Below are 72,089 nucleotides of genomic sequence, written 5' to 3'. Positions count from 1 at the left end.
GAAAATCCAATTTTTCGTATTAAAGGCAAGTTGGTGAGAATTTTCCTCCACTGGGATTATCACCTGGATCCTGGTAATTTCTCATCATCCATGGCTTCTGACTGTAGATACTCTTATGGCCACTTATAGCTAATCCCTTCAAGTATACCACAGATATTATATCCTTTATTAACTGGGGTTCCCTGGGTCCTTATGGGGGGCATTATGTTCTTTTATCTGAGTATCTGCCCCAAATCTACTTGATTTGTATGAGCTTGTGGCATTTGGATACTCCAAGTGAACAGAGAGTTGGGAATATCTGAAAACCTCATCATCAGCATCACCGAAATGAATTGACTCAGGTTAGAGCTTTCAGGACATCTAGTTAATTTGAATTCTATGCATCAAAAGATGATTTTTTTTTAGTGCAAATATGTCCTATGCGATATTTGGTTAATAACAAATGTTCTTTGTGTACAAATATTTGCTAAGAAATAAATAAACAGCGTAAGTATGAAGCATGCAATAACTGATAAACTGGGACTAGTTTTAAGATAAGCATTAACAGCACGAAAACATAGCCTTTTGCTGTTTTAAGTGCTATCACTGTATCCTTTGTTTGTCACGTGTTTTCCTTGGTAAATTGTCTACAAATAGGTTTGGTTTTTCAAAGTAGGCACTGAAGCTGAGTAGGCTGAAAAATACATTGAGTTTTTTAAAAGTTACAGAACTGCGGAGAATGCACTAAACCTAACATCAATCCAAACTTATATCACTGTGTCCACATACCTTTGCTTCTTGTCTGCTTAGGAGGGAGGTGTCTCAAATGTACACACTAAGATGTTCAGAGCAAGTTATAGATACTCTTCTTCATGCAAGAAGAATGGGAGGAATAGAACAATCCAGATATTTTAGAGGGAGGTAGTAAGTGACAGTCAAAAAGGAGGTTGACTCAATACACACTAGTATGATTTCTAGGAAAACATTGAAGGCGTCAGGGTGGTAGGCTTGGTAGTGAGTTCTGAATCCCTTTGCTCAGTGCAGTACATCTCCTATCCTACAGAAAATCCTATGATAGCAGGTCCAGTGATAAGTAAATTCCAGGTAAAATTTCCCAGACATAGGCTTATCATTCTTATATAGTGGTGAGTAGACAGCTGGAAGGGAGAATGGGACTTAGTGGAGAAACAGCAGGCAAATTTACCTAGGAAGAAAGGGTGGAGGTGGCCAACAAACTCCAGTATTGTCTTGCCCCTCCGCCCCCAATTTTCTGAATCAGGCTGCCAAAATTGACATCAAGAATTAGCAGACTCCTTGATGGCTGCTACTCCAGGTGTCACAGAACCAAGAATCATCCTTAACAGAAAACTGCCGCAAAGTGACTCTGGACTGAAGCACTTACAGTCTGTAAGTGTGAAGCTTCTTGGCAGCTCCGGCAAGATCCAACCTGATAGTTGTGTAGGCTAAACCTTGGCATTCCATTACAGCCTACCAGTAATATCCTGTACTTTATGTCACTGAACTTTTTGAACTCAAGCTACTGTTCCAATTCAAAAAGCATGTTTGCAGAGTTCTAGTGTCATCAAGGGGACATTGAATGTGGGGAAAAGAAAAACAAAAAAGAATTGCCAGGAGTCGATACTAACTCATATCAACCCTATAGGATAGACCAGAACTGCCCGTTAGGGTTTCCAAGGCTGTAATCTTTATGGAAGCAGACTGCCACATCTGACTTCAAAGGAGCAACTGCTGACTTTTCAGTTAGCACCCCAACACTTAACCCCTGTGTTGCCTAACAGGGTTCCTCATTCAATGTGAGGGGCAATGAAAAGGGAATCCAAGTGGTTTAGATTATAGCAGCTTCATTAGCTCCATTCAGGACATTTCCCCTTTATTTACTGAGTTTCTTATGTAACTCTAAGTGATGACGGGGTGGGACTTACAGGTGATATGCTTGAAAATTACAGTGCTGTTCTCTTTCTTTTCTCCATTGTACAGTTTCCAGGGGGGAAAAATGCAATATATGATACAATAAATGCACACATATTTTAAATGCCATACAGACTCCATCATTGCCTCAACGTTATATTAAAGGAAATAAAGCGCATAAAATGAAATTCTCAAAATCTTCAAATACTGACAGAAACCTGGATTTTAGTGGCAACAGATCCAGATCCTGTGTCTTGAACCTTGTGAAAAGTATGCTTTTTTTTTTTTTTTTAAAGGAGAACTGATGACACACAACTGTCAAGAGCTCAGCTGCTATCAAAAAGGTTGGTGGTTCAAACCTATCCAGTAGCCCTGAGGGAAAAAGACCTGGCAATCTGCTTCCATAATGATTACAGCCAAGGAAACCCTACAAGGCAGTTTTACTTTGTCACATGGGGTCACTATGACTCTAAAATTGACTCAGTGGTAGCTACCAACAACAATTTAAAAATAAATTAAAATTACAAAGGCAAATTGACCCTAAATGTGAACATTTAGTTAGAAAAAGTAATAAAACATTTTAAAATTATAAACATACAGCTAAAGTCACAAACAGCAACAAAAGAATAAATGTGTTTCTACCCCAGGTTTTACAAGATATATCACTATGTGACTGCATTGCTAAGTCTCCACCCACAACCCTTAAAGAGGCTCAGACTTAAGCTTTATTAACTTCAAATTATCTCTGCCTCTCTCTACAAGAATAAGAAAATCTCACAAGATTTCTCATACCAAAACGGAAGTACACTAAAGAAAACTGTGACGTCGTCGTGTAGACGAAATTAAGACTATTAGCTCAATATTAACAACTTCATGGTTTTATTATGAATGTATGTGCTGCAAACATTGCTGAATTGATTTAAAGTGTAATCTATGTTATATCAGACTATAATGTTTCAGAAGTATCCTCCAATCATGGGAAGTGGGATCTTCTACAGTTTATTTTAGGTAAAATCAGATTTAGCAACTACTTTTCCATCCTCTAGTAGGAAGAAAACGTATCCACTCTGTCTACAAGTTTAATTTCTTTAGGCAATACTACATGAACGCTGAAACCAATGCCTCTGTTTCTTCCCAGAAGAGAGAACTGGATGGAATGGGCCATCAGAATCTGACAGTACTGACGGAATTCATTCTAGTGGGAGTCACAAGGCGCCCTGAGCTGCAGCTCCCCCTATTTGCAGCTTTCCTTGTCATCTACATGACCACAGTGGTTGGAAACATGGGCCTGATCGTCTTGACCAAGGCAGACTCCCACCTACAGACACCTATGTATTTTTTTATCAGACACCTGGCCTTCATTGATCTTGGTAATTCTACTGTGATTTATCCCAAGACGCTAGTAAATTTTGTTGTGGATCAAAATACCATATCCTATCATGCATGTGCCGCACAAATGGCTTTTTACATTCTGTTCATTATCAGTGAATTCTTCATCCTGTCGGCCATGGCCTATGACCGCTATGTGGCCATCTGTAACCCCCTGCTCTACAATGTTATCATGTCCCAGAAACTTTGCTATGCACTCGTGGGCATTCCATATCTCTACAGCACCTTTCTGTCCCTGATGGTCACCAGTAAGATTTTTATATCGACCTTCTGTGGCTCTAACATCATCAGTCATTTTTACTGTGATAATACTGCCTTGATACCTTTGCTCTGCTCAAATGCACGAGAAATAGAATTGTTGATCATAATATTTTCAGCACTTAATTTAATTTCCTCTCTTCTGGTAGTCCTGGTCTCCTATGTGCTGATTCTGACCGCTATATTTCGAATGAATTCTGCTGAGGGCAGGAAAAAAGCGTTTTCCACATGTGGTTCTCATCTGACAGTGGTGGTTGTGTTCTATGGAACTCTGTTATTTATGTATCTTCAGCCTAAATCTGCTCGTTCCTCTGATACTGACAAAATGGCGTCCATGTTTTACACTTTAGTTATCCCCATGCTGAACCCCTTCATTTACAGTTTAAGGAACAAAGAAGTAAAACATGCCTTTAACAGGGTGTTCAGGAGGCCATGCAAACTTCTATTTGATACTCAATAGATAATATTGTTTTAATGAATTTTTGAAAATGGCAAATGCCACATAAAAATATTTCTAGTATACACAATTACATTCTCTTTGGTTCCAGAGTAAAGACATAGTGTAGAGCACATACAAGTGGATTGCTTTCCTTATATCCATCCAAATATATTTTAATTATCGTATTTTGGATCTCAAATTAAATGTTATACCATTCCTGTGTTTCCTTGTTTCTCTTTCAATGTTTCCTTATGTGATTTTGTTGAAAAGCAGACTTTACGCAATGGAATACCTATTACACTCTACAGCAGTAAATTATGTGTGTATATTTGTAAGCGTTTTTGTAAAGATGGTGGGGGTCTTCTGAATCTTATTTTCATCACATTTTCTGATCCTAAAACAACAGTATAAGCAAAATTGGAGACGAAGAGTTATTTATGTGTCCCTGTTGATACAATGAATAATTTATGGTATTGTTTCCTTTCTAATGTGATTATCATTTCTTATTTACACTGTACTCAAATATGTGTAAAGTGGGCTAGAATATTTTGCTTGGTTATCATTTAATTTGATATCCTTTCTCCTGAGCTAACTAGTGCCTTGTATGATGATTCTGATTTTGGCTATATTGCAGATGCAGAAACTAGTTAGTCAAGAGAAATATAAAAAAAAGGTAATAAAAAGCGAATACACTTGGGAATAGGAGGAAGGGTGAACAAAGATATTATGCATGCCTGATGGGAAGAACTAAAGTATTTATTAAAGGTGATGATTGATGCAAAATCTGATGATTAGAAAGCATTGTAAGAACCAAGAGAATATGTTGATACATTTCTGATTCATATTCTCAATACGTTGAAGAACATTTACGTGTACAAAACGAAGGAAAACGCATCAATAGAGCATGTTACCTTAAAGTGAAACAGCTTTATTGCTTGACACCGACATATGTTATTAATGGCAAAATGTGGATTTACGATCATTCCTTTATAGAAGATGTATAAAATAATGTTGAGCTCATGTCTACTGAATAAATAGATATTCTACTGAAGTAGAAAATGCTTCTTATGTTTATTCACTAAAAAAAATTTTGGGACAAATACATAATTTCAAATTCTTCCTTCCAAACACACAAAAAAATTGTTCCATTTTCCACACTTTGTTCATTTTAGCCAAATATGAGATTAATTACAAAATGATTATCAATCAAGTACCATAATTTACTAAAAACAAAGGCAGAATAATGTTTACTCTATTTTCTGTCTTGGCATCAGAGAATTCTAAGAGATACTTGTAATCTGCTAAATAAAACAGCTGGTAAAATGAATGTAAACAAATTTTACCATCCTGCTGACAGTCATCACTTGCTGTGGGTTTTGACCTAATCTCCACTAGCACTTGTGCTGTAATCCAGAGAAATACAAACTTCAGTACATCTAAAGTGCATTTTTCCTTCATTTGCTTGAATATTTAATAATGTCTGACAGAGCTAGAAAACATACACAATACCCAGTACTGAATTGAAACCGAAACTTCATTTGAAATGCAAACTAATTACATATTCTGGAAATAATAGAAACTGTTTAAGAATTTCTGAAAAACAAGTTATGTCAGGAAAAAAACAAAACAAAAATCTTTGCCTTCAAGTCGATTCCAACTCATAACGACCCTATAGGAGAGTAGGACCGCCCCAAAGGAGCAGCTGGTTGATTCAAAATTCAAACTGCCATCCTTCGATTAGCAGCAAAGCTCTTAATCACTGTGCCACCAGGGCTCCCTGTCAGAAAAGCTACTGTAGTTAAACAGGTAATCAGAAAATTAAGTATGAAATCATAACATCACAGTTATTAGTAAGATTACAGATTTAGGAATAGATTTAATTTGGAGTATTATTTAATACAATAATTTTCTCTACATGTAGCTTATATTTGCTGTATGATTACATATGTATATATAATCATATATATATGATTTAAGGCTACATTGCGCTGACAAAAAAGAGATACTATGACCTCAAAATAAACACATTTCGTATAAAAGAAATACAGGTAGTCCGCAACTTATGATGTATTTTAGTTAAGACAGACTGCATCTATGACCATCCATTTTTTAACGTACATTTTATTAATAGTAATATATACTACATAAATACTGCAGGGTATAATTTATAGATGATATAATTCTCAGATATTCATTCACAGATATTCAATTTTATGATTTACTGTTCAAAACACTACCATATAGATCTAATTTTCTAAATTAAATCTGGGGCTTCAGTTTGAAAACTAAACGCTGATACCTTTGCTAAAGTTGATAGGCAGATTCTGGAAGCAGTGAGATGTTACAGCAAAATGTATGAAGAAAAAAAGAAATGCACCATACAAACAACTCTAATTTTCTGACCAGACATGCCATCCACAGTCCCAGGGACAATCCAGGTGAACCAGAACTTCCACATGTAGAGTTACTACTGCAAATGACAAAATGTGAACATTGACAGGTTTTCTCCATTGCAGAGTAAACTATTATGATTTGTGTATTTTTTATATATGTATGTATGTATTGGAGCCCTGGTGGCATAGTGGTTAAGAGCTTGGTTGCTAACCAAAAGGTCAGCATTTTGAATTCACCAGCCGCTCCTTGGAAGCCCTATGAGCCAGTTCTACTCTGTCATATAGGGTTGCTATGAGTCGGAATGAACTTGGTGACCAAGGGTTTGGTTGTTTTTTTGCTTTTTTTAAAAATACATTAGGAGACCTGGTGGTGCAATGGTTATAGCACTCAACTGCTAAACAAAAATTGCCCGTTTGAACCCATCAGCCTCTCCATGGAAGAAATATGCAGCAGCCTGCTTTCATAAAGATATACAGCCTTAGAAACACTTTGGAGCAGTTCTACCTTGTCCTATATTGTCACTATGAGTTGAAATCGACTTGACAGCAATAGTTTTGGTTGGGTGTTTTGGTTCACTCAATATAAAACTCAAAAAACCAAACCCACTGCCATCAAATCAATTCTAACTCATATGGACCTTATAGGACAGAGTAGAACTGGCCTCTAGGGTTTTCAAGGAACTGATGGTCATTTGAACTGCCAACATTTTGATTAGCAGATGAGCCCTTAACCACTAAGCCACTAGAGCTCCATTCATTATAGGCGTTTATTTATTAAGCCAAACTTCAAGAATCAATACCCCATTAAATTTATATTTTACTTTATTATTTAGGAAATAAACTCTGGTGGCACAATGGTTAAGAGCTTGGCTGCTGACTAAAAGTTCAGCAGTTTGAATCCACCAGCCACTCCTCGGGAACCCTATGGGCAGTTCTATTCTGTGCTATAGGGTCACTATGAGTTGGAATTGACTCAATGGCAACACGTTTGGTTTGGTTTTGGTTATTTCAGAAATAACACAATTCTTAAAATCCTATCACTCAGAAGAAAGGAATAAATTGAAGAATGTGATAAAGCATTAATAGGCAAAATACATACTAAAGGAAATCCTAGTGGCATAGTGGTTAAGAGCTAAGGCTGCTAACCAAAAGGAAGGCAGTTTGAACCCACCAGGCACTCCTTGGAAACCCTATGGGGCAGTTCTACTCTGTCTTATAGGGTTGCTATGAGTCGGAATCGACTTGAAGGCAACGTGTTTGGTTTTGGTATTTTTATACATATTAAATAGTCGATACATGCATTTATCAACTATTTAATATGTATATTTGGTGGATGGAGTAAAGCTTTCAGGACCTTCATTTGCTGATGTGGCACAACTCAAAATGAGAAGAAACAACTGCAAACTTCTATTAATAATCAGAACCTGGAATGTATGAAGTATGAATCTAGGAAAATTGGAAATCATCAAAAATGAAATGGAACACATAAACATCAATATCCTAGGCATAAGTGAGCTGAAATGGACTGGTATTGGCCATTTTGAATTAGGCAATCGTATAGCCTACTATGCTGGGAAAGACAACTTGAAGAGGAATGGTGTTGCATTCATCATCAAAAGAACATTTCAAGATCTATCCTGAAGTACAACGCTGTCAGTGATAGGATAATATCCGTACGGCTACAATGAAAACCAATTAATACGACTATTATTCAAATTTATGCATCATCATTAGGGCCAAATATGAAGAAATAGAAGATTTTTATCAGCTGTTGCAGTCTGAAATTGATTGAACATGCAATCAAGATGCATTGATAATCACTGGCAATTGGAATGCAAAAGTTGGAAACAAAGACGAAGGATCGGTAGTTGGAAACTATGACCTTGGTGATAGAAACAATGCCAGAGATTGAATGATAGAATTTTGCAAGACCAACGACTTCTTTATTACAAATACCTTTTTTCACCAACACGAACGGTGACTATATGCATGGACCTCATCAGATGGAACACACAGAAATCAAATTGCCTACATCTGTGGAAAGAGGCAATGGAAAAGCTCAATATCATCAGTCAGAACAAGGCCAGGGGCCGACTGTGGAACAGACCATCAATTGCTCATACGGGCGTTCAAGCTGAAACTGAAGAAAATCAGAACAAGTCCATGAGAGCCAAAATAAGACCTTGAGTATATTCCACCTGAGTTTAGAGACCATCTGAAGAATAGATTCGATCCATTGAGCACTAGTGACCGAACACCAGATGAGTTGTGGAATGACATCAAGGAGATCATACATGAAGAAAGCAAGAGGTCATTGAAAAGAAAGGAAAGGAAAAAAAAGACCAAGATGGATGTCAGAGGAGACTCTCAAACTTGCTCTCAAACGTCGAGCAGCTAAAGCAAAAGGATGAAATGATGAAGTAAAAGAACTGATAGAAGATTACAGAGGGTGGCTCGAGAAGACAAAGTAAAGTATTATAATGACATGTGCAAAGAGCTGGAGATGGAAAACCAAAAGGGAAGAACACCATCGGCATTTCTCAAGCTGAAAGAACTGAAGAAAAATTCAAACCTCGAGTTGCAATAGTGAAGGATTCCATGGGGAAAATATTAAACAACGCAGAAAGAATCAAAAGAAGATGGAAGGAATACACAGAGTCATTACACTAAAAAGGATTAGTCGATGCTCAAACATTTCAAAAGATAGCATATGATCAGGAATCAATGGCACTGAAGGAAGAAGTGCAAGCTGTACTGAAGGTGTTGGAAAAAACAAGGCTCCAGGAATTGATGGGATACCAACTGAGATGTTTCAACAAACAGATGCAGCGCTGGAGGTGTTCACTCGTCTGTGCCAAGAAATATGGAAGACAGCTTCCTGGCCAATATTTATGTCTATTCCCAAGAAAGGTGATCCAACCAAAGGTGGAAATTATAGGACAGTATCATTAATATCACACTCAGGCAAAATTTTGCTGAAGATTATTCAGAAACGGCTGCAGCAGTATATCGACAGGGAACCACCAGAAATTCAGGCTGGTTTCAGAAGAGGACGTGGAACCAGGGATATCATTGCTGATGTCAGATGGATCCTGGCTGAAAGCAGAGAATACCAGAAGGATGTTTACCTGTGTTTTATTGACTCTGCAAAGGCATTTGACTGCATGGACCATAACAAATTATGGATAACATTGTGAAGAATGGGAATTCCAGAACACTTAATTGTGCTTATTAGGAACCTCTACATAGAATAAGAGGCAAATGTTCAGACAGAACAAGGGGAAACTGATTGGTTTAAAGTCAGGAAAGGTGTGAGTCAGGGTTACATTCTTTCACCATACCTATTCAATCTGTATGCTGAGAAAATAATACCAGAAGCTGGACTATATGAAGAACAATGGGGCATCAAGATTGGAGCAAGGCTCATTAACAACCTGCATTATGCAGAAGGCACAACCTTACTTGCTGAAATTGAAAAGGACTTGAAGCACTTTCTAATGAAGATCAAAGACCACAGCCTTCAGTATGGATTGTACCTCAGCATAAAGAAAACAAAAATCCTCACAACTGGACCAATGAGCAGCATCATGATAAACAGAGAAAAGATTGAAGTTATCAGGGATTTCATTTTATTTGGATCCACAATCAGCACCCATGGAAGCAGCGGTCAAGAAATCAAAAGACGCATTGCATTGGGCAAATCTGCTGCAAAGGACCTCTTAAAGTGTTGAAGAGCAAAGATGTCACCTTGAAGACTAAGGTGCACCTGACCCAAGCCATGGTATTTTCAGTTGCATCATATGCATGTGAAAGCTGGACAATGAATAAAGAAGACCGAAGAAAAATTGACGCCTTTGAATTGTGGTGCTGGCGAAGAATACCGAACATACCATGGACTGCCAAAAGAAGGAATAAATCTGTCTTAGAAGATGTACAACCAGAATGCTCCTTAGAAGCAAGGATGGCAAAACTGGGTCTTACAAAGTTTGGACATGTTCTCAGAAGGGATCAGTCCCTGGAGAAGGACATCATGCTTATCAAAGTATAGGGTCGGGGAAAAGAAGAAGACCTTCAATGAGTCGGATTGACACAGTGGCTGCAACAATGAGTTCAAGCATAACAATGATTGTAAGGATGGCACAGGACCGGGCAGTATTTCGTTCTGTTGTGCCTAGGGTTGCTATGAGTTGGAACCGGCTCGATGGCACCTAACAACAACAACAGCAACAACATATGCACTTATAATATTTTTTATTGAGGCAAAACTGAAAAAATATAAAATTAATCATTTAAAAGTACCTATTCAGTGGCTTTCAGTCTATTCACAATGCTGTGCAGCCATCACTTTATCTAGCTCCAAAATATTTCCACCACCCCTAGACACGACTCTATATGGATTAAGAAATGTCTCCTCAACCTCTCTAACCCCACTCAGCCCCTGACAACCACTAATCTGCTTCCTATGGGTTTTCCTATTCCGGTTAGTTAATATAAGTGAAAACATTGAATATGTGACCTATCGTTGCTAGCTTCTCTCACATGGCATGAGTCTCCCAGGTTGATACACAGCATAGCAAGTATCAGTGCTTCATTTTTTTATGACTGAATAATATTTCATTGCAGACCTTTGGTTAGTAGTCGTGTTCTTAATCACTGTACCACCAGGATTCCATTTTGTTGCATGGATATGCCTTTTTTTTTTTTTAATCTGTTTACCTGTTGATGGTCATTTGGGTTGTTTTTACTTGTTTCGCTGTTGTGACTACTGCTGCTATGAACATTTGTGGACAAGAATTTGTTTGAATACCTGTTCTCAATTCTTTTAGGCATATACCTAAAAGGGGATTTGCTGCATCGAAAGGTAATTCTGTATTTATCTTATTGTGGAACCATCAAATGATTTTCCATGGTGGCTGCAAACTTTACAATCTCACCAACAGTGTGTGAGTCTTCCAATTTCTCCCAACTCTCTTAAACACTTTATTTTCAATTTTTTTTAATTATTGCTTTCATTCTCATTGGTGTGAAATGGCATCTCATTGTGATTTTTATTTGACTTTCTATAATGTCTAAAGGAAACCCTGGTGGCATAGTGGTTAAGTGCTACAGCTGCTATCCAAAGGGCTGGAAGTTCAAATCCACCAGATGCTCCTTGGAAAATCTATGGAGCAGTTCTACTCTGTCCTATAAGGTCTCTGTGAGTCAGAATTGACTCAATGGCTCTGGGTTTGTTTTTTTGTTTGTTTTTTTATAATGTCCATGAGCATCTTTTCATGTTCTTATTGACCATAATGTATATTTTCTTTGGAAAAATATTTATTCAATGTGTTTACTAGTTTTTTAATTGGGTTGGATGTCTTTTTGTGGTTGAGTGGTAGGTGTTTTTTATATAATCTGGATTAAAAAAAAATTGCCATTGAGTTGATTCTGACTCATAGTGACTCTATAGGACAGAGCAGAATTGTCCCACAGTTTCCAAGGACAGCCTGGTGGATTTGAACTGCTGACGTTTTGGTTGGCAACCAAGCACTTAACCACTATACCACCAGCATTTTCAGTGACCCTACTGTGAACCTTAATTAGATATATGATTTGCAAATATATTTTCCAATGTCTTTTCACTTTTTTTTGTGTTAGAAAAACTTTATGTTTTATTTTTTTATCGTGTTTTGGTTTCTATAGTTTTGTAGTATGCTTTGAAATTGCAAATTCTCCAAATTTGCTCTTCTTTTTCTAGATTATTAGAGTTATCTGAGCCTCTTTCCATCGTGTATGGATTTTAGGATCATCTTTCTTCTCTTCTGAAAAAAAAAAATCTATTGACATTTTGCTAGGGACTGCGTTAAATATACAGAAATTTTACATTTGGAGAGTATCATCAACGTTTTGTAGTTTTCAGTGTATAAGTCTTGCAAATTTCTTGTTAAAGTTATCAACATTTATTTTATCTTCATTGATAATATTTTTAATATATTGCGTTTTTGATTGTGTTTTCATATTGTACAGCACTAGTATGTAGAAATGCAACTGATTTATATCTGTTCATATTACATACTACAACTTTGCTGAATATTTTCTGTAAGCTCAAGACTTTTTTTCTAGATTCTTTACAATTTTTCTATTTGTTAGACCACACCATCTACAAAAAGAGATCATTTTATTTTCCCTCTCCAATTTGAATCCTTTAATCTTTTTCTTGGCTAATTTCTCTGGGCAGAAAGGCTAGTGCAATATATAATAGAAACGGCAGAAGTGGTATCGTTGTCTTGTTCCTGAACTTGGGAGAAAACTTACTATCAGCTTTATAACCTTCACATCCCTTTCTGTGGTTTCTAACATTTAACAAAAATAATTTTAGTTTCTCATTACATGATATGTAGTTACTAAATCCCTTAACAAAATTGGTTGTAGTTCCAGGCACCATCAACTGTCAGTTTGTCATACTGCAGTGGCTTGCATGTTCCTGCGATACTAGAAGCTACGCCACTGGTATTTCGAATACCAGCAAGGTCACCCATGGTGGACAGGTTTCATCAGAGCTTCCAGACTAAGACTGGAAAAAGAACCTAGCTACCTACTTCTGAAAAAATGGGCTAGTGAAAGCCTTATGGATAGCACATACTTTGGACATGTTTCCGGGTGGGACCAGTCCCCAGAGAACTTCATGCTTGGTAAAGCAGAAGGTCAGCAAAAACAAGAAAGATCCTCAATGAAATGGATTGACACGGTGGCTGGAACAATGGGCTTAAACGTAGCCTAATTGTGAGGTTGGTGCAAGACTGGGAACTGTTTCATTCTGTTGTACATAGGGTCGCTATGAGTAGGACCCAACTTGACAGTACCTAACAACAACAATTCCAGGCAAAATAGTTGAAGATAAGTCATAGTCATGAATATAAACAAACAGAACAATAAACTAACCTACAAAGTTTGACATACTTAATTATTTCCTCTGAAAGGACAAGTTTAGAAAGATGGGGTAGCTAAATATACATTTAATAGTAGTCTCTAATGAGCTCTATAACTTATTAAATGTTGTTATTGTTGGATTAGGGAAGACTCATTAACAACCTGCTATATGCAGATGATACGACCATGCTTGCTGAAAGTGAAGAGGACATAAAGCACTTACTGAGGAAGATCAAAGACTATAGCCTTCAGTATGGGTTATACCTCAACATAAAAAAGACAGAAATCCTCACAACTGGACCAATGAGCAACATCATGAAAAATGGAGAAAATATTGATGTTGTTAAGAATTTCATTTTATTTGGCTGCACAATCTACAACCATGGAAACAGCAGTCAAGAAATCAAACCACTTATTGCATTCAACATATCTGCTGCAAAATACCACGTCAAATTGTTAAAAAGTGAAGGTGTCACTTTGAGGACTAAGGTGCGCCTTACCCAAGGCATGGTATATTTAATCATCTCATATGCATGAGTAACTTAGACAACGAATATAGAAGAACAGAGAATAATTGATACTTTTGAATTACGGTATTGGAAAGAACATTGAATATAACAGGGACTGCCAGTATAAAGAACAAAACCTTCTTGGAAGAACTACAGCCAGAAGGCTCGTTAGATATGAGAATGGTGAGATTTCATCTCATAGTCTTTGAATATGTTATCAGAAGGGGCTTATCCCTGGAGAAGGACATCATGCTTGGTAAGGTAGAGGGTTGGCAAAAGAGAGAGAGACCTTCAATGACTTGGACTGACACAGTGGCTGCCACAATGGGCTCAAGCACTGCGACTATTGTGAGGATAGCCCAGAATGGGAAGTGTTTCATTTTGTTGTACCTAGGGTCTTTATGAGTTGTTACCAATTTGAATGCATCTAACAACAACAATGATGTTATTACTATATTACAATTATATGGTTTTATTATAAATATATGTGCTCCAAACGCTGCTGAATCTATGTCATACCAGTGTATAATAACTTTCATGTGTATCCTCCAATTTTGGGAAGTAGGATCTTCTCTAATCTACTTTAGTTTAAAATCACATGGGGGGATTATTTTTTCTATTTTTTTTTTTTCTAGTATGAAGAAAGAGACTCCATTCTGTCTACAAGCAATATAATTTGTCTAGATAATGCCTTATGAAAACTAATATCAATACCTCTGTTTCTTCCTGGAAGAGATTTCTAGACTAAATGGGGCAGCGAAATCTAACAACGCTGACTAAATTCATTATACTAAGAGTCACAGAGCAAATTGAAATACAGTTCCCTCTTTTTGGCAGCTTCCTTGTCTTCTACATGATCACACTATTGGGCAACCTAGGCATGAGCATCTTGACCTAGGTGGTCTCCCACCTACACACATCTATGTATTTTTTTTTTAATCAGAAACTTGTCCTTGATTGATCTTGATAACTCTACTGTTGTTTAGCCTAAGATAAAATCCTAATTTAATTTTGAATCAAAATACCATTTTCTATTATGCATGTGCCAGACAGACGGCTTTCTTCCTCTTGTACATTATTTGTATATTTTATATCCTGGCAACCACGGCCTATGACCATTATGTGACCATCTGTAACCCAATGCTCTACAATACTGTCTTGTCCCAGAGACTTTGTCACATGCTTGTTGGTATTCCACACCTCTTCAGTACCTTTTAGTCTCTGATTCTCAACAGTAAGGTATTTACATTGACCTTCTGTGATACTTACGTCGTTGTTCGTTTCTATTGTGATGATGTTCCCTTAATACCTTTTCTCTGCTTGAATGCATGAGAAATTGAATTATTGATCATAACGTTTTCAGCATTTAATGTGATTTCAATCCTCATGGAATCGACTCTACAGCAGTGGGTTAGTGGATTGCTGGGAGTGTTTGCTGACTTATGCTGATTCTGATAGCCATATTTCAAATGCATTCTGCTGAGGGCAGGAAAAAAGCTTTCTCCACATGTGGTTCTCATCTGAAAGTGATGGTTTTGTTCTATGGGCCTATACTATTATGTACCTGCAGCCTGAATCTGCTCATTCTTATCATAACAAAAAAATAGCTTCTGTGTTTTATACTTTATCTATTCTTATGTTTAACCCCTTCATATACAGCTTAAAGAACAAAGAGGTAAAAATGCTTTCCAATCATCTTTAAGAATCAATACAAAATTTGTATTTCACACTCAATATGCAATATTTTCTAAAAACCTATGAAAAAATGCAAATGTCATGATAATTTTTTAGCAGATATAACTGCATTCTCACTTTGGAGATTTTAAATTAAATGTTTTTTCCTTCCCAAGATTTTTTATAGATGATAACTTATAGAGAACATTTGGTGAAAAACTATTGTCAGAACCAGAAGAACTTTTACACATTTTCTAAATCATACTTCCAGTGAATTTAGATAATTCTATATCAGTAAATATGAAAAGCATCATATAAACAGGACAAATAAGTCTAGGACTTTTTTTTTTTTTTTACTGAACACTATATGCCATACAAAAAGCATTATGTTAAAAATGGTAACATTCTGAATTTATACACATTCTTATGAAGTAATATACACTTCTGCCATTATTTCATCTTGTCGTTTCTGTTAGATGCTATTGAGATGCCTCCAGCTCATGACGATCTTCTACACAACCAAACAATACGTCCCCCAATCTTGCATGCCTTCGTGATTGTTGATACGTTTGAGTCCATTGTTGCATCGTAGTCACTATAAATTTTTAGGCTTAGTTACTATAAATCTTTGGGGACAAATATTTGTTTTATTTGAAGTTCTTGTTCCTTTCAAACAAATATCTTCCTATAGTTGTGTTGTTGTTGTTGTTGTTAGGTGCCATCGAGTTGGTTCTGACTCATAGCGACCCCGTGTACCACAGAAGGAAACACTGCTGGTCCTGCACCATCCTTACAATGGTTATTATGCTTGACCCCATTGTTGCAGCCACTGTGTCAATCTCTCTTGTTGAGGGTCTTCTCTTTTCCACTGACCGTATACTTTATCAAGCATGATGTCCTTCTCCGGGGACTGATCCCTCCTGACAACATGTCCAAAGTATGTAAGACGCAGTCTCACCATCCTTGCTACTAAGGAGCATTCTGGTGGTACTTCGTCCAAGGCAGATTTGTTCATTCTTTTGCCAGTCCATGATATATTCAATATACTTCACCAACACCACAATTCAAAGGCATCGATTCTTCTTCAGTCTTCATTATTTATTGTTCAGCTTTCACATGCTTATGATGAGATTGAAAATACCATGCCTTGGGTCAGGCGCATCTTAGTCTTTGAGGTGACATTTTTGCTTTTCGACACTTTAAAGAGGTCCTTTGTGCAAATTTGCCCAATAGGGTCGTTACAAGTCAGGATCGACTGGACAGCAATGAATTTGTTTGGTTTCCTATAGTTAGTGCTTGTTTAATCTTAGACACATAAATTAAGAATGTAATTACAAGAGAAAATTCTCAAACAAGTTCTGTTGTTTACACACACACACACACACAAAATAAAAGTTTTTTACTTCCTATTTAGCCTTGGCATGGAATGAATTCTGAGAAAAACTTGTGAACTAATAAATATGATGACTAGTAAAACAAGCACGTAGAGAAATTTAACCATAATACTGGCAGTCTTTCTTACCCTATTTGTTGATTTTGGCCTAGTCTCCACAGGAACTTGTGCCACTAATCTAGAGAAGTACAAAGTTCGATACATCCAAAGTGCATTTTCCTTCATTTTCTTGGGAATCAAACAATATTTAACACAGCTAGAAAATACACACAATACCCCATAATGAACTAAAACAGAGACCTCATCATAAATATGGAAAGATAATACATCTTTAATATAGATAGATGTATGGATAATACATCATAAATATAGAAAGATAGTAGAAGTACAAATTAAAACAGTTTGAGCAATCAGAATGACAAGCTTGGGAAACTACTGTAGGAATACAGAGGTAAATAGAAATCTATTTACCTGTAATCTTATCACCTTATTAATAAAATTACAGATTTAGGGATAGTTTTAATTTGCATTAATGAGTACAGGAATACTACTCTACATGTGGCATAGATATAATACATAGAGTTAGCACATAAATAATTAGAGGAATCCAAAATAAAAAATAGACAAATATGGTCTATGGCATTTGAGACTATTAACAAACTAAAAAAATTAATCAAAAAGAAAAATATGAGCTCAAGGGAATTTGACTTTAGTTAGTAAAATACTGTGACAAATTTCAGCTACTACAGTCTCCTCAAAGTCCAGTGTGTGTGCCCTGGGTTTAAAGAGCTCATTCTTCTTTGCTTGGAGTGCCCTGAAGTCCAGAAGTGCCTGAATTCCAGTAAGTGGCTCAGTCCAGGTTACCAGGAATGTCTTGGGGCTTACCTCCGTTGTTCTCTGTCTCTTAGGAATCAAGTTCCTGTTCTACTTGTAAAATGTCTGAATACTTTTGTCTGCTACATTTTTTTTTTTTTTTGCAATTTTCTAGTCATTTGTGGAAATAAGTCTGATCCTAAAAAACCAAAGCCAACCCCAGTTACCACTGAGTAAATTCTGACTCTTAGCAACCCCATGTCTGTCAGATGTCTGCTACATTTTTTTTTTTTTGCAATTTTCTAGTCATTTGTGGAAATACGTCTGATCCTAAAAAACCAAAGCCAACCCCAGTTACCACTGAGTAAATTCTGACTCATAGCAACCCCATGTAGAACTGTGCTCCTTACAATTTCCAGTGGCTGATTTTTCAGAAAAAGATCACAACACCATTCTACTGAGACGTCTCTGCCAACCTATTTGTTAGTAACCCAGCACTTAACCATCTAAGTCACCCAGAGATTCCTAGTGACATAATGGAAGGGAATACAAACCTGAAAAATTTTTATTAGAAATATGTATACCTTTTTCTAATTCCAGACAGAAATGTTAAACTTTTAAAAAGACAGCAGGCATTCAGTGCATGATATAAGTCCTTCAATACCATGGTTGATGACTAGTAAGGCTTAGGCTAAAAAACTGAAAGTACTCTGTGTGGGGAAAAGAAAGGAATTTAATTAATTCTCAGAGTGGAAGAAAGAAGCCAGAGCTGTAGAGAGGCAATGCAATGACTCTCTCTCTAGTCTCATAAATATCCAATAAATTTACACAATTCAAGAAATTATTTGATTAGCCATTCATTTTTATTGAAATAAAGAATGACCTGTGTCAAGTAGGTTGGCCAATTAAATATGTTAATTTGAAGAATGAAAATGCTCAATAAAGCCTTAGAACAGAAGTCAGAGTGTTTTTTAAACTCACTTTATTAATTCCCTTTATCTATAGTCTAATTTTTTTGTTCTTAGAATTACTATGAATAAAGGGACGCCAGTGAAAATGGTGAAGTCCAAAGCTATAAAGGCATGTTCCTCCACAGAAACACTAAAAAAAATAAGAAAAAAAAAAAAAAAACAGCCCCAATAAAACTTGTCAGAACTCTAAAAAGTAATCCAAAGTTTATCAAAGCCAGATGAAGCTGAATCAAGAAAAAGACAGCTAAAACAGAGTAGGAGAGCTTTGTGGTGTTTTTACTTTGCTTATTACTTCTTCCTCTTTGGTGCAGTGGTAGGTGGTCTCGAAGACATCAGCCTACCTTACAAGTGTGAGCACCTGCTTCCAGATGGAACAGGAAGGACCCTGTTCACAGGAACTGTGTTTATCTGTTTGGACTTTTCTGTGGGTTTCTTAAGAAATGACACAAGTCTTTCGACGTTTTTTTTCCCCCTAACTGGAGACTCTCTCAGGCAAGAAATAGCTAAACTGGGACATTCCACACAATAAATAAATAAATAAATAAATAAATAAATAAATAAATAAATAAATAAATAAATAAATAAATAAATAAATAAATAAATAAATAAATAAATAAATAAATAAATAAATAAATAAATAAATAAATAAATAAATAAATAAATAAATAAATAAATAAATAAATAAATAAATAAATAAATAAATAAATAAATAAATAAATAAATAAATAAATAAATAAATAAATAAATAAATAAATAAATAAATAAATAAATAAATAAATAAATAAATAAATAAATAAATAAATAAATAAATAAATAAATAAATAAATAAATAAATAAATAAATAAATAAATAAATAAATAAATAAATAAATAAATAAATAAATAAATAAATAAATAAATAAATAAATAAATAAATAAATAAATAAATAAATAAATAAATAAATAAATAAATAAATAAATAAATAAATAAATAAATAAATAAATAAATAAATAAATAAATAAATAAATAAATAAATAAATAAATAAATAAATAAATAAATAAATAAATAAATAAATAAATAAATAAATAAATAAATAAATAAATAAATAAATAAATAAATAAATAAATAAATAAATAAATAAATAAATAAATAAATAAATAAATAAATAAATAAATAAATAAATAAATAAATAAATAAATAAATAAATAAATAAATAAATAAATAAATAAATAAATAAATAAATAAATAAATAAATAAATAAATAAATAAATAAATAAATAAATAAATAAATAAATAAATAAATAAATAAATAAATAAATAAATAAATAAATAAATAAATAAGAAAGACAAATGAACAGACATTTGCTGCCTGGGATAAAGTACTACAGTCAAAGAAAAAAAAAAGCACAGAAGGAAAAGGTGAGGAAACAATTATTTTCTTTCTTTACTTTCTCTTATCTTTTTTTTTTTTTTCCTTAAACTAATTTTACTGAAAGGTGATATGCTCTTGGCATTATTTTAGACATTAGAGAAAAAGAATTGTCAAAAGTGTTGGGGCATCCATTTTTTAAAAGATTGAAGAAAATATAAGCCTCCCTACCAAAAAAAAAAAAGCATGTTTATAAGAATCTCTACAGATGCTGCTCTAAAAATAAGAAACATTTCAAAACTGATTGTTTAAATCACAGGAAAACAAATATATATTCACCATGGGGGAAAAAGGAGAAGAATGCTAAAATTAAACCGATAAGGGAAAATCAGTTGTATGATTTCCTGAGGGTATTTGGCAATCTCTGTAACAGAATCTTGAGTTTTAACCAGGGCTTTTATGATTCCACTGTTGAAAGCAAATGGAAGTTTGGAGAAAATATATGCAATAATAGTAACAGATTTTTGACAGCTGTCAGCCACAGAACCATGATCTGTGAGAGAAGGGAGGCATTTGCTGTTCCCACACATCAGGGTTGGTGAGGGAGGTGGGCACAAGGAGAGTTTTAATTTTGTTGAGATAAGGACACAAATCCAGAGTCTGGAAAGGTGAAGATGTTTGGAATATATGAAGCTGGGTAATGGACTAAGAAATGAAGGCAATAAAGGTACAAAAAATACATCTTTGGCCAATTACAGACTTTGTATGAACCCTAAACAACACACGCTAGGCTGAGAATTCCTAAGGTCAGGGGATAAGCAACTACCAGGAAAGTGAAAGAGCCAGGAGCATGTACAATGGAAGCCTAGTAGAGCTCACAACAACTTAGGATATGTTAAAAACCTGCCATGCCACAGTGAGTAAAATCGTTGAAAGCAAGGCTCTCCGTGGAGACAGTGGAAGTAAAAGAACTAAACTGGCACTTAAGAAAAGGCTCTACTAAACTCCACTCTAACAAAGCTCAAAATTAAACCTCAAAAGGATTAAGCTGATGTGCAAGTATTTAAACTGGTGGCCAAAACACAATGCTGGCTAAAGAAAGGCCAAAATGTCCATAGACTTATAGTGAAATGTTCACAGTGTACAGCATCCAAAGAAGTATTTCTTGGTAAGTTAAAAAACAGGGAGATATTAACCATAACTCTGAGAAAAATCAGTCATCACTAGTGTATCCCGGAATTACCAACTTGATGAAACTAGCAGACAAGAACTTCAAATAATTATAAACATTTGCAAAGATTTAAAGGTAAGCTTAAGCATAAAAAATATATAAATTATAATAAAGATGAAAATTGAAATTGTGTAACAGAATATAACATCTGAAATGAAATTTTTACTGGATAGACTTTAAAGCAGATTAGACATTTTTCCCAGTCTGTGTTCTTGATGTCTTAAAGGGGCAGCATGGTTTCTGCTTGCCGCTTGTAGTTAAAATTCAGGAAGAAAGAGATAGACTTAAAAGGAACTGTGCAAATGAAACCAGAACTTAAAGATTTGGAAAATTCTGTTGAACAGACTAAGGAAACTTGTCCTGGAAATCTTTCATCTAGGAAGCAGTTACACAATCTTTTGCTAAAGAGATTAGGCCTGTGACAGATGGTTCTAGTCAACAATCCTAGCATAAACCCCTTCAGCTTTGACTGAAAGGGACAGAGCCAAGACAGAAGGAATGAAAGTTGCCTGCCTCCTGGAATTCTACAGAAAGGAAGCAGACCAATGGAGCAACTTGGTTGCAAACATCTGTTGTCCTTCAAGAAAAAGAAGGCACATTTCTGTGAAGTTTGCCGATCAGCAGAACTCTCGAAGGGGGCTACATGTACTTGCAAGGGTAGAAACACCCCCTCCTAGGTTTCAAAAGAGAGAAAAACTGCCTCCAGGGCTACAAAGAGTCAGGTCTCTACCACGTCATTTCTGAAGTGTGGGGCTGCCATTCAGGTAGGCCAAGAGATGGGACTGCTGCCCAAAGCTGACAGTGCAGACTACCATGTCCAAGGACAGGAGGATGGGGCTAATATAACACTATTTATCACTCACTCAGTGATGTAGACCTGGAGAGATCTGACTTGAATTCCAAATCCTCTAGTATTAATTGTGTGACTTCAAATTACATAGTTTAACTGATCTTAGTGTACTCTGAATATGGGTACAGTAATTTCCATCTCATAGTCTTGGGTTGTGCTCATTGTTTGTGCTTGGCAACTAACCTAAAGTTGGTGGTTCGAACCCAGCCAGCTGCACTGCATAAGAAAAACCTTGCAACCTACTCCCGTGAAGACTATAGCCAAGAAAATCCTATGGAGCAGTTCTATTCTGTGACACATGGGGTCACCATGAGTCAGAATTGACTCCACGAGAATAGGTTTTGTTTTGTTTAATATCTACCTTACATAAATGGGTTAAATAATGTATTTATCACAGTATTTACTAGACGTTTTCTTTGAACAATAAAGTTAAAATAAATCTTATTTAGTGACAATAATGTCATTGCTTCCATCATGACTTTGCGAATGTTTCAGTTTTATTGAGACTGAACTTACATCTAGTTGTTTTTTACCGTTGCAATTTTACTCATTGACTATGTTTGTACATCACATAAGTCTCTGTGGGACTATTCAGATCACTTATGTCACTTAGCTACTTGCCTTGAATTGCATCTTAACTTTTCTCACGGGGGAATATGTGAAGTGTCCTAGATAATTAGCAGGCGTGCCAAAGCCTTTTTTTTTTTTTTTTTTTTAAGTCTTCCAGATGTATGGTAAATTATCAATGAATTACATACTTCTTCCTCAGGGAATATCACAAAGAGAGAGAAAAATCAAATTCTTCCTACCAAAGAGGAGAAATAAATTAGGAGAAGATATTTGCTGGCTCAATAAAGGTGAGCAGGTAACAATTGCCTTTCATTTTGATTATCACCTGGATCCTGGTAATTGGCCATGACTCTTGGCTTCCGACTGTAGACAGTCTTATGATTACTCACAGCTAAGCCCTTTCAAGTTTACCACAAACAGTAATTATTTATTTTGTTAACCAGGGTTTCCTGGGCCCTTGTGTTGTTTTCAGGGCATTCAATCCTATGCATCAAACATGTACCTCGATTATGTATTATTTGTATGTGCTCTTATTGCCAAGTGGGTGCTGCAAAAGAAGAGAGGTTTTTTATATTTGAAAACTTCATTTATCATCTAAGAGAATCTATTAGTTAGAACTTCCAGAGAAAATACAGGACACCAAGTTATATCTAAATCTCAGATTAAAAAAAAAAAAAATGATTATTTAGTATAAATGCATTCTGTGCAACATCTGATTAATGGCAATGGTTCTTTTCATAGAAATGTTTGCTTAGATTTGAGTATATTTAGTATGAGCAGGAAACATGAACTATTTGATAAACTGGGAATCATTTCAAGAGTAGCATTTCCAAACCAAATACAAGGGGTTTTGTTGTTGCTTTCATTGTGGTGGTGGTGGTTGAAGTTTTTTGGTTGTTTTCCATAGCGGATTGCTTACAAATGGACTTGATTTTTCAAAAAGAGCATAGCAAACTGATTGAGTACACTGACAAACACATTGTGTGTTTTGTCAAAGTTACAGAACAATGGATAAGTCCTTGAACCCAAAATAAGTCCTACCTGATACCACCAGGTCCACATGCTTTTGTATGCTGTCTGCTCAAATGCTTACCAGCAAATGGAGGTATTTTGAATATATTCATTGAGATGTTAAAAACAGATGATTGGATATTCTTCTCCACACAAGAAGATTCAGAAATCTTCAGAAAGAATGGTAACTGACAGTAAATAGGAGATAAACTCAATAAATCTAGAATAATTCTTAAGAGTATATTGAAGACTTCAAAGTGGTAGGATAGGTACTGAGTTCTGAATCACTTTACTCAAATCAATGTATCTCATACTACGACAAAATCTTGCTACATGTCCTGTAAGTAGCAAATTTCAGGTAACAATTTCAAAAGATATTAGGCTTATCATGATTAAATAATAGTTGATTAGGGACTTGGAAGTAAGATTTGGACTTAGTTGACAAACAGCAATTTAATTTAGTAAGAAGGGAGGTGGAGGTGGCTCCTCAATCTTCAGTATTGTCCTGCACCCTATCTCCTGCATCAGGTTTGCAAAATCAACATCAAGACTGAGCAATCCATAGATTGATACCACTCTCCTGACCATTTTACCCAGCCACAGGACCAAAAATCATCCTTAATAGACTCCTGCTGCAAAGTGCATTTGGACTGCAGCTGATTCAAATGGTAAATATGAACCTTCTGGGTGCCCTTGGAAGGTCTTATCTGATAATTGTGCAGGCTAAACCTGTGGTGAAAAAAACCTGTAGAGTCCATTAATTCTAATATTTCCATTCTGTATTTTATGTCACTAATGTTTTGAACTCCAACTGCTATTGCATTTTAAATATTATGGTTGCAGTATAGTACTGTATTTTTTCACAATTAATGTGCCCACACACATATAATGCATGGTAGTAAGTAAAACAATTCTAGTACAGCATGCTCGTGCATATACCATGCATGTCTCATGACATTTCCACAAGTGAATTGTGGACTCATTCATCCATCCTCCCATATTACAGGTAAATTATATAGTTTTCATTTTCTTTAATCACCTGCTTGTGTGTATAAAAATACTCCAAAAATGTTACTTTTGATCATAATTGTATAATAGAGTTGTAAAGCACAGACAAGGACTAATGAGTTGAGTTTGATAGTCCCACAGTAATCAGAAAATAAACAATGAAGCAGTGCATCCCTATTAAGTTGATAATTATAGTGCATTAGTTCAGTTGAAGACTTCAGTTGTAATATTGAAGGATTCTATGGACAAAATATTGAATGGTGCAGGAAACACTAAGAGAAGATGGAAGGAATACATAGAGTCACTGTATCAAAAAGAATTGGTCGATGTTCAACCATTTCCAGAGGTAGCACATGACCAAGAACAGATGGTATTGAAAGAAGAGGTTGAAGTTACACCGAAGGCATTGGCAAAAAACAAGGATCCCGGAATTGATGGAAAACCATCTGTGATATTTCAACAAATATATGCAGCTGGAGATGCTCACTCATCTACGCCAAGAAATTTGGAAGACAGCAACCTGGCCAACCGACTGGAAAAGATCCATATTTGTGCCCGTTCCAAAGAAAGGTGATCTAACAGAATACAGAAATTATGAAACAACATCATTAATATCACATGTAAGTAAAATTTTGCTGAAGATAATTCAAAAGTGGTTTCTGCAGTACATTGACTGGACACTGCCAGAAATTCAAGCCAGGTTCAGAAGAGGTTGGGAATGAGGGACATCATTGCTGATGTCAAATGGATGTTGGCTGAAAACAGAGTGTCATAGATTGAATTGTGTGCCCCCAAAATATCTGTCCACTTGACTAGGTAACGATTCCCTCATATGATTGTCTACCATTTTATCTTCTGATGTGATTTCCTTATGTGTTGTAAACCCTATCACTATGATGTACAAGATGGATTAGTGGCAGTTATACTGATGAGGTCTATAAGATCAGATACTGTCTTAAGCCAATCTCTTTTGAGATATAAAAGAGAGAGAAGCAAGCAGAGAGACAAGGAGACATCAAACCACCAAGACAGCATTGCTGGGAGCAGAGCCCGTCATTTGGACCTGAGGTTCCCGTACTGAGGTGCTCCCAGACCAAGGGAAGACTGATGACGAGACTCCTCCAGAGACTAACTCCTCCAGAGTTGACAGAGAGAAGAAAGCCTTTCCCTGGAGCTGACACCCTGAATTAGGACTTGTAACCTACTGGACTGTGAGAGAAAAAACTTCTCTTTGTAAAGCCATCCACTTGTGGTATTTCTGGTATAGCAGTACTAGATGACTAAGACAGAGAATACCAGAAAGATGTTTACCTGGCTGTTATTGACTATGCAAGGCATTCGAGTGTGTACATCATAAGAAATTATGGATAACATTGAGAAGAATGGGAATTACAGAGTACTAAATTGTGCTCATACTGAACCTGTACATACATGAAGAGGCAGTCATTCCAACACAAAAAGGGGGTACTGTGTGGTTTAAATTCAGGAAAGAGGTATGCATCACGGTTGTACCCTTTCACCATATTTATTCAAATGGTACGCTGAGCAAATAATCTGACAAGCTGGACTATATGAAGAAGAATGTGGCAGCAGGATAGGAAGAAAGCTCATCAACAACTTGCGATGTGCAGATGACACAACTTTTCTTGCAGAAAGTGAAGAGAACTTTAAACACTTACTGATGAAGATCAAAGACTATACTCTTGATTGGATTACACCTTGTCATGGATTGAATTGTGTCCCACCAAAAATGTGTGTATCAGTTGGGCTGGGCCATGATTCCCCATATCGTGTGATTTTCCTATATGTTGCAAATCCGGCCTCTATGATGTTAATAAGGAACAATGGGCAGGAGTTGTGTTAGTGAGGCAGGACTCAACCTATAGGATTGGATTGTGTCTTGAGGCAATCTCTTGAGATATAAAAGACAGAAGCAAGCAGAGAGACAGGGGAACTCATACCACCAAAAAAGCAGTGCCAGGAGCAGGACACGTCCTTTGGACCTGGGATTCCTGCACAAAAAAGTTCCTAGTCTGGAAGAAGATTGATGAGAAAGCCTACAGAGAGAGAAAGCCTTCCCCTGAAGCTGACACCCTGAATTTGGACTTCTAGCCTACTTTACTGTGAGAAAATAAACAGCTTTGTTAAAACCATCCACTTGTGGTATTTCTGTTATAGTGGCATGGGATAACTAAGACACAACTCAACATAAAGAAGACAAAAACTTCATGACTTGACCAACACCATGATAGACGAAGAAAAGTTTGAAGTTGTCAAGGATTTCATTTTACTTGGATACACAATGAACATTCATGGTAGCTGCAGTCAAGAAATCAAATGACATATTGCAATGGGCAAATCAGCTGCAAAAGACCTCTTTAAAGTGTTAAAAACAAAGATGTCACTTTGAGGACTAAAGTGCCCTTGACCCACATCGTCGTATTTTTAATTTTCTCATAAATGTGAAAGCTGGACAATGAATATAGAAGGTCAGACAAGAATTGATGCCTTTGAATTATGGTGTTGGCGAACAATGTTGAATATACCAAGGACTGCAAGAAGAACTAACTAATTTGTCTTGGAAGAAATATAGCCAGAATGCTCCTTAGAAATGTTGGTGGTGAGACTATGCCTCTGGAACTTTGGACATGTTATCATGAGTGAGCAGTCCCTGGAGAAGGACATTATGCTTGGTAAAGTAGAAGGTCAGAGAAAGAGAGGAAGACCCTCAAGGAGGTAGACTGACCCAGTGGCTGCAATGATGGGCTCAAGCATAGCAATGATTTTGTGGATGGTGTCGGAGTGGGTAGTATTTCATTCTGTTGTACATGGTGTCTCTATGAGTTGCAGTATTTTCATAAGTGCCACTATGCCATTTTTTTTTTTCCTGTTGTAAAAAAAAGGAAAAGTCAGCCTTGCGGGGGGAAGGTATGGCTGGCAAACAAATGTAGAAAGCTCCAGTTATTTGTATTAATATACAGGAACCTTAATTTACTGATTTTCCTTGTTAAACTGTGTGAAATGTAGGGAGCTTGGCTTATCACTGAAGTATTTGAAAATCACAGTAGTATACTTTTTAATTTCTCCATTATACAGTTCCAGAAATAAATTGACAATTCCAAAGTATGGTTCAATAAATGCATACATATTTTTAAATGCAATATATTCTATATTGTCATTGCAATGTTATATTAAAGGAAATAAAGCACACAGACTTAAATACTCAAAATCTTTGAATATTGATATAAATCATAGAATTTAGTGGGAATGGGTCCAAATATTGTGTTTTGAAATAAAATTATGAGTTTTTCTTTAAAAAAGGAAATGAAATAAAATTATGAATACACACAGAATCATACACATGAATAATTAGAAAAGAAAAAGAAAAGATGTTTCAGTTATGATAAACTGATAAAAATCACAAATAATACAAACTGCATAAATAAAAATATTTATTAATAATATCCACACATGCAAAGATATGGAGTGGTAAAAGTGTTCTTGGAAGCCACTCCAACACCAGGACAAATAGCATTATTTAATGATACATGCTTTTGACTTTACCATACAAATGCACCCACTAAATATCAAATAAATTCTTGTAATTTCAATTTTCCCTTATTCAAAGTCCAGAAATGCCTGCAAACACTCGAATGCAGCCTTATATTATGTGAGGTGCAGTAGAACTGAAGACAGAATGAAAAGATATGGAGTGGACTTAATTGACCATGGTTAAAATATCTTAATTTCTTTACAAAGATATATCACTGTGTCACTGGATTGCTAAGGCCCCCCTCAGGACCTTTGACAAGACCAGTGCAAATGAGAAACCTTGAAACTTATTCTTCACTGGCTTCACATTAGCTCTGCCTGTCTCTTTAAAAAACATTAATTTTCTGCAAGATTTTTTAAATAAAATTGGAAATGTACTAAGGAAACCAGTGATGCCATTGTAAAGATTAAATGAAGTCTGGTGCCTCTATATTAACAACTATATAGTTTTATTATAAATATATATGCTCCAAACATTGCTGAACTTACATTATACCATTGTATAGTGGATTTCATATGGATCTTCCAATATTGGAAGTAATACCTTCTATAGTTTATTTTAGCTTAAAATCAAATATGGGACTTACTTACCATCTTCTAGTATGAATAATAAGTCTTCACTGTTTCTACAAATATTATCATTTGTTTAGATAACACTACATGAAAGCTAACACCAACCCCTTTGTTTCTTTTCAGGAGAGAGAACCGAACTAACTGGGCCAACAGAACCTAACAGTGCAGACTGAATTCATTCTCACGGGAGTAACAAAGAGGCTTGAACTACACCTCCCCCTTTTTGGTGTCTTCCTCATCATCTACATGATCACAGTTGTGGGCAACCTAGGCATGATCATCCTGACCAAGGTGGACTCCCGCCTACACACACCCATGTATTTTTTTATCAGACACCTGGCTTTCATCGATCTTGGTAATTCTACTGTTATTTACCCCAAAATGCTAGTAAATTTTGTTTTGAATCAAAATACCATTTCCTGTTATGAATGTGCCATACCGATGGCTTTCTACATTTTATTCATTATCACTGAACTCTACATCCTGGCGGCCATGGGCTATGACCGCTATGTAGCCATCTGTAACCCTCTGCTCTACAATGTTATCATGTTCCAGAAACTTTGCCATGTGCTCACAGCCATTCCATACCTCTTCTGTACATTTCAGACTCTGTTGCTCACCAGTAAGACTTTTACATCAACTTTCTGTGGTTCTAATGTCATCAGTGATTTCTTCTGTGATAATGTTCCCTTAATACCTTTGCTCTGCTCAAATGCACGGCAAATAGAATTGATGATCATAGTGTTTGCATCATTTAATTTGATGTCTTCCCTCCTGGTAGTCCTGGTGTCCTATATGTTGGTTCTGATAACCATATTTCGAATGCATTCTGCTGAGGGCAGGAAAAAAGCTTTCTCCACGTGTGGTTCTCATCTGACAGTGGTGGTTGTGTTCTATGGGTCTCTACTATTCATGTATGTGCAGCCTGAATCTTCTCATCCTTTTAGCACTGACAAAATTACTTCTGTGTTTTACACTTTAGTCATTCCCATGCTTAACCCCTTCATATACAGCATAAGGAACAAAGAGGTAAAAAATGCCTTCTACAGGAACTTTAAAAATCCATGTAAACTTTGTAATTAATATTAAATATTATATGAACTATGAAATAGGCAGATATCATTTGATCATATTTCTAGTGCGTATAATTACATTTTCTTGGTTTTAGAGCACAGACTAATTACAAAGTACAGACAGATGGCTCGTTTCCCTTATATTCATTCAAATTTATATTAACCTTTATATTTTCTATCTTAAAAGTCATGTGATTCCCAAGATTACTTGTTTCTGTTTCAATGTGTCCTTATGTGATTGCATAGGAGCTCATACTTCTCTATATGGAACACTTACTGCACTGTACATCAATAAATTACTTGTTTGTTCCTGTCACTGTTTATTAAGGATGGCGAACTTCTGAATCTTATTTTCTTTGAGGTTTTTGAACTTAAATCAACAGGGTAAGCAAAGTTGGAGACAAAGAGTTTGCTGTGATCCTGTAGGCATCATGAATGATTCATTTGTCTTCTTATCAGGCAATTTGACAGAGACAAGTATTTCTGATTATCTATTCTGTAATCTTAATCAAACATGTACGTATACTAGATGATTTTCATCTCTTAGCATTTCATTTGATTTCCTTGTTCTTTTGATAATTAATTCCCTATTTAGATACCTAGGGTCTTATATACCGATTCTATTGATCATATTTAAATGCATACATAGTAGCTAGGAAAGTAAGAATGGATAAAAACAAATTGAATAAAGAAAGAGATGGTGGAGAATAGCATGAAGGAAAAAAAGAAAAGATATTTATGATGCATAATTGGAAAGACTAAAAGATTTATTATAGGTAATAACTAACGGTGAAAAACTATTTTAAGAACCAGAAGAAAATATTGATACATTTTCTAATTCACATTTTCAATGAATTTGGAGAATGTTGTATTGGTAAAGAAGGAAGAACATGTCAACAGCAAATAAATTCGTGATTGTATTAGGGGAAAAAGACCCCAGACACAAATCCAATCAAAATGATTCTTTGTTAAGCCAAGATAAAGAATGTAATTCCAAAGAGGGAATCATCAGCTTGCACTGGGCACAAAAAACTAATGCGTCCTTTAATTCACAGCCCTGGAGTGTTTAATATGCAATTACAGAATGAAGTAAAGTTAGGAAAAATTCTGATATGTGTTTCCTCACTACGTCATTGTTAAAGGCCTGATAACAGATGCAAGATCTTTACAGTGACAGGTTTAAAGAATTTTTGTTGACTAAGCACTAGGTTTGGTTTTTTTGGTTGCTTAGTTACCAATTGGTGATATGTGCTTTGCTGACTAATTGCTGATTAGTGGCTGTAGGGGGCTTATAAAAGGAGGAGGGCGTTAAAGAAGATATTCCAAACATTCTTTTCTGGAAATGTAGAGGTTACATAAAGCCTCCCTGGGCGGGGGGTTGGGGAACTGATGACATTCATTCTTGACTTGGTTACAAAGAAAACACTTCCTTACATACCAGATAACAGACAAAATTGCACTAGCTCTCTGTAATTATTAATCAGTTCAGTTTTCTGATTCCACAAACTTTCTACACAAAATGTATTCCAGGTCTGGACTCCATTTTAGCCTCCTTACTCCAGTGAAGCATATAGCTTTGGGTATCTATATCATTCCCTCCTTTTGATCATTTGAACAAACTTTGATTACCTTAACAACATTCTGTATAGACTTAAGTCATCTTCAGCATGGATTCCATTTTCTAAATGGTGACCAATTTGTTTTTTGGGCGTTTAATCTCACAGCTTTGACATGTAATCAGGATGCAATGAAAAAATGCAGCACTGGGCAAATCTGCTGCAATAAAACTCTTTAAAGTGTTAAAAAGCAAAGATGTCACCTTGAAGACTAAGGTGCACCTGACCCAAGCCATGGTATTTTCAATCTCCTTATATACATCCAAAAGCTGGATGATGAATAAGGAAGACCAAAAAAAGAATTGATGCCTTTGAATTGTGGTGTTGCAGAAAAGCACTGAATGTACCATGGATTTCCAAAAGAATGAACAAATCTGCCTTGAAAGAAGTACAACCAGAATGTTCCTTAGAAGCAAAGATAGTGAGACTTCATCTCCCATACTTTGGACATGTCAGGAGGGATCACTCCTTAGAGAAGGACACCATGCTTGGTAAAGTACAAGGTCAGGGAAAAAGAGGGAGCCTCTCAATGAGATGGATTGACACAGTGGCTGCAGCAATGGGCTTAAGCATAGCAAGGGTTGTAAGGATGGCTCAGGACTTGGCAGTATTTGCTCTGTTGTGCATAAGGTCGCTATGAGTTGGAACTGACTCGAAAGCACATAACAACGGCGCCTAGGATTTCAAAGTTTATGTTTTCCACTTCATTTTTGTCAACCTCCAATTCTCCTAGATTCAGACTTTGTATATTCCAGGTTCTGATTATTAATGGATGTTTGCAGCTCTTTCTTCTCATTTTGAGTGGTGTCACATCAGCAAATGAAGGTCCTAAAAGCTTGACTCCATCCATGTCATTAAGGCTGACTCTACTTTGAGGAGGCAGCTGTTCCCCAGCAGTATTTTGAGTGCCTTCCAACCTGAGGGGCTCATCTTCTGGTACTATATCAAACAGTGTTCTGCTGCTATTCCTAAGGTTTCACTCGCTGAGTCTTTTCAGAAGTAGACTGCCAGGTCCTTCTTCCTAGTCTGTCTTAGTCTGGAAGCTCAGGTGAAACCTGTCCTCCGTTGGTGAGCCTGCTGGTATTTGAGTACCAGTGGCATAGCTTCCACCATCACAGCAACACAGAAGCCCCCACAGTATGACAACCTGACAGACAAACGTAGAAGAGCTGCTTTATGGGCTAGATTATTCATATCCTTTCCTATATACAGTGTTTTCCATTATAGAGTTTATTTGTTAACTGCTTTCAGGTAAATATAATAGTAGCTTTACTGTTTATTTGACTTTTCTATTTGGACGTTGTTCTTTCTTCCTGGTAATTTTACTGGGGTGTTTAGACTACATATTTTCACTAGGTCCTAGCTCATCCTTATATTTAAGCTTCTTTTTTGAAATGACTTGGGTAGGTTTTGTAGCTGCTGTGCCTGTAAGGTCATTAATTTACTTGTCTTAGCAGTTTGTTTGGTTTCTATGGTCTGAGCTAGTTCATTGAGCCAAACCTGTTATCTTGAAAACACGAGTGGTTTTTCCAGCCAAGCTGATGACTTTTTCTTAAGCGAAAGTTCAGATAATGCCAGCATAAAACACTTCCATTTTTAGTTTGCATGCAAGAATGGATTTTTGTCTAATTCACTACAGGAGAAAAGACTTTATTAAGAGCTTCATGTAAGTCTTTTTCTTTCCTTTTTTCTGGGACGGCTTTAAGCATTTCCTTGGTCATTCTGTTGGGGTCTACAGCAAGACTAGCCTGAGTATTTTCCAGTCAGCATGCTCTAATCACATTTGAATGTCTCCAGGGCTTTCTAGCATGTGTACTAGTTAAATTCAGGCTGCTATGAATCAATTAAGACCTTAAATTCCCTAGCAAACGTATCAGGATCTTTTTGAATATCTGAAAAAATTTTTTAATGATACTGTGTAAATCATTATGAGTCTAAGGAACAAAGGTTTTATATATATGTGTGTGTGTGTGTATATGTATGTGTGTGTATATATATGTATATATATATATGTGAGTATATATATATATATATATATATAAAATCTCCCCCACCCACTCTTAAGATTTTCTCAAGTGCCTACTCCAGGCAGAGGGGAATGATTTTTGAAAGTCATTTTGGGAATTGCATAGGGAGGATCTGAAAAATCCCTGGAGAAATAGGGAAGTTCTGAAGGTCTGACAAGGGATAACTAGCTTTTCAAGAGGCATAGAGGCTAAAGAAAGAAAGAGAGAACCAGCCTCTGAAGAATCAGAGGCAGGAGATGGAGAAACAGTATTAGACTAGGTTTGAGACTGTAATTCTCTTATCTGCTTAGGCTGTTTAGCTACAGTGTCCTGCAGGGAAGCAAATTTGTCACTCTATAGGTTTTGAGAAGTCTCTGTTGTTGTTGTTCTTAGGTGCCGTCAAGTCGGTTCCAACTCACAGAGACCCTATGCACAACAGAATGAAACACGGCCCGGTCCTACGCCATCCATACAATCATTGTTATGCTTGGGCCCATTGTTGCAGCCACTTTGTCAATCTACCTCACTGAGGGTCTTCCCCTTTTCCACTGACCCTGTACTTTACCAAGCATGATGTCCTTCCCCAAGGACTGATCCCTCCTGACAACATGCCCAAAGTATGTAAGACGCAGTCTCTCTATCCTTGCTTCTAAGGAGCATTCTGGTTGTACTTCTTCCAAGACAGATTTGTTTGTTCTTTTGGCAGTCCGTGGTATATTCAATATTCTTTGTCACTGGTATTTGTCTAGGAAGAAGGGTTGGAAGTGGCTCATCAATCATCAGTAATGTCCTTCACTCAATCTCCTAGTCGAGGCTTGTAAAATCATGCCAAAATGAGAAGATTCCTAGATTACTGCCACTCTCCTGAACATTATAGTCAGCCACAGGACCAAAAAGTATTACTCATCTATGTATTTTTTTGTCAGAAAACTGGCCTTGATTGATTTTGGTAATTCTACTGTTATTTACCCCCAGAGTCTAGTAAATATGACTGTGAATCAAACTAATATTTCCAATTATGCATGTGCCACACAGATGGTTTTCTACTATTTTGTTCATGATCACGGAACTCTTCATCATGGCAGCCATGGCCGATGACTGCTGTGTGGCCGTCCATAACCTTCTTCTCTATAAAGTTACATCCCAGACACTTGGTCATGTGTTCATGGATATTTCATACCTCTTCTGTACTGTGCAGTCTCTAATAAACATCAGTACAATTTTTACATCGACCTTCTGTGGCTCTAATGCAATATATGGTTTCTTCTGTGATGATACTCTCTTTATACTGTTACTCTGCTTAAATGCTCCAGAAGTAGAATCGTTGCTCTTAATATCTTCAGCATTTAATTTGATGTCCTCCCTTCTGGTAACCCTGGTGTCCTACATGCTGATTCTGATGGCCATATTTTGAATGTATTCTGCTGAGCAGGGTAAAAAATCTTCCTCAACATGTGGTTCTCGTATGGCAGTAGTGGTTATGTTCTGTGGGGCCCTATTATTGACATAGGTACAGCCTGCATCTGCTCATTCTTTTAACAGTGACAAAATTGTCTCTGTGTTTCACACTTTAATTAGTCCCATGTTTAAAAACCCATTGCTGTAGAGTCAATTTCAACCCATATCAACCCCACAGGAAAGAGTAGAAGTGCCCCATTGGGTTTCAAACTGCTGACCTTTTGGTTAGCAGGCTTAGCTCACAGTAGCTCTTACCCACTGCACCACCAGGGCTCTTCCCCATGTTTACCCCTTCACATACATATAGCTTAAGGAACAAAGAGGTAAAAAAGGCTTTCCAAGGGGTCTTTAAGAATCCATGTAAAATTTGTATTTAGTACAAAATGTACACTATTTTCTAATAAACTATGAAATAGGCTAATGTTATTTGATCATATTTCTAGTACATATAATTACATTCTCTTTTTTGTTGTCGTTGTTATGTGCCGTCATGTCGATGCTATAGGACACAGCAGAACTGCCCCTAGGGTTTTCAAGGAGTGGCTAGTGGATTCGAACTTCCAGCCTTTCTGGTTAGCAGGCGAGCTCTTAACCATTGCACCACAGGACTCCACATTCTCTTTGGTTCTGTAGAAAAAAGTAATTATAAAGCACAGACAAATAGATTATTTTCCTTATAATCATTCAAATTTATATTAATCTTTACATTTTTATCTCAAATTAATTGTCGTATTAGCCCCAATATCCCTTTTTTCTGTTTAACTGCTTTCTTAAGTGATTCAATAGGGCTCATACTCTGGAACCCTTATTAAACTCTCCCTTGGTCTATATATATATATATATATAAAAAAAAAAAAACCCAGTGCCGTCAAGTCGATTCTGACTCATAGCGACCCTATAGGACAGAGTAGAACTGCACCATAGAGTTTCCAAGGAGCGCCTGGCGGATTCGAACTGCCAACCCTTAGGTTAGCAGCTGCAGCACTTAACCACTACGCCACACGTAATATATCTCTTGGTATCTTACGTGTTTTTTTTTTTTTATAAAAGGGATCTTCTGAATCACATTTTCATTGTACTTCCTGAGGCTGAAAAGAGTTATCTGTGCCCCGGTTAACACCATGAATAATTTGTCCTGTTATCTACCAATTTGACTGTGATAAATGTTTCTTGCTATTTATTCTGTAATCAAACACATATGTAGAAGAGATGATTTTGATCTGCTAGCATTTAACTTGATTTCCTTCCTCCTTTGATATCTTTTTTTTTTTTTTTTTTGATATCTAGTGAAGGATATGCTGATTCTCATGACCATACTCTAAATGTATAGATAGTAGCTGGGAAAGTACAATGGATAATAAAGAGGTAAATAAAGAAACAAAAGTATCTTGGGACATAAGCTTGCAGAATTCTCTGGCCTACTGTCTGACCTGTGGGTCTTGGGACTTAAGCTGGAAGAAGTCTTTGGCTTGCTGCCTGACCTAGGGATTTTGGACCTGCGAGACCCACAAATACATAAGCCAATCCCTTGAAGTAAATCTGTGTGTGTGTGTGTGTATCAGGTTCTAGTCTGATTTAAACATAAATTTTATTTATTTATGTTTAAAATTTATTTAAACATAAATTTTAGCTCTACATTCACCGTCCTTTTGAGAGATATATACACATATACACATCTCACTGGTTTTGTCTGTCTAGAGAACCCAAACTACAATATCTAGGATTTTTTTTTTTTTTTTTTGGTAATTGAAAACCAAGATTTCACTGTAGAACCCACAAATATGAGTGAGTTCCTCTCTTCTAGAGTTCTCAAAATATCATAAGTTTCCTGGACCTTCCTTCATAGTTTACAAGGAGATGTAAAATAGCTCAAAGACAATGATCAGAATTTGATAGCGCACAAGGGTGTTTTATAATTTTTTTTAAACATAAAATTTCTCTACAGCCATCCCCCTTTTAATCAAAAACAATTCCAAAGCAAAGTTACTGTTGATCTTAAATAAGACTAGTCATCATTATTTATTGGTGCAGCAAGAATGATAATTTATTATATTGTCATTTTGTTCCATTTCGAGTCTGTTCCCACTCCTAGTAACCCTATGTACAACAGAACGAAACACTGCCCCATCCTGTGGCATCCTCACAATTCTTGTCGTGCTTCAGCCCATTTTGTAGCCACTGTGTCAGTCCATCTCCATGATGATGGTCTTCCCTTTTTTTGCTGACCCTCTCTACCAAGTACGATGTCCTTCTCCAGGAACTGGTTCCTCCTGATAACATGTCCAAAGTATACAAGACGAAGTCTCGCCATCTTTGTTTCTAAGGAGCATTCCAGCTATATTTCTTCCAAGACAGATTAGCTCACTCATTTGGCAGTCCTTATATACCTGTGTAACTTATTATATAGGCTTTTTAAATGTGCTTTTTAAGTTTTTATAGGGTATCTCAGATTGAATTTGCAAATGCTTCTCTTGAATAGAAAGCCAAATCAAGAATTTGCCACTAGGTTTCACCTGTAGTACACGGACATATGGGTGAGTTCTCTCTTCTAGAGTTCTCAAAATATTGTAAGGTTCCTGGGAGGAATTTGTAAGCATTGTCTCTATAAGTTCAAGCTTAATTCCTTAAATGTGCCTGATCATACCTAATGTGAAATTAGTATACAAAATATAAAACTGTATTTTATATGCTAATTTTACATACTGGGATCTTATTAAATTCACTTTTTAGAACTAATAGTTTTTATATTTTCTTTAGACATTTTTGTTTAGACTATCATGTTGTTGGAACCCTACTGGCACAGTGGTTAAGATTTCGGCTGGCAAACAAAAGGTCAACAATTCAATTCCACCAGCTGCCCCTTGGAGATCCTATGGGGCATTTCCACTTTGTCTTATAGGGTCACTATGAATCAGAATTGACTTGACAGCACCAGTATGGTATCATATTCTTAATGAATAAAAATAGTTTTCTTACCATTTTCGGTGCTTATGCACTTTACCTAGATAATTGAATAATTAATATCCAACAACTGGAAAGTAAATTTTTTAAATTCTATTTCCAATGATATGAAAACTATAAAATACATAAGAATGAGTTGAACAAAAGACATGTAATACCTGTATACTAAAAAAAATACAAAACATAGCTGAGCTAAATTAAGGAAAACTAAAACAAATGGAGAGGGATATGTTATATTCAGACTGGAAGACTCAATGTTTTTCAATCGTGACTTTTCCGTGTATTTATCTAAAGATATAGTAATGTCAAAACCTTTCAAGTGAGTCCCACCAGACAATTATTTCAAACCTGTCCAGAGGGCTAAGATGAATCACCTCTTACACCAAATGTGTGGTGTGTGATAAATTCTACTCCACATGCCAATTGCATCTTGTGGAAATGCAAGCTTTCCTTCCATGGTTAATTTATCCTCATTGATCCAGGGCTAAGTCAGCAGGTACCGGCCCCTTCTCTGTTTCTTAGGTCCAATAATCTCTGGAAATGTCTCACAAACTCCAGGGAATGGGCTACATTTGATCTAGCAGAATAAAGGATGCTAAAACACAGAGCGAAGCCTGGGAGGGGTCTCAGCACAGAGCTTTCATGTCTTCAGGAAACATGCTTACCCTTCAGAGAGTGTATATTATCTCCCACCACCTAGGAAGCTCCACTGAGCCTCTGATTCCAAGGCCTTTACTGGCCTCACTACATGGCCATGATAAATTATGTCGTGCATCCTGAGGCTCAGTCAGTATCAAGCCTCTAGGTAGTCCCTCTTGATCTAGTCAGCCCCCACTTATTGATCTTAGCTGCAGTCCAGCTTAGAAACCAGGAACAAAATCAAGTTGATTCATGTAGGGGTGAAGGTGGGGGGGTATCGTAGTCACAATATGATTCTAACATGTATTTGGAAATCAATGAATACTTCTAGGCAAGACAACTACACTATCCAAAACAATGTGGCAAAAGAAGAAAAAACTGGAAATAGCCGTACTATATAATTTCAAACTCCAATAACTAAGGCAGTATAGTATTGGCATAAAACACTGGAATCAACTGAGGGAGCAGAATAGAGATATCAGAAATAGATTAGAATTTCTATGAGGTTGTACTAAACATTATCCAACAGTGGTGGTAGCTCAGGAAATCCTACAATTGAGGCAATCACTGTGGTAATGCTTTGCCTTACAACAATTATTGCCAGTTTGTCATATGGAAAGAAAGGTATATATGTGTGTGTATATCACTCATTCACAGATATAGACCAGGAGTGTTGAAGTTTTAGTTTCAAATCCTCTAGTTATTAATTGTACAGCTTCAGGAAAATTACATATTTTAACTAAGTTTGGCGTTCTCTGAATATGGGAATAAAAAAAAACAAATATAAAAAAATGGGAATAGTATGGGTTAAATGTATGGGTTAAATAATGAGTTTAACACATGCATGAGTTAAATGATATATTTATAACTCAATACCTACTTTCTATTTTTTTTTTTTTTTTGGATAATGAAGTCAAAGAAAAAAACCCTATGTAATGTTGACAAAAGCATTTACTATTTCATCATGACTTTGCCCAAGTTCTGCTGGGATTGAGCTGACAAGTACTTTATTTTTTCCATTGTATCTAAAATTCTTTATTTTTTTTTATTGTAATTTAGGAGGAAGTTTACAACTCAAGTTAATTTCTCATACAAAAATGTATACACGTAATGTTTTGTGACATTGGCTGCAATCCTCACAATCTGACAACTTATTCCCCATTTGCACCCTGGGTTCCTAGTGCCCATTTTTCCAGTTGCTGTCCTTTCCTGCTTTCTCATCTTGCTTTTGGAACAGGAATTGCCCATTTGGTCTTGTATATTTGATTAAACTAAGAACCACATTCTTCAGGTGTGTTTTGTTTGTTTGTTTTATAAGCCTCTGTAATTGTTTTCCAAAAAGTGGACTTTGGGAATGATTTCACTTCTGGAATAGCAGAGTGTCTGGGGGCCACAGTTGCAGGATTTCCTCCAGTTTCTGTCAGACCAGTAAACCTGGTCTTTTTTGGTGAATTTGAATTCTCTTCTACATTTTTCTCCTTCTCTGTCTGGGACTGTCTGTCGTGATCCTTTTCAGAGTGATAGTTGGTGGTAGCTAGGCACCATCTAGTTCCTCTAGTCTCAGACTCATGGAGCCTCTGGTTCATGCTGTCCTTTAGTCCTTTGGATTAATATTTGTCTTGTGTCTTTCATTTTCTTCATACTCCTTTGATCCAGATGGAATGGTATCAAAAGATGTGTCTTAGATTGCAGATAACAAGTTTTTAAGACTTCAGATACTGCTCACCAAAGTGGGATGTAGTACATTTTCTTTATGAACTATGTTATGCCAGCTGACTTAAATGTCCCCCAAGACTATGATCCTCAGCCCACAGTACCAGATACTCAGTCCCTCAAAGTGTTTGAATGTGTCTAGGAAACAGCTATGCTTTTGCTTTTGCCCAGTTGTGCTGATTTCCCCTATACTACGTGTTGTCCCCCACTCCACATGTCTGTCAATTTGTTGTACTGTGGGGGCTTGTGTGTTGTTCTGATGCTGGAAGCTATGCCACCAGTATTCAGATACCAGCAGGGTCACCCATGGAGGACAGGTTTCAGCTGAGCTTCCAGAATAAGACAAACTAAGAAGAAGGACCTGGCAGTCTACTTCTGAAAAAAATTAGCCAGTGAAAACCTTATAAAAAGCAGTAGGACATTGTCTAATCTAGTACCAGAAGATAAGCCTCCCCAGGTTGGAAGGCACTCAAAAGATGACTGAGGAAGAGCTGCCTACTCAAAATGGACTTGACCATAATGACGTGGGTGGAGTAAAGCTTTCAGAACCGTCCTTTGCTGATGTGGCATGACTCAAAATGAGAAGAAACAGCTGCAAACATCCATTAATAATTGGAACCTGGAATGTACAAAGTATGAATCTAGGAGAATTGGAAATCAACAAAAATGAAATGGAATGCATAAATATTGATATCCTAGACATTAGTGAGCAGAAATGGACTGGTATTGGCCATTTTGAATCAGACAATCATATAACCTACTTTGCCGGGAATGACAACTTGAAGAGGGATGGTGTTGCATTCATCATCCAAAAGAACATTTCAAGGTCTATCCTGAAGTACAATGCTGTCGGTATAGGATAATATCCACACACCTACAAGGAAGACCAGTTAACACAATTATTATTCAAATTTACGCACCAACCACTAAGACCAAAGATGAAGAAACTGAAGATTTTTATCAGCTGCTGCAGTCTGAAATTGATCAAACATGCAAGCAGGATGCACTGATAATTACTGGTGATTGGAATGTGAAAGTTGGAAATGAAGAAGGATCGGTAGTTGGAAAATATGGCCTTGGTGATAGAAACAATGCTGGAGATCGAATGATAGAATTTTGCAAGACCAAAGGCTTCATTGCAAATACCTTTTTTCGCCAGCGTAAATGGCGACTATACACACGTACCTCACTAGGTGGAACACACAGGAATCAAATTGACTACAGATGTGGAAAAACAAGGTGGAAAAGCTCAATATCATCAGTCAGAAAAAGGCCAGGGGCCGACTGTGGAACAGACCATCAATTGCTCATATGCAAGTTCAAGCTGAAACTGAAGAAAATCAGAGCAATCCACAAGGCCAAATACGACATTGGGTATAGCCCATTTGAATTTAAAGACCAACTGAAGAATAGATTTGACACGTTGAACACCAATGACTGAAGACCAGACAAGTTGTGGAATGACATCAAGGACATCATACATAAAGAAAGCAAGAGGTCATTGAAAAGACAGGAAAGAAAGAAAAGACCAAGATGGATGTCAGAAGAGACTCTGAAACTTGCTTTCAAATGTTGAACAGCTAAAGCAAAAGGAAGAAATGATGAAGTAAAAGAACTGATCAGAAGATTTCAAAGTGCAGCTAGAGAAGACAAAGTATTATAATGACATGTGCAAAGAGCTGGAGATAGAAAATCAAAAGGGAAGAACATTCTCGGTATTTCTCAAACTGAAAGAACTGAAGACAAAATTGAAGCCTCGAGTTGCAATAGTTAGAGATTGTATGGGGAAAATATTAAAAAATGCAGGAGGCATCAAAAGAAGATGGAAGGAACACACAGAGTCATTACAACAAAAAAAAAATTTGTAAACATTCAACCATTTCAAGAGGTAGCATACGATCAGGAACCAATGGTACTGAAGGAAGAAGTCCAAGCTGCACTGAAGGCACTGGCAAAAAACAAGTCTCCAGGAATTGACAGAATACCAACTGAGGTGTTTCAACAGACGGATGCAGCCCTGGAAGTGCTCACTCGTCTATGCCAAGAAATATGGAAGACAGCTTCCTGGCCAACTGACTGGAAGAGATCCATATTTATGTCTATTCCCAAGGGAGGTGATCCAACCAAATGTGGAAACTATCGAACAATATCATTAATATCACATGCAAGCAAAATTTTGCTGAAGATCATTCAAAAACAGCTGCAGCAATATATCAACAGGGAACTGCCAGAAACTCAGGCTGGATTCAGAAGAGGGAGTGGAACCAGGGATATCATTGATGATGTCAGATGGATTTTGACTGAAAGCAGGGAATACCAGAAGGATGTTTACCTGCATTTTATTGACTATGCAAAGGCATTCGACTGTGTGGATAATAAAAAATTACAGACAACATTGCAGAACACTTAATTGTGCTCATGAGGAAACTTTATATAGATAAAGAGGCAGTTGTTCAGATAGAACAAGGGGATACTGAGTGGTTTAAAGTCAGGAAAGGTGTGCGTTAGGATTGTATCCTTTCTCCATTCCTATTCAATCTGTATGCTGAGAAAATAATCTAAGACGGTGGACTATACAAAGAAGAGCGGGGAGTAAGGATTGGTGAAAGGCTCATTAACAACCTGCTTTATGCAGGTAACAAAACCTTGCTTGCTGAAAGTGAAGAGGACTTGAAGTACTTACTGATGAAGGTCAAAGACCACAACCTTCAGTAGGGACTACACCTCAACAGAAAGAAAACAAAAATCCTCACAACTGGACCAATAAGCAACATCGTGATAAACAGAGAAGAGATTGAAGTTGTCAAAGATTTCATTTTACTTGGATCCACTATCAACAGCCATGGAAGCAGCAGTCAAGAAATCAAGAGACGCATTGCGTTGGGAAAATCTGCAAAAGACCTCTTTAAAGTGTTAAAAAGCAAAGATGTCACCTTGAAGACTGAGGTCCGCCTGACCCAAGCTATGGTATTTTCAATCACATCATATGCATGTGAAAGCTGGACAATGAATAAGGAAGACTGAAGAAGAATTGATGTCTTCAAATTGTGGTGTTGGTGAAGAATATTGAATATACCATGGACTGCCAAAAGAATGAACAAATCTGCCTTGGAAGAAGTACAACCAGAATGCTCCTTAGAAGCAAGGGCGGCGAGACTGTGTCTTACGTATTTTGGACATGTTTTCAGGAGGGATCGGTCCCTGGAGAAGGACATCATGCTTGGTAAAGTACAGGGTCAGTGGAAAAGGGGAAGACCCTCAGCGAGGTAGATTGACACAGTGGCTGCGTAAGAACAATTGTAAGGATGGCACAGTACCGGGCAGTGTTTCATTCTGTTATGCATAAGGGTATTATGAATCGGAACCAACTGGAAAGCACCTAACAATAACAAGGACATGTGTTGTCCTTACCTTCACCTAAGTTTACACTTGTTTACTGTCTAATTAGTGATTTTCCCTCCTCCTTCCCTCCCCACCCTCATAAACATCAAGGAATTTTTTTTTTCCACGTGTAAATCTTTTTTTTGAGTACTTATAATAATGGTCTCATACAATATTTGTCCTTTCATGACTGACTTATTGCACTCAGTATAGTGCCCACCAGATTGTGTTGTGAGATGTTTCCAGAATTCAACAGTGCTCTTTATGGTTGCATTGTATTCCATTGCACATATGTACAATAATGTGTTTATCCATTCATCTGTTGATGGGCACTTAGTTGTTTCCATCCTTTTGCTATATTGTGAATGTTGCTGCAGTGAACATGAATGTGCATATGTCTATTCATGGGTTGGCTCTTGTTTATCTAGGGTATATTCATAGGAGTGGGATTGCTGGATTGTATGGTATTTCTGTTTCAAACTTTCTAAAGAAGCATCATATGATCTTCCAAAATGTTTGTACCATTTTACATTCCCACCAGCAGAGCATAAGAGTTTCTATCACCCCACAACCTCTCCAACATTTGTTATTTTGTGTTTGTTGATTTAGTGCTAATACTGTTGGGGTGAGATGGTATCTCAATGTAGATTTGATTTGCATTTCTCTAATGGTTAGTGATCTCATGCATTTAATTCTTCATGTGTCTGTTTGTCACCTGAATGTCTTTTGGTGAAGTGCCTTTTCATGACCTTTGCCCATTTTTTAATTGGATAATTTGTGTTTTTGTTGTTGAGGTGTTGCAGTATCTTCTAGATTTTAGAGATTAGACCATTGTCCGACATGTTTGTGCATTGTTACTTAGGGTTTGATACCATTTATGCATTATGTAAGTCCCCCAGCATTGACCCTATTTTTTCTTCTATGATCTTTATCTTTTTAGGTTATTTATTTAGGTCTTTGACCCATTTTGAGTTAGCTTTGGTGTATGGTATGAGGTATGTTTTCTTTTACAGATGTACATCCAGTTATGCCAGCACCATTTATTAAAGAGACCATTTTTTTCCCTCTTTAATGGACTTTGGCCCTTTGTCAAATTTCAGTTACTCATGGATGGATTTACATCTAGGTTTTTGTATCTATAATTCTTGACTGTGTAAGAGTGTGAATATGTTTACATCATGTACATTCCATGGGACTATAAAGATCACTTGTGTTTTGTTTCTTTCATCAAATTACCCCTTATTTTTTCTCTGGGGAATATGTAGTGCGTCTTAGATAATTAACAGAGAAATCAAGGCAATTTTTTTTGTTTTTTTTTAGCTCCCTCAGATGATTTGGGTATAACTAGTGAAATAGAGGCTAATTCCTCAGGGAACATGGCAAAGAGAAGGAAAATCATAAATCCCTCCTACCAAAGAAAACAAGAGAATCATTCAAGAAAAGAAAAGCTGATTCTGTACTCCAGGTGAGTGGATAAGAATTGTCTTTGGTTCTGATTGTCACCTGGATATTGGTCATTTTCCATGATTCTTAACTGCAGACACTATTATGGCCACTTGCTGTTGATCCCTTCAACTTCACTGCAAACATTCATTTTCTCTTTTGTTAACTAGGATTCCATGGAGCTCTATGATGTTTTAAGGACACTAAATCCTAAAACTTAAGTGTGTACCCAGAGCTCTATTTGATTTGGGGTAACTGATAGTGACACTTGATTACTGAAAGTGATGAGGGAAATAGAAATACCTCAAAATTTCATCCCCAATTTAATTTAATATAATCTATTAATGTTACTCCTACTTTGGACACATCAGGAAAGAAAAATTGCTAGAAAATGGCATCGTATTTATTAAATTAGGGGCCCAATAGGATGGTAGGTAGATGGACACTTCAGTGGGATGGATTGACACAGTAGGCCCAACAGTGGACTCAGACATACCAATGACCATGAAGATGACACAGGAATCGACATAATCTTGTTCTGTTATACATGCAGTCACTGTAAGTCAGAACCAACTCAAGAGCAATGAATAACAACAACAAATTAAGATTAGAATGCAAGATATAATACAGAACACACTGATGCATTTTGAATTTCTCAAAAGTAAACAATTTTTCTGGTATAAATGTGACCAAGGCTCCTGTACCTGTTGCTGTAATATTTAATAAATATAATTTTATTGCAAGTTTGTCCAATGAAATATTTGTTAAGCAATGAATCTTGTTAGTATAAGTATGTACCATGGAACATTTCATTAATGTTGAACACTTTTTTGCGTAAGAATTTCCCATGAAAACATGCATTTTTGTTGTTGCTGTTGATCACGATGATGATGTTTGTTGTTTATTTTCTCTACTAGTTGCTTACTACTGATTTTTCTGAATGGGTGTTATAAACTGATGAAGTAGACTAGGAAATAGTATGATTTTTAAGAGTTATGGTGATATAAAGAACTCCCTGCACCTAAAATAATACCTACCTGACATTATCATGTATCAGGATTGAGAAATTATTTATTTATTTACAAACGTCTATATTCTGCTTGCATTAAGGATGACCCATACTCAGATATATTTAAAATGTACACATTTAGACGTTCAGAACAAATCGGAGATACTTTTTTTCCAAAAAGGAGAATGAGTGGGTCAAAAATCCAGAATCTTAACAGGGAGGTAGTGGCTGATGCTGAAGATGTTGATAGACTCAATACACACTAGAATAATTCTTAGAGAACATTGAAGAACTAAAGATGGTAGGATGGAACTAGAAATTCAAATTTCTTTGCTCAATCAAGTATTCTACAGTAAATATCTATGGTATCAGAACTTACAATAGAGCAAATTTGAACTAAAGTTTTCAAAAGGGGTTAGGCTTATAGTCGTTATACTGTGGAAGAAGAAAGACCCAGAAGAGAGAGTGAAACTTACTGCAGAAACAGCACACAATCTTTTCTAGGAAGAAGGGGTGAAGGCAACTCACAATCTCCAGTATTGCCCTCAATCTTCTGGATCAGGCTGGCAAAATTGAACCAGAAATTATCAGACTCCTAGAATTACTACTTTTCTCCTGAAAGTTTCAGCCAGCCACAGGATAAAAAGTCATCCTTAGCAGATATCTGCCTGTAGTCCACGTCAGGACTTCAGCAGATCCCTGCCACAAACTAAGATCTTGTCAGAGGCCAGTAATTTTCTACCTGGTAATTTCACTGGGCATGCTATCACACTGTAATACTTCTGCGCAGTATTTCATGTTAGCGAATATTTGGAAACCTACTTACTGTTCCAGTCAAAACTCATGCTTAAAGAATCCTAAGTTTTCATTAAAAGGCAATGAATATGAGAAGACGTAAAAGGGAATCCAAGTGGATTAAGCTAAAGGAGCTTCATTAATTCCAATCAAGGAAGTTCCACATTGATTTACTGAAATTCTCTGTAAAATTTTATGAAATGAAAGGGCAGGTGTTATCATTAAGATATCTGGAAATCACAGTCTTTTACCCTGCAAGTTATCTGTTGTAGATTTCCAGAAATAAATTGATAGTTAGGATATGTGATGATATAAATGCAAAAGTGCATATTCTAAATACCTTATGGAGCCTCTCATCTCCATGCTGTTATGTTAGAGGAAATAGACCACATTCAATTAAGTAGTACAAATCTCTGGATTTTCATATAGACCACTGATTTTAGCAGGAATGGATTCATATCATCTGTGTCTTGAATCTTATACATTTTTGAAGGTTTCCATTAAAAAGGAAATATAAATACAAATTGAAGCAGAAATGTGAATATTTATTTAGAATGGGAAAGAAATAGAAACAAAATTATAGACAAAATGATCTTGGTGACAAACATCATAAAATCTATAAATATAAGCTTTCTTAAATTCAAGACACATTTCAGCATACTAGGTGGTAGGCATGTTCTTAGAAGCTATTCTAACACCAGAATGATAGCATTACTAAATGATATATGTCATTGTTTTGAACCATAAAAATATACCTTCTAAGCCTCAAATATCATTAACTCAAAACCTATTTATTTGGACTCCAGAAATGCCTACTGGTACCCCAAGGCAAACTGGTATTTGGTAAAGTGTAATGGAAAGGATGTTGGAATGGCAAGAGAATGTGCCTTTAACTGATCATGGTTAAAATATTCTTCTTTCAGGACACTTACCAGGATACATCACTACGTGAATGCGTTGCTAAGGCCTTGCTGAAGGTCTTGGAAGGGGCCAGAGTTGATGAGGGGCCACAAAACTTAAGTTTCCCTAACTTCATGTTATCTTTTTCACTCTCTTTAAGAATATCAATATCTTGTAAATATTCTCAGACCAAAAAAAGGAAGGGCTCTAAAGTAAAATGCTGATGACATTGTGCAGATAAAATAAAGTATAATATTTCTATATTAATAAAACTATGTGTTTGTTACCAACAAAATAACAAATACTGTTGATCTACTTTAGAATTTAATTTATGTTGTATCAGTAAATACTCTGTTTTATATGGACCCCTCCTATTTTGGGATGAAGGAGATTCTAAAGATTATTAAAGTAAGCTGTAAAAATTAATTTTCTCACCACACATACAAAGGAAGAAAGCATCGGTGGTTCAGTGGTAAAATTCTTGCCCTCTGTTTGTTTAGACGATGCGATATGAAAGATAATACAAGCATATCTGTTTTTTCTCAGAAGAGGTAACTGGACTAAATGGACCAAAAGAACCTAACTGTGATGACCGAATTCATTCTTATTGGAGTCACAAGGCGCCCTGAACTGCAGCTGCCCCTTTTGGGGGTCTTCCTCCTCATCTACATGATCACAGTGATGGGAAACCTAGGCCTGATCATCCTGACCAAGGTGGACTCCCGCCTACATACTCCTATGTATTTTTTCATCAGACACCTGGCCGTCATTGATCTTGGTAATTCTACTGTCATTTGTCCCAAGATGCTGGTAACTTTTGTTGTGAATAAAAATACCATTTCTTATTATGAATGTGCCACACAGCTGGCTTTCTTCATTTTGTTCATTATCAGTGAACTTTTCATCTTGTCGGCCATGGCCTATGACCGCTATGTGGCCATCTGTAACCCTCTGCTCTACAATGTTATCATGTCCCCAAGACGTTGCCATGTGCTTGTGGGTATTCCATACATTCATAGTATCTTTCAGTCTCTGATGTTCACCATTAAGATTTTCACTTTGACCTTCTGTGGCTCTAATGTCATCAGTCATTTCTATTGTGATGATGTCCCCTTGATACCTATGCTCTGCTCAAATGCACAAGAGGTACAGTTGTTGATCATAATGTTTTCAGCATTTAATTTGATATCATCCCTCCTGGTTGTCCTGCTGTCCTACCTGCTGATTCTGATAGCCATATTTCGAATGCATTCTGCTGAGGGCAGGAGAAAAGCTTTCTCCACATGTGGTTCTCATCTGACAGTGGTGGTTGTGTTCTATGGGTCTCTACTGTTCATGTATGTGCAGCCCAAATCTGCTCATTCTTTTGATACTGACAAAATGGCCTCAGTGTTTTACACTTTAGTCATTCCTATGCTTAACCCCTTGATCTACAGCTTAAGGAATAAAGAAGTAAAAAGTGCCTTCTACAGGGCCATTAAGAATCCATGCAATCTTTGTATTTAGTATTCAATATGCAATACTGTTTTGAGGCAAATGTACTGGAAAGTATCTCTAAAACATTTTCTTTGGCTGCAAAGCTAAGACTGATTATAAAGCAAAGACAAACGCTCTGTGCCCATTATATTCATTCAAATTAATTCTCATAATGTATATTTCAACTTAAATGTCATTTCTTCCCCAAAACGGCAAGCTTCTATTCATTCCTTCCTTATGTGATTTTATAGAAACTCATATTTCCCTAATGGAAAGATTTGTCAGGCACCTCATCAGTAAACCGTGTGGTTGTTTCAATGTTGTTTTTGTTTTCATTAAGAAGGGAATGTTCTCAACCTTGCTTTCATGTCTTTTCTTAGACTAAATTAATACTAAAATAAGTAATCAAAACTGGAGACAAAGTGTTACTGGTGTTCCTGTTGACCCCATCAGTAATTAGCCTTCTGTGTCTCCTACTGTGATAATCATTTCTTATCTATGTGCTGCTCCAACATATGTGAAGTGTGCTAGGTAATTTTGATCAGTTATATAATTTGACATCCTTCCTTCTGAGAAAACTAGTCCTGCATGCTGGTTCTCACTACCCTATTCTTCATGCACAGACAGTAGTCAGAAAAGAAAAAAAAAATGAAAAGTGAATAGAGACGGGGAGAGAAAAGGAGGAAGGAGAAAAAATATTAAGGATGCCTGATGTGAAGGACTATTTATTAAAGGTAATAACTGATGGAGATTATGATGATTAAAAAAGAATTCTAAAACCAAGAGAACATATTGGCATGCTTTCTTAGTCTTATTTTCAATGTATTGGAGAATATTATATGTATAAAGAAGGAAGATCAATGTATAAAAAGGGCATATTACTCTAGAGTGAACAACTGTATTGCTCAACATCCACGTATTTTGTTAAAGGCAAAATGTGGATATTGTTACACTTCATTTGTAGAGGATGTATAAGGGATGGTAAGCTGAATTCTACTGAATGCATCGATATTATACTGAAGCAGTAAATACTTTTGCCATTAATTTCTTTTTGTTCACTAAAAGACTGTGGGAATAAATATTTATGATATTTCCAATTTTTATTCCTTTCAAACTAACAAAAAATCTTCCTATCTTCCATGTTGTCTTCATCTTCATTAGGTTAATGACAAAACACTTGTCAAGGGTCATAATTTACTCAAAACAAAAATGAAATAGTGTTTACTCTCTGTTTTTCCTTGGCACAGACAGAGTTCTAAGAAAAAATTCTGAATAGCTCAATAAGATGGCTGGTAAAACAAGAAAGTAAAGACATTTACCATAGTGCTGATGGTCCTTACCCCATCTTGATTTTGTTCTAGTCTCCACAAGTATGTGTGCCACTAATCCAGAGAAGTACAAACTTTAGTATATTATGCCTAAAGTGCATATTTTCTTCATTTTTTTGGAAACCTAATAGCATCTGACAGAGCTAGAATATATGTGCAATACCCAATACTGAACTAAAGCAGAAACCTTGTCAAAAATGCAGAATGATTACATATTTTGGAAAGAATCAAAACTGTTCAAGAAGTGACAACAATTTATGTCAGAAAAGCTACTATGGTAAAACAGGTAAACAGAATATTATTTATGTAATCATAAAATTACAGATTTCTAGGTGTTTTAATTTGGAGTGTTATTGAGTATAATGCAGTTTACATATTTTATATGATTTAATATGTACCTATACATATTTATGTATGATTTAAGACTGCACTGAACCAACATAAAGGTATATTAAAAAAATTAGGAGCTCCAAAAAATTGATCTCAGATAGAAGAAACACACACACCATTGCTTTGTCAATTCCAAATCATGGTGACCATGTGTGTGTCAGAATAGAACTGTCCTGCATAAGGGTTCAATGGCTGATTCTTCAGAAGTAGATCCAAAGGTTTTTCTTTAAGTCATTCCTGGGTGGATTCCAAACTCCAAACTTTTGGTTAGCAGCTTGAGGTTGTGTGTGTGTATCCATATATATATATATATATTTAAGTATGTATGTATGTACAGAGGAAACCCTAGTGGCATAATGGTTAAGTGCTACTGCTGCTAACCAAAGGGTCGGCAGTTCAAATCCATCAGGCGCTCCTTGGAAACTCTATGGGGTAGTTCTACTCTGTCCTATATAGTAGAGTGGGAATTGACTCGATGGCACTGGGTTTGGTTTTGTTGGGTTTTTTTAGTATAAACAGAGACGATGAACAAAAATGCAGTGGCTAATATAAACACCACATTGGCTTGATTTTTTTAACACAAACGTTCATTCAATATAAACTTATATATTTATTAAGTCAAACTCTAAAAATCTACTTCATCATGAAATGTATTTTTTCTGTATTTTGCAGTAAAAGTACAAATCTTAAAATTCTAAAACTCAAGAAATGGATAAATTGAAGAATTTGATGAACAGAGCATTAATAGACAACACATTGAAGAGCTGAAATGTGTGTTTATAATAATTATTTATTAAGGTGAAATTCACAACACCATCATTTAAAAGTGTTCAATTCAGTGGCTTTTATTACATTCACAATAATGTGTAACCATCAGGTTTATCTAGCACAAGATAATTTTTATCACTCCATAGATGTCCTCCTATAGATTAGGATACCTCTTCTGAACTTCTCTACCTCCACACAGCCCCTGACAACCATGAATCTGATTTTTGTCTCTATGGCTTTTCCTATTCTGCTATTGCATATGAATAGAAATGTTCAATATGTGATCTTCTGATTTTTTGCTTTTCTTACTTAACATTAGATTTTCCAGTTTCATCCACATCATAGCATGTATTGGTACTTCATTTTTTATGACGGAATGAATGAATATACCGTATTTTCTTTATTCATTTATCTGCTGATGGACATTGAGTTGTTTCTACTTTTTTTTGCTATTGTGAATTTGCTTCTATGAACATTCATGTAAAATTTTTTGTTTGAACATGTTTTCAATTATTTTGGGTATATACTAGAAGAGGATTTGCTGCACCAAAAGGCAATTTTACATACTGCAACATTGGTTGTAGTATATATAACTAATGATAAGATACATAAGAAAAAACAAAGATGGTCTTAAGTGTGGTTCCTTGTTACTCTAATAATTCATAAATTGGGGATTACGGGTATCTCCCATTTTTGAAAGTTTGCTTCACACCACTTCACTTTTATGAAAGACCTGCATTAGTACTTTTTTTCACTGCTGGAGGTCCTAGCTAGAGCAATAAGCCAAGAAAAAGAAATAAAGGGCATCAAAATTGGTAAGGAAGAAGTAAAACTATCCCTATTGGCAGATGTCATAATACAGTACATAGAGAGCAGCCCTGGTGGCACAGTGGTTAAGCATTTGGCTGATAACCAAAATGTTGGCAGTTCAAACCCACCAGCTGCTCTTTGGAAGTCCTATGGGCCAGTTCTACTCTATTCTAGAGGATTGCTATAGGTTGGAATCAACTCGATGGCAATGTGATTGGTTTTTGGTTTTTTATACATAAAGAACCCAGAAGGCTCCACATTAAAACTACTGGAACTAATAGGAAGATTCAGCAGAGTAGCAGGATACAAGACATACAAAAATCATTTGGATTCCTATACACCAATACAGAGAACTATGAAAATGAAATCAGAAAAACCATTTATAATATCCCTTAAAAACAAACAAAAAAACAACTTAGGAATAAATCTAACCAGGGACTTAAAATACCTATACAAAGAAAACTACAAAACCCTACTTGAAGAAACCAAAAGAGACCATCATAAACGGAAGAACACACCATGTTGATGAATCAGTAGGCTCAACATTGTGAAAATGTCAATTCTACCTGAAGCAATCTATCAATACAATTAAACCAGATCCAAATACCAACAGCATTATTTAATGAGATAGAAAAACTAATCATTAATTATATGGAATATAAAGAGGCCTCGGATAAGTAAAACACTATTGAAGAAGAAGAACAAAGTAGAAGGCCGCGAACTACCTGACCTCAGAACCTACTATATTGCTACAGTAGTCAACAAAACAGCCTGGTACTGGTACAACGACAAAGACTTGAACCAATGGAACAAAATCAAGAACCCCAATGTAAATTCATTCACCTATGGTTGCCTGACAGAATTACTGGGCTGAGGGATGCGGACCATGGTCTCAGAAGTCCAAGCTCAATTGGCACAATGTAGTTAATAAAGAAAACATTCTACATCCTACTTGGTTGAGGAGCATCTGCAGTCTTAAAATCTTCTGAGTGGCCATTTAAGATACTTCACTGGTCCCACCCTATCTGAAGCAAGTAAGAATGAATAAAACCAAAGACACAAGGGAAAGATTTGTCCAAAAGACTAATGGGCCACAACTCCCACAGCCTCCACCAGACTGAGTCCAACACAGCTAGATTGTGCCCAGCTACCACCACCAACCTCTCCGACAAGGATCATAATAGAGGGTGTCCATGTGAGCTGGAGAAAAATGTAGAACAAAATTGAAACTCATAAAAAAGGACCAGAGTTACAAGTCTGACAGAGACTAGAGAAATCCTGAGAATATGTCCCCCGGCCACCCTTTTAACTTAGTACTGAGGTTGCTTCTGAGGTTCACCCTTCAGCCAAAGATTAGGCAGACCCATAAGAAAAAACAACAATACTCAATCATGTATAAGAGACTAAATGGGCACACCAGCCCAGGGGCAAGAAGGAAAGACAGGACGGGGCAGGAAAGCTGGACAAATGAAACACATTTGTCAAAACTCATCAATGTGTCAGTGTGTTTCATTGTACGTAAATGTTTCCTCAATTCTTGTACATATGGAAGTCACCAAGGAAGGAGGCATGGATAAAATTTTATCAGAGACAAGATATATTCTCTTACAAGAAAATTTGACTCACTATGAGGTTCTACTGACCATTACCCAACTCTGGTGATATGACAGCTAAGGGACTCCTAAAGCTGGGGCAGCTATGTGGTAACACATTGCATTGCAATAATTCTTACGGGTTTGTCTTATGAAAGGGAAGGTAAATATATCCTTATTTAGAGGTGTGGGGCCGGAGAGGTAAAGTTTTAATTTCAAATCCGCTGGTTATTAATTATGTAATTTCAGGCAATTATACAGTTCAGCTGAGGTCACCTTCTTCTGCACATGAGATTCCCAGGCGCTTTATGGAACGTTTTGACTCATGGCAGCCCCCTGTGTGTCAGGGCAGGACTGCGCACTCCACGGTTTTCAATGGCTGACTTTTTAAAAACCAGAATGCTAGGCATTCCTTCTGAGGCTCCTTCGGATGGACTTGAACTTTCAACCTTCTTGGTTAGCAGCAGAGTGTGTTAAACACTTACACCACACAGTAAATACGGAAATAGCATGGGTTAAATTATGAGTTAAATGTTGGGTTTAACATATGTATGGGCCAATTCATATATATACAGCACAGTGCCTGGCACATATTTCTTTTGGTAATAAATTCAAAGAAAAATCCTAGGTCATGATGATAATGGTATTTACTATTTCATCATGACTTTGCAACTGTTGCAGTTTTACTGAGATTGAGCTGATATCCATTTTTTTTCCCATTGTGTCTATATTTCTTGACTGTGTAAATGAATGAATACATTTACATCATATGGATTCCGCGAGACTGTGTAGATGACTTATGTTTTGTTCTTTCATTGAATTACCCCTTCTTTTTTTTTTCTTTTCACCGGGGAATATGTAGGATATCTTGGATAATCAACAGGCACAACAAGGGAAATTTTTAAGTCCTTCAGATGTTTTGATCATAATCAGTGAAATGCATGCTAATTCTTTGGGGAATATGGCAAAGAGAAGGGAAATCATGAATTTATCCAACCAAAGAAAACAAGAGAATCATTTGAGGAAAACAAATCTGATTTCCTACTCAAGGTGAGTGGGTTCAAATTCTCTTTGATTCTGATTATCGTAGATTTCGGTCATTTACCATCACTCCTGACTCCTCAATGCAGGCACTATTATGGCCACGCACAAATTACCCCTTCAGCTTCACCACAAACATTCATTTTCTCTTTTCTTAACTAGGATTCCATGGAGCTCTATGGTATTTTTAGGACATTAAATCCTATAAATTAAGAGTGTACCCCAGCTCTATTTGATTTATAGGGGCTGATATTGGCATTTGGTTACTGCAAGCGAAGAGCGAACTGGAAATACTTGAAAATTCAGCATCAATTTAATTTACTAAAATCTATTAGGATTAGATATACTTTGAGTACTTCATCAGGAAAGACCAAATGCTGGAAAAGGACATTGCATTTGGTCAAGTAGAGGGCCAACAAAAAGAAGGAACTCTCAATGGGATGGACTGACACAATAGTTCATACCAATAATGCACTCTAACATATTGACAATTATGAAGATGGAAAAGGAATGGATGTCATTTTGCTCTGTTATATATGAGGTCACCATAAGTCAGAACCAATTCGACAGCAACAAGCAACAATATGAAATTAAGGTTAGGATTGCCAGATATAATACAGAACTTTCAGGCACAACTGAATTTTGCAAAAATAAATAATTTTTTAAATTGTAATTATGCCTGAGACAATATTAAATAAATAAGTATTCTTTCAGTATGCGAATGTCCAATGAAATATTTGTTAAAAAATGAATATTGTTAGTATAAGCATGCCCCATGCAACCTTTGATAAATTTTGAATAATTTTTACATAAGAATTTACCATGAAAAACACACCATTTTTTGGTTATTAATGATGATGATATTGTTTGTTCTTTCTTTTCCCTACTAGTTTCTAAACTTGAAACTACAGTATTTTTTATGAGTTACGGAGTTATGAAGAACTCCCTGAACCTAAAGTAATTCCTACCTGATATTACCATGTCTGAGGACTGAAAAATAATTTATCTGCACACTTGTATATTCTTTTGGCTTTAGTGATGATCACTACTCAGAGATAAAAAAGTACATATTTCGATGTCTAAGACAAATTAGAGATATTCTTTTCCAAAAAGGTGAAATCTAGATGTCTTCAGACAGAGGTAGTAAATGACACTGAAGATGTTCATAGGTTCAATAAACATTAGAATAATTCTTACAGAACATTGAAAACTTAAAAGTCATAGGATGGGAAGTAGAATCTGAATTCCTTGCCTCAATCCAGCATTCTACAGCAAAATCCTATGATATCAGGCTTTGTGATACAGCAAATTTGAGGTAAGTTTTTAAAAGAACGTAGGTTTATAGTTCTTATTCTGTGAGACAGGAAGGACCTGGAAAGAAGATTGGAGCTGAGGGAGAAAAAAAAACAGAATTTATCTAAAAAAAAGAAGGAACAGAGGTGACTCACCAATCTCCAGTATCATCCTGCCTCCCATTCTCCTGGTTCAGGCTTGCAAAATCAAACCAAAATTTGGCATATTTCTAGGATTTCTGCTATTTTCCTGAAAATTCAATCCAGCCTCGGGATCAAAAGTTATCCTTAGCAAACATCTGTCTGCACTCCAGCTCTGAACTTCAGCTGCTCCATACTGTAGACTTAGGCCTTGTCGGGGCCCCTGGAAGTTTCTAATAGTTGTGCAGACTAAGCATGGGCATTATATTGTGTAATAATAATTATATCCTGCATTTTATATCGCTGAATATTTGGAATACCATTTACTGTTCCAATTGAAAATCATGCTTACAGAGTCCTAGGTTTCCACTGATGGACAATGAATGCGAGAAGAGGTTAAGAGGGAAAACAAGTGGATACCTCTAAAGAGATTCATTTGTTCCAATCAGGTAGTTTCACTTTGACTCACTGAATTTCTTTGTAAAACTTCATGAAACAAAGGTACAGAAATTATCACAAAGATATTTGAAAATCATAGTCTTAAACTCTATAAATTCTCTGTTATAGACTTCCAGAAATAGTTTGCAGTATATAATGTAATAAATTCCCAAATAAATGTAAATATTCTAAAAGCCTTATGGAACCCACCACTTCCGTAGTGTCATATTAGAGGAAATAGTGTATGTACAATTAAATAGTCAAAATCCCTGAATGTTGATATAAGCATAGAGTATAACAGGTATACATCCAGATCTTGTATGTTTTGAAACTTATACAAATTTGGGGGTTTTCATTAAAAAATGACACACAATTATAAATACAAATTGAAGCATGATTGTGAATATTTATTTGGAATAAAAAATAAATACATTTCAATTATAAAACTGACCTTGTTCAAAAAATTATAAAATCTATAAATATAAAAAGAGTTTATTAATTACATTCAAGGCACATCTCAGCATACCAGGTGCAAGGTGTGTTCTTAGAAAATTTTCCAGTAACAGAAAGATAGCCTTATTAAATGATACTTTCCATTGTTTTTGAACCATAAAACATATACCTACTAAGCCTCAAATGTAGTATCATTAACTCAGTTCCCATTTATCTGGGTCCAAGGGATACCTGTTGACACTTCATTGCAAATTGACATTAGGCGAAGTGCAGTTGACACTCCATTGCAGATTGACATTAGGCGAAGTGCAATAGAGCAGAAGTCAGAATGGGAAGAGACTATCTTCTAAATTGTGATTATGGTGGGCAAACTGTGGTTTCACAGTGGTTAAGTTCTCTGCTACTAAAAGGAAAGCTGGCAGATGGAATCCACGAGCTGCTCCACAGGGTAAGATGTGGCAGTCAGCTTCCATAAAAATTACAGCCTTGGAAACCCTATGAGGCAGTTCTCTTTTGTCCTATAGAGTCACTACGTGTTGTCTCTGTCACATTGTCTCTGCTTCTTTCTCTAAAACTATCAAAATCCCACATAAATTCTCAGACAAAAAATGCAGTGGACTAAAGGAAAAATTTGATGTAATTTTGTAGATAAAATAAAGTATAGTATTTCTATGTTAATATTACAGATTTTTGAAGTTAAAATAAACTTTGGGATCTCCTATATTGCAAAATAGGGGGATCCATATAAAATGCATTATTCATTGTCACAAAGTAGACTAATTTCTGTTGACTTTCTTTAGAATTTAGTCTATGTTATATTAAAGTAATGTGTTACATATGGATCCCCCTATTTTGGGATGTGGAAACCCTGATGGTGTAGCGGTTATATGGGTTCAAACTCAAATCCACTAGGTGTTTCTTAGAAACTCTATGAGGCAGTTCTACTCTGACCTATATAGTCGCTATGAATCGGAATTGACTTGATGGCAACAGGTTTTTTTTGTGTGTGTGTGTGTGGGATATAGAAGTTTCTAAAGTTTACCTCAACTTCAAAATCAGATGAAAAGCCCTGGTGGCACAGTGGTTAAGTGCTTGGCTGCTAACAGAAAGATCAGTCACTCTGTAGGAGAAAGATGTGGCAACCTGTTTCAGTAAAGATTGTCCCCTTGGAAACCGTAAGAGGAAGTTCTATTCCACCCTATAGGGATTGTATGTGTCAGAAATGACTCAACAATGACACAAAACAATAACAATATGAAGGAAAAGGTCAGTGGTTATTCACTGGTAGTCTTCTGTATGGGAAACCTAGGTTAGATTTCTGGCAGATATAGTTTATGCACTACCAGCACTGGGTCTGTCACTAGCGGATTCTGCGTTGCTATGATGCTGGACAGGTTTCAACAGAGGTTCTAGACTAAGACAGGCTAGGAAAAAATGCATAGTGATCAACTTCTGACAATCAGCCAGTGAAAACCCTGTGGATCACAAGGGTCCAATCCAAAACAGATCATGGGGATGGTAGAAAAATGGGCTGTGTTTTGTTCCATTGTGCTTGTGGTCACTGTGAGTTGAGCATAACTTGATGACAGATAACAACAACAAAAAATATGAAGAAAAACTTCCATTGCTTCTGAAATATTATAACTTGTTTAGACAATACTACATGAAAGCTAATACCAAACCCTCTGTTTCTTCACAGAAAAGATAACTGGACCAAATGGGCCAACAGAATCTAACAGTACTGACTGAATTCATTCTAATGGGAGTCACAAGGCACCCTGAGTTGCAGTACCAGCTTTTTGGGGTGTTTCTCCTCATCTACATGATCACAGTGGTGGGCAACCTGGGTGTGATCATCTTGACCAAGATGGACTCCCGCCTACACACACCTATGTATTTTTTCATCAGACACTTGGCCTTTATTGATCTTGGTAATTCTACTGTCATTTGTCCCAAGATGTTAGTAAATTTTGTTGTGGATAAAAACACCATTTCCTATTATGCCTGTGCCACACAGATGGCTTTCTTCATTTTGTTCATTATCAGTGAACTTTTTATCCTTTCGGCCATGGCCTATGACCGCTATGTGACTATCTGTAACCCTCTGCTCTACAATGTTATCATGTCCCAAAGACTTTGCCATGTGCTGGTGGGCATTCCATATCTCTACAGTGCCTTTCAGTCTGTGACGTTAACCATTAAGACTTTTACATCCAGCTTCTGTGGCTCTAATGTCATCAGTCATTTCTACTGTGATGATGTTCCCTTGTTATCTATGCTTTGCTCAAATTCACAAGAAATAGAATTGATGCTCCTAATATTTTCAGCATTTAATTTGATATCCTCCCTCCTGGTTGTCCTGCTGTCCTACCTGCTGATTCTGAAAGCCATATTTTGAATGCATCCTGCCAAGAGCAGCATAAAAGCTTTCTCCACATGTGGTTCTCATCTGACAGTGGTGGTTGTGTTTTATGGGACTTTATTATTTATGTATGTGCAGCCCAAATCTGCTCACTCATATGATACTGGCACAATGGCCTCTGTCTTTTACACTTTAGTCACCCCCATGCTTAACCCTTTGATATATAGCTTGAGGAACCAAGAGGTAAATAGTGCCTTCCGTAGGGTTTTTAAAAATTGATGCCAACTTTATATTCAGTATTCAATATTCAACCTTGTTTTAGTAAACAATGCAAAAGGTAATGTCGCTTGATAACATTTTTAATAGATATAAATATGTTCCTTTTGGTTCCAAGGCAGAGGCTAATTATAAGTTAGATGCTATCACATTGTTTATACTGAGACAAATTAATCCTCCTTTAGATATCCAGTTAAGTGTCATTTCTTTCCCAACATTCCTTGCTTCCTATGCTTTGCTTATGATTTCATAGGCCCTCATACTTCCACAATGATAAATTTGAATACACTCTTGATCAATAAAACATGTGATTGCTTCTGTCAGTTTTTTTAAGGACAAGCATCTTCTCAATTGTTTTCCCGTTTCATTTTCTAAGCCTGAAACAATAGTGTAAATAACGTTAGAGTTAAAGAGTTATTGTTACCTATTAACACATGAATAATTTATTTGTCTTTTGTTATAAATCAATTCTACTGTGAAAATAAACTCTTAACTATGATGTACTAAAACATGTGAAGTGGACTAGATAATTTTGATTTGTTATCATTTAACTTGATTTCTTTCTTCTCTGCTTTTAGCATAGATGTTGCCCTAAGAAAATATTTTAAACTGGTAAATAAGAATCTAGTAAACAAGCAGTTAAATATAATTTTAGCATAATGGATGGCTTTAACAACCAGAAATTTATTCTCTCATAGTCTAGTAGTTCAGATGTCCTAATTCAGGGCACCATCTGCAGGGGAAGGCTTTCTCTGTCAGTTCTGGAGGAAGGTCCTTGTCATCAATCTTCCCCTGGGAGACAGATAGGGTTAACTGTGCTGTCAGAACAAAAGAGCTGTTAAAAGATTACCATCTAGAAGTTGGATAAACAGGAAACATACCCTACTAACAACAATGTCTTAACTTACCACAAGTATCTATTTTACTGCTGTCTGCAATTTGATTGGGCTTTGAGTTAATCGGATTGGTGTTTTCTTGACTGGGTTGTCTCCCTAAAGGACTTGATTTTCTTTAAAAATGGTGACCACTGACATGTCAATATAAAGTGTTTTGAACTGCTTGGTACTGGATTGAAATAAACTAATTGTGACCCTTCTCTACAAGGGTAAGTAGAAAAGTATTGCCATCAGGGTTCCAGTTCATTCATGCAAAAGTTTATTCCAAACAAAATGTATTTGAACATGTTTCTGTTATCAGTGTAAGGCTGCAAAAAAGTTCTCTCAGTAATACACTTGTCTTAGTCTCATTAGGAAGCCTTACAAAAAGGAAAAAAAAGATACTTTTTGTGTCATGGAAAAAAATGATTTTGAGTTCAAGGCTACTATCAAAATTTTAACAAATACTTAAGTGGACATCTTTCCAAATAACTGAAATTTTACAACAAGTTTACAGGAATCCTGTTCCACATAAAACAACAGTTTTCAGAGAGATCAAGCATTTTAAGGAAGGTCAGGAAAACCTCAAGAATGAGCCAAAAGAGGGAAGGCTGTTCAGAAGGTTATGGTGACTGTACTTTTTTGGGGGGAGGGAGTTCAAAGGGGTAATCTTGACAGATTTTATCAAAGGACACAGGAAGATCACAGGGGCTTATTATGAAGAAGTTTTAAGAAAACTGGATTGGTGAGAAAAGGACAGAAAGCTTGTTCCAAAGAATTTTTTTTTTTTTTCATCAGTACAATGTACCTGCTCATTCTTCGAGGGTAACGTTCTTTGAGAATTTCACTGGGAAAACTAACTCCATCTGCCCTGTAGCCCTGATTTTTCCCCTTCAGACTTCTTTTTGTTTCCAAAACTTAAAGAAGATTTAAAAGGAATACAATTTGAGTTCCTTGAGGGTTCAGGGAAGGATGAGGTTGAAGGATATCACTGCTCACGTCAGATGGATCCTGGCTGAAAGCAGAGAATACCAGAAAGATGTGTACCTCTGTTTCATTGACTATGCAAACACACTTGACTGTGCAGATAATAACAAATTATGGATAATACTGTGAAAAATGGGAGTTCCAAAACACATAATTGTGCTCATGAGGAACCTGTGCCTAGACTAAGAGGCAATTGTTGGAATAGAACAAGGGGACAGGCACAGTTTAAGATCACTAAAGTGTACATCACCGCTGTATCATTTCACCACGCTTATTCAATCTGTACGCCAAGCAAATAATCCGATAAACTGGACTATAGGAAGAAAAATGCAGCATCAGGATTGGAGAAAGACTCATCAGCTTCCTGAGATATGTAGATGACACAATCTTGCTTGCTGAAAGTAAAAGGGACTTGAAGCGCTTATTGATGAAATTCAAAGACTACAGCCTTAAGTATGGATTACCCCTCCCTATTACTAAAACAAAAATTCTCACAAATGGACCATTAAGCAACATCATGATAAATGGAGAAAATATTGAAGTTGTCAAGGATTTCATTTTATTTGGATCCATATTCAACATATGTGGCATCATCAGTCAAGAAATCAAACGATCCACTGCACTGGGCAAATCTGCTGCAACAGACCTCTATAAAGTGTTAAAAAGCAAAGATGTCACTGTGAAGACTAAGGTATGCCTGACCCAAACCATGGTATTTTAAATCACCTTACATGTAAATTTTTTTTTTTTTTACACGTGTGCAAAATCTGGAAAATAAAGAAGGAAGGCCCCAAAATAATCGATGCTTTTGAATTATGGTGTTGGTGAAGCATATTGAAAATACCGCGGACTGCCTGAAGAACAAACAAATCTGTCTTGCAAGAAGTACAACCAGAATCCTCCTTAGAAGTGAGGATGGCAAGACTTCATCTCTCATACTTTGGGCATGTTATCAGGAGGGAACATTCCTTGGAGAAGGACATAATGCTTGGTAAAGTACAGGATCAATGAAAGAGATAAAGACCCTCAATGAGATGGATGGACACAGTGGCTGAATGATGGGATAAAGTATAGCAATGACTCTGAGACTGGAGTAGGACCAGGAACATTTTTTCTCTTTGACCATGGTGTCACTATCAGTGTGAACCCACTGGAAGATACCTAACAAGAACAGCTCAACTGTTGATCTACTCGTAAATACCTTTGTCTTAAATTTCAAGTAATATAAAATCAATACCTACCTTACATGAAATTTCCCTGTGATGAGAAACAGAAATTTAAGCCAGGTTGGCCATTTGAATCCACCAGGTTGCCCTTGGAAGCTCTATGAGGCAGTTCTACTATGTCCTATAGGGTGACTATGAGTTAGAATGGACTCAGAGGCAATGGGGTTTGGTTTTTAGTTTTTGTGTCCCTGTTGACACTATGAATGCTTTATTTGTCATGTATCAAGCAATTTGACTGAGATGAGTATTTCTAATTATCTATTCTGTAATCAAACATGTATGTACACTATATGATTTTGATTTGTTAGCATTTAATTTGATTTCCTTACTCTTCAATACTTAGTGCCCTCCTTACAGTCCTAATGTCCTCAGTACAGATTTTATTGATCATATTTAAATGCAAAGATAGTTGCTGGAAAGGAAGAATGGATGAAAAAATGAAGAAAGAGAAGGTGGAGAATGGCAGGAAGGAAAAATGAAGGAAAGATATTTATGATGCATAATTAGAAGGACTAAAGAATTTATTATAGGTGATAACAGATGGAGAATGTCATGGTGAAAAGAGAGTGGGATATTCTGAGTGACTGGTTTAAACAGTTTTTGTTGTCTAATTTTCACTTGGTGATATATGCTTTCTGATTAATTACTGTTTAGTGACACTAAAGAGTCACTAAATTTACAGGAGATTTGGCAAATTTCCATTTCTAAAATAAAAGTTACATAAACCCTGGCTGGGAAAAACTGACAACATTCATTATTTGCTTGATTAAAAAGAAAACATTTCCTTAAATACCAGATAACAGGTAAAACTGCCCTTACTCACCATATTTATTAACCAGTTCAATTTTCCAGTTCCAGAGAATCTCTAGGCCTGGACTCCACCTTAGCCTCCTTACATCAGCCAAGTACCTCATGTAGTTTTAATGTCTCTATATCATTCCCTCCTTTTGATCAATTGAACATCCTTTGATTTCTTTAATATCGTTCCTCTGTGTAGACTTAAGTCATCTTCAGCGTGGACTCTGTTTCCTCAATGATGGCATAGTGGCCTATTTGTTTCTTGGGCCATTAAACCCACTGCTTCTATCTGTTTGTTGGTCTATCTATCATCTATCTATCTATCTATCTATCTATCTATCTATCTATCTATCTATCTATCTATCTATCTATCTATCTATCTATCATCTATCTATCTATCTATCTATCTATCTATCTATCTATCTATCTATCTATCTATCTATCTATCTATCATCTATCTGTCTGTCTGTCTATCTATCTATCTATCAAGCATCTATCTAATCTATTAGCCAGATACTGTCTGGTTCTTCATCATGCAGCACTGAAGCCATCTTCACCATGTTGTACATTATTTAACAATTGGGGGCATTGTTCACAGCCCTAGGCTGAATTAGAGGAGTAACACAGCCCTTTCATTTGAACTAATGCAGTGTGCGGGAATTACTCACTGTGACACAGAAATGAGCAAAATCAATATGCACCAGCTGCTTTGGAGCTGTAGCGTTATTTACCAAATGTGCTTTTCATTATAGGACCAGAGAGTTAATGGGACTTCAAGGGTGCACAAGGTGCACTGGCCTTTCATACTCCATCTATCTAAACAAAGTAAGATGAAGTAAAAGGTTTAGCATTAGAATTTTTCTCTAGACAGTTGGATCCTCCACACAGGAACCTGTACCCGCAAGAGGCACACATTACTCCAATTTACATTGGGGAAAAGGGAAAGGAAATAGTCCGATTTGCTTTTTCCAGTCATTTTTCAGTATGGGAGTTATTATAAATAAACAAGCTTTCTAATCAAGATCTTTCCTTAAAATGGAAGTAAACTGGAGCCTCTGAATTCTGATAATTATAAAAACTTACTAAAGCAGCATAAAGCTATTGTTATGCAGAAAAATGAAAGAACATTCATTACCATAAACTATACCAGGACAAATAAATACTTGGGTAAAATAAAAAAACAAGGCCCAGAAGGATAAACTGGGGAATTAGAGAGATGCCATAACCTGACGTAGATGGTTCATCTTTCTATGGTATTGATATTGACTTCAATAGCAGGTATATGGTTATAGATGAAAATGGGTAATACTAAAGGATCTGAATTCTCATGTACAGTTTGTGGGGAAGGATGGCATAGCCAACAGTCTGTTAAGTTGGCAGCACTGGCCACTGCCTGAGCCACTCTAACAAAGACATCGTTATGCCAACTTTTAACAGCAATTGGGAGACATAATAGTCTTATAAGAGATATAAGCCTCATAGTGAAGAAAGATTGTCTATAAAAGTAATGTATTAAAGCAATTAAATAAACTGAATGCTTCGAAAGTCAGTGGAGCAGGGGTGGGGGTTTGGGGACTATGGCTTCAGGGGACATCTAAGTCAATTGGCAAAATGAATTCTATTAAAAAAACATTCTGCATCCCACTTCTACATGCAGTGTCTGGGGTCTTAAACACTAGCAAGCGGCCATCTAAGCATCAATGAGTCTCAACACACCTGGATCAAAGGAGAATGAAGAACACCAAGGCCACAAGGTAATTATAAGCCCAAGAGACAGAAGGAACTACATGAACTAGAGCCTACATCATCCTGAGACCAGAAGAACTAGATGGTGCCTGGTCACAACCAATGACTGCCCTGACAGGAAGCACAACAGAGAACCCCTGAGGGAGCAGGAGAGCAGTGGGATGTAGACCCCAAATTCTCATAAAAAGACCAGACTTAATGGTCTGTCTAAGACTAGAAGAATCCTGTTGGTCTTGGTGCCCAAACTTTCCATTGGCCCAGGACAGGAACCATTCCTGAAGCCAACTCATCAGACATGGATTGGACTGGACAATGGGTTGGAGAGAGATGCTGATGAGGACTGAGCTACTTGCATCAGGTGGACATTTGAGACTATGTTGGCATCTCCTCTCTGGAGGGGAGATGGGAGGGTAGAGGGGGTTAGAAACTGGCAAAATGTTCACGAAAGGAGTGACTGGAAGAAGGGAGCAGGCTGGCTCATTGGGGGAGAGTAAGTGGGAGTATGTAGTAAGGTGTATATAAGTTTATATGTGAGAGACTGACTTGATTTGTAAACTTTCACTTAAAGCATAGCAAAAATTATTAAAACAAACAAACAAAAAAGGCTAGATGCAACTGGACCAGTAGAGGCAAGAGGAACCTCTGAGACTATGGCCCAGAGATACTCTTTAAACTTTGAACTGAAACCACTCCCAGAGGTCACCTTTCAGCTAAATAACATATTGTGCTCTTTTAACTAAAAAAAAAAAAAAGTAATCTATATGAGACCAAATGGTCAACATTTACCCTAAAGCAAAGATGAGAAGATGAGAAGGGGGATGGGGAGGGAAGCTAGATTAATGGAAACAGAACAACCGGAATGGATATAATGAGAATGTTTACACGATGTGGAAAATGTAACCAATGTTACTGAACAATAATGTGTAAAAATTGTTAAGTGGGAACATACTTTGCTGTATAAACTTTCACCGAAAACAAAATAAAATACTTAAAAAAAAAAAGCAATTAAAACATAAATTATAGCTATTACAAAGTCAACACCCTCAGTTAGGATTAAGCGGATATAAACCATGTAAACAAAAAAATTTTTTTTTTTTAAACAAAAATTAGAGAGAAAATAACTAATGTACTAAGAACATGCAGACATAGTATTGATTCTAATTTTAAACTGGGTATAAAATGCTTGACTTAATTGGTTAAAATGAAGAGTAATGCCTCCAATATTTTGAAAATAGAGCAATACCTGACAAAGTCACTCTAAGGGTAAAGAATATAGCTAAATAGTTAATGTATGACATGAGAAATTATGAGCCAGACACTAGTAGGATACAGCTCTTGCCCAGAGTCTTGGGGGAAGCTGTCAACATTAGGTGTCGTCTGCTTTTTGGTGTTGGAATGTCTGAAATTTAATTTTAGCATTTTGGTTGGTTGAAAACATCCAGGTGGTAACTACAGTATTCTTCAACTTGGACAGCTGGGCTGAAGTTTTAACTTCCTGTGATCTGGACTACTAGATAAGATCCTGTTAACTGGGGTTTGAGAGAATATTTTAATTTGGTGTTTTTTCCAATAAACATAAATTCTAGGCTAAATAATCGGTAGCTCAGGTACTCTTGATTTCTGATTACCAAAAGCATTTTTAAGTTGTGAGAAATATTTGCTAGAATACTGAATTAAAGACTTGCAATATTGGAACAAGCCAGTTTGAGTTAAAGTTGATTCAGAGCAAGTTGTCCAATAAGGGCAGGCCATAGACCTCTCAGTAGTAATAATTTCAGGAGGAGTTAATTTACTAATTTCAAATGAAGTAATTCTCAGATTCAAAAGGACCAGGGACAATACTTTTGTTCACATTAACTGTAAAGATTTGGAAAGTTTGGCATTGAGTTTTTATTATATAAGGACAATGAAGTCTTTGGAAAATGGGGAAAGTTTTATATATTTCCTCGATTATTTGTCCAGTCAAATGGGTGTCTTGGTTAGTACAAAGGACCTTTGGGACTCTTCAAGTGGGGTTAATATTTTTAAGAAGCTTCTTAGCCACAAATGTGGCAATAGGTTGAAGACTCAGGAAAGCTTTTACCCAGAGAGAAAATATATAAATTATTACTAATACAAACTTATAATTATTTAAAGGTGGAAGTTGAATAAACCCTATTTGCCATTTAAGCATTGGCCCTGAAGGCAAAGGACTTATATCAGGTGGACCTTTAAAAGGTTTTTTAGAATTAAATTGAAAAAAAAAATAGGACACTGGGAACCCATTTGTTCAGCAGCTTTATGAAAGTGTCCCTACCAATATTTGCTTAAAAACATTATAGTCTTATTTCTGTTTCCAAATGGGTATTCATGTGTAATGCCTCCAGCACAGAAGCTTGCAAAAATTTAGGAGAACTAAGTCCTCATTAGGAACCATCCATATTCAAGAGGTAGAATGTGAGGAGCATCTTTTTTTTTTTTTTTTTAATTTCTTAATTTAGTCATGTGGGGCTGATTTTTAGTGTTCAAATAAATTCTTCTCACCAACTTTTCTAGGTTTAAAAGGATTTTCTACGTGCATATTAAACAGTGGTTCGTCATTCAAAACAGTGTCCCAATGTGAAGGACCATATATTTCTCTAATCTTAATATTTAAATCAGGCTATCTCTCCTTCCTGAGATTGCCAGGTGGGCTTTGTGGCCTGGCCAAGATATCTCAATTATTCAGGAAACTCCAAAGGTTTAGAATTGTCTTCTCAGGAAACAAGGACAAAGACTAATTTACTTTCAGTGAAGTTAAATTCTTTCCACAAGGTTAACTTGGAATGAATTTATGGCTAACATATGTCTTCTTATAAAGAGGGGTTTGTGAAGGCTCAATAATTGTGTCTATCTGGGCCTCAGTTTCCTTGTATTTAACACCTCCTCTTCTTGGTCATACTGTCAGAAATACTGAGAGCTTGATTAAAAATTTTGATCAGTGTTTAGTAGAAGCCTTCATTAATACAGTCGAAAGTCTGATCCTGAAAACTGGGTATGGTGGTTATTATTTGTTGTCTTATTGGCTAAAATTGATCCTTGATATTATACATTTTAGGAAGGCTATTATTATAATGGATGACTAAGAAGACAATACTCAAGTTTTGAAAAATTTCTCTGAGCCGAACACCCCAGAAAAAATTCAGACAGGAGTTAAATCCCATTGTTACTGCTGAGGGCACAGAGGCCCTCTGGACTCAATGGGTCCTTGCCTTTTCTCTTGTAAGAATACACAGAGGAGACAATTTTGGATTCAACTCTAACAGGTTTATTTCACTTGTGACAAGTAAAAGGAGTCAGAGAGGGCTCATGATGCTCAAAAAGTCTGACTCAGAAAGGGGGGCATGGTTAGGGCTTTTCTGGATTTGCTTATCTGGGTTCCGTGGAGATAATAGAGCAGTGAATATTTAGTGGTTTTCTTTCAAGGGGAGGGTACTTCTCAGAATGGCAGTGCACACTAATTAGGTTGTGCCTGCTGATATTCAAGATGGGGTCCTCTCTGCAGCCCTTGCATCATTTATATAGTGCAGGTGCACTGATCTTTGGCACTACATCGCCCCCTTTGGCGGGCTAAGGAAGGTCAAACGGTGATCACACTTTGCTCCTCTGAGCATGTGGAGCCTGTAAAAAGGGGGAAGGGACTAGAAAAACACTAAGAAAAAAAAAAAAATTTTTTTTTTTTTAAACACTAAGAAGGAGGTAGTAATTCACTGGTTGTTTTAACACTAAGAAAAAAAAAGGAGGTAGTAATTCATGGGTTGTTTTAGCCTTATTTTATGTTGGCAGGGTATGGTTCCTGTTCATCCAACTTTTAGATGGTAATCTTTTAACAACTCTTTCGTTCTGCCAGCACAGTTAACCCTGTCTGTCTCACCATGGTGTTTCAGGTTTTATTTTCATCAATTTAGCAGCTTCCTGTGCATGGGTGTCAGCTGTTACCACAGTTTGTATACATAACATTGTAATATGAAGTACAAAAACCTCTTTGTGAGGTCAACATATAATCTAAAGCTAGTCTATTTTGTAAAGCCATTTTGCTAATTTTTTATAATTCTTTGGATAGGGAAGGCATGAATTGCTGGATTTATAACACTGAATCCTTTAATTTTAACACTATTTTGTCTAATACCATTTGCAATCTTAAAGTATATCTCCAAAACTAAAAAGATGTGATCCTCGTGATGAAAAGAACTATTGCCATAGTCAAGCAACTTACAAGTGTGCTTTCAATTAGAGAGTCTTTCAAACTTCCATTTAGCGCTGTATCGAAATGAACAATAGTTTGTTCTCTTGTTTCTACATCATTGGTCTATATTTCTAATTTTCTCTTTGGATAATTGATTATGTATGGACACATAAGGAACAGCATAAGTTATGTAGCAAGAACTAGTCCAAAATACAGGTAGAAAACAAAACCATTAGTTTCCTGTAGTTTACAAAGAGGTGCGAGATTTCTCAAAGACTGTGATCAGGCTAGAATTCGATAGTCCACAAGGGCATTCTATAATTTTTATTTAAACATAAAATTTCTCTCTACAGTCACCCTCCTTTTGATCAAAGATCATTCCAAAGCAAAGGTATTATTGATCTTAAAATAAGACTGATGGTCATTACTTATAGGTGCAGCAAGAATGATAATTTACTATATAGGCCTTTGAAATTTGCTTTCTAAGTTTTCATAAGGAATCTCAGAATAAACTCTTAAATGCTTCTTGAGGCTAGAAAGCCAAGTCAGGAACTTGCTGCTAGATTTCAACTGTAGTACCCACAGATATGGGTGAGTTCCTCTCTTCTAGAGTTCTCAAAATATCATAGGTTCCTGGGACTGCCAGAAAGTGACCTTCTTCACTAACCTGTATGGCTAGGAATCTTGTCAGTCAAGTACCAGACTAGTCTTCTTGGGAGGGATTTGCATCAACTCTATAAATTCAAGCTTAATTTCTTAAATATGTCTATGTCTGGTCATACCTGATTATATGAACATCATTCTCAACTACCATGTTCTAGTAAAGCTTGCATATATAACTCAGTTTTCCAATTATGTCAAGTCAATAAGGAATGCAGATTCTTATTTAACCTATGCAAATAATTACGTTGTCATAAAAATAAGAATTTCTGTTAATAATTTTCAACTCTTTATTATTATTTTTATTATTTTAATAGTTTTCTGATTCCAGGGGGATCAAGCAGTGAGAAAAATATAAATGCTTCATTTCTGTTTACAAAAGCATTTAGTCTACTAAATTGCTAAACATTATACATTAGTTAAAAATAGAGAAAGATTCCTTATATCTGGAATAAAGGACACCAGCAATAAAAAAAAAAAAGTAAATTCCATACTAATTCTTCAATCCAATGAAACCTATGTAACTAACTCCTGTTCAGGTCAATCTTGGGTTTTCAGTCCTGTGAACCAACTGGCTTCTCTAGGAGAGTTTTTGAAATCCTCATTCAATCCAGTGGTATGGTCTCAAAGTTATGTCATTAGAAGTCTACACACTCAAAAAGCTTGGCATAGTCCTTTCCATGGGCCTTTGAGACAGTGCCTTTCTTGTTGAAATACTCTAGCCTGTGATTGCTTGCAAGTTCTTTCAGAAAATCAGAGTTAAAAAAAAAAAAAAAAAACTGTAGACAAGAGGAATTAATATTGCCATGGTTAATTCATTACTAATAAATTTTAATAGTGAAACATCTGATAGGAATTCAACAGGAAAGTAACACAATTGACAAGAAATGTGGTAGTTTCTGAGGTATTAGAAGCAAAATAAAGTCAATAAAAAACTTTAGACAAAATATCTCTAAGCATAATAATCATATTTTCAATGTAGACTGCATTTACAACTAATATATGAACATAAACTTTAAAAAGAGATTCAGATATAATTTATAGTCCTAAAACATAATATACTATGAATAAACCAAGCATATAGTTAGAATATACCAAGTATATATTGCATATGAACCAAATTTATCTATATATGGCCTGTTTTGGCCTTCTCCCTGGAACATGTGAGTTATACATTCTACTTGCTAAATTCTATTTGTTTCTGGTCTTTCTGTTTGTGTCTCACTCCCTCATGTCACACGTGACAGACCAATCAAGGCAAGTATAGGCTCTCTAAGAATCAAACCTAAGACACTACTCTGACAACTCTAAAGAACTAATAGAGGGCACGTGTTCCTAATATCATATAGGGTCACTATGAGTTGGAATTGACTCGATGGCCTCAGGTTTTTTGGTAGTACTTTGATTGGATGTTGAATATTGTGAATTTTAT

The 72,089-nt window shown here is 36.2% G+C and overlaps 2 protein-coding genes across 2 annotated transcripts; both read left to right on the top strand.

Moving 5' to 3' along the window:
- The first annotated feature begins 3,064 nt into the window (after positions 1-3,064).
- LOC126080307 (olfactory receptor 8K5-like) lies at positions 3,065-4,015 on the top strand. Its single transcript, XM_049891558.1, has one exon. It carries the CDS (start codon positions 3,065-3,067, stop codon positions 4,013-4,015), a length of 951 nt encoding a protein of 316 aa, XP_049747515.1.
- Positions 4,016-48,358: 44,343 nt separating this feature from the next.
- On the top strand, positions 48,359-49,300 carry LOC126080306 (olfactory receptor 8K5-like). Its single transcript, XM_049891557.1, has one exon. The coding sequence runs from the start codon at positions 48,359-48,361 to the stop codon at positions 49,298-49,300; it is 942 nt and encodes a 313-aa protein (XP_049747514.1).
- The last annotated feature ends 22,789 nt before the right edge of the window (positions 49,301-72,089 follow it).

This window comes from Elephas maximus, chromosome 7 (genome assembly GCF_024166365.1).
Source record: "Elephas maximus indicus isolate mEleMax1 chromosome 7, mEleMax1 primary haplotype, whole genome shotgun sequence".
Taxonomy (NCBI): domain Eukaryota; kingdom Metazoa; phylum Chordata; class Mammalia; order Proboscidea; family Elephantidae; genus Elephas; species Elephas maximus.
Note: the sequence above shows the minus strand (reverse complement) of the source record. Positions and strands in the feature narration are given on the sequence as shown.

What these genes read in the sequence shown, in the direction of transcription:
- LOC126080307 (XM_049891558.1), top strand. Translation starts at nt 3,065, where the DNA reads ATGGGCCATCAGAATCTGACAGTACTGACGGAATTCATTCTAGTGGGA.
- LOC126080306 (XM_049891557.1), top strand. Translation starts at nt 48,359, where the DNA reads ATGGACCAAAAGAACCTAACTGTGATGACCGAATTCATTCTTATTGGA.